Here is a 70,420-nt window from a genome sequence, read left to right as displayed (position 1 = left end):
TAGGAGCTGCTTATATGGCCCCCTTGCTCAACTTTCCCTCATTGTCCATCCTGCTTTCCTCACTCCATTACAATTTCTTCTCAATAAATCCTTCCCATAATGCACCCACCCCTAGGGATTGCTTCTTGGGGGCCTTATTTCAGATACGTGGCCTACTCGGCAGATGTATTGAAATGTTGAATACATTGGTAGTGAAATTTTATGAAATAAACATCCACCTCACTTCTTAGTATTTCATATGTCAAGAAATTATAGCCAGCCCTGGCCGGCTTGGCTCAGTGGATAGAGCGTCAGCCTGTGGGCTGATGGGTCCCAGGTTCAATTCCGGTCAAGGGTACATGCCTAGGTTGTGGGCTCGATCATCAGTGGGGGGTGTGCTGGAGGCAGCCGATCAATGATTCTCTCTCATCATTGATGTTTCTATCTCTCTCTCCTCCCTTCCTCTCTGAAATCAATAAAATATATATAAAAAGAAATTATAGCCAAATGTACCTATAGATACATCATATCCATGTAAAAATTGTCTTGTCAGTGTTAGGATTTGGTGATATTCTTGCTTTAAAAAAATAACATTTCATCAAATGTGCTGCAGGGTGAATTCAGGATATGCACTCCTCCCCCCTAATTTTGAGGCTGAAAAGTACATTTGAAACTGTTTCTTTTTTCCTTTCTTCCCAGCCTTTTCCAGATCTTCCCCAAGTGCTTTGGGACTCAGGCTTGAACTTACATCAAATTGACTTTAAATATTTTAGGGAGTAAATTGTCTCTCTCATTTCCTGAAAACACGTAAGCATTTCTTGTACATCATTTCCTATTTTTGTCAGCATAAAAAAGGGACACCACAGCCTTGATGTAAAAAAATGATTTTGGTTATGTTTTAGCTGCTACTTTTTTAAAAAATATATATTTTATTGATTTTTTACAGAGAGGAAGGGAAAGGGATAGAGAGTTAGAAACATCGATGAGAGAGAAACATGGATCAGCTGCCTCCTGCACGCCCCCTACTGGGAATGTGCCTGCAACCAAGGTACATGCCCTTGACCAGAATTGAACCCGGGACCCTTCAGTACGCAGGACGATGCTCTATCCGCTGAGCCAAACCGGTTAGGGCTTAGCTGCTACTTTTGATCCACAAGAGAAAAACTGGGCCAGGCAAGTAGATTGATATCATGTGAATAGAATAAAGATTTGATTTCCCTTGCAGGGAAAGAGAAATTATTTTCATCTAAAATCACCGTAGCCTTGCTTTATTTATAGTAGTGATATTAATCCGTTTAGACACTTCAAGGAAGCCGGTTTTTTCAGTTGGTTTGTGCTTTGGGTTAATGGGAAGGGGATGAGGGTTGGAAGGCTGAGAGCCCTCCCTTGGAGGTCTGTGTGGTCTTGCCCTGCTCTGACAGTCTTTATCGGATAATAAAATTTTCTTTTTCTTAGTGAAGTTTTGTCTGAGTCCCAATACCCTTCCTCCCAGTTAGGGGAGGTTGAGAAAGTTGCATTAAACTGGTTTCAGTCCACATACTGAGAGGCCGAGGCTGAGGGGAACACCCTCCTGTTCAGGCAGGCAGTGCACTTTCACGCCCATGTCCTGGCTGTTCCAGATCCTTCGTGGGAAAAGTAACAGATGACCCCTGTCCTTCTCAGCATACACCGCCCCCCCATGTCTTCCCTCCCTCTTCCTCTCCTTGCTCCATCTTCTTTCTTCTTCTTTCACCCCCTTTTCTTTTCACCCCCCCTTCCAATGCCTTGTTCTCCTTTTATTTCTTTCTTCCTCTTTCCTCCTCTTTCTTTTGTGGCAACTGAAATGCACCCAAACTGAGGTGGCTGCAGTCAGCCTCTTACCTTTCTGACAATAAATGTTCTGAAACATCAACACAAAAGAACTCCCACGGTTGAATGTGAAGCAGCAAATCGGGGGCAGAAGTGGGTGGTGTGTTCAGCAGGGATGGTGTGTGACAGCTCTTCTTAAGGAAGGCATTTGTAAAGGCGCTAGATGCTAGGAGAATACAAGCTCAGTGTTTGGGTGATTCACAACCAGGAATGACTTGCAGGAATTGGAAGATATCAGTTCTCCAGAAACATTTCAGAGTTCCCTAAGGTTGATCTTGATAACATGTCCAGGTTGCCTTCTGGATGCCTGCATTTGCTTTCCTGTGAAATGGGAGCAATGATTGGTGTCCTTTCCAAAGGTTAGAGATACTGTGAAGGTCAAAGGCCATTGAAGGGCAGCATGGGAGGAGGCCTGGCACTGAGCCAGAGCTGCCATTTTCTAGTTTTGTCATCGTCGGCATGTAAATAGCTTCTGAAGACCTCAGTGTCCTCATCTGTGAAATGGGAAAGTGGGATTCACAAAATGGGACGCATTTCTTCAGTCCAAAGCTGCCATCCCCCCTCTCCGGCATTTTTGTGGTTGTGATTTTTCAAAAAGCAGAGCCTATCATAGGACCTGGCTAAAAGCAGTTGCTCAGAAATATTGTTGGCTGGCTGGCTGGCTGGCTGGCTGGCTGCTCCCCATCAGGGCCTGTAAGCACGGCTGTGCTCTCGCAGCTCCAGGGAAAGAGGGGCACTTCGGGAAGACTGTGATGGGCGCCCGCCCCTGGAGCTGTGCAGATGGCAGTCTCCTCCAAGGTCCTGAAATTGCCAAGAAGGATGCGAGGCTCTTGGAGGATGGAACGTCCCTTTGCCCCTCTGCTCAGTTTCATCGTCCAGGAGCTACAGAACAACCCCTGTGGGTGCTGCGTCTCCCGCACCTACAGAAATGCAGGCTCCTGAGTGCTTTCTGGGTTAGCAGCAGCCGGGGGGCTTCGTGACCTGCGAGAACCCCCAGCAGGACCCCCAGGTCAGCACAGGCTTTGCATTGCCAAGACCAGAAAAGCTTATTAAGCTGATTCGGCAAGCCCTTTCACCAGAAGTTATATTTTTGGAAGTTAAAGAGCCAAGGAATCCCTCACTTTCTAACCAAGGAAAATATTTATACCGCAGTCAGAAAGCAAGTCCCCCCGCCCCAACCACACACATTCATTTTAAGTTAAGGGCATGCTGAATGATTTGGGATGGAGGCTGCTTAATTACTCAGTTAGCAAATGCATAGCGCCCCCTGGTGGGCATGCTACTTTAATGGACCATGGAACTCTTGGACTTGGATGAATTGGAAAAGCATTCCCAACCACAAATGCTATGGTTCCTGCCCTCCCCCCACCCCCTCCGCTTTCAACCACTCTTCTGAATTTTCTCTGCATTAATGTCTTTTTGTGTTTATGTCTCACAAAGCCCAGGTGAAGCTATCAGAGAACACAGGATGGGGGACAGAGGTCAGGACTCAAACTTCTAAGTTTTAGTGCAGGGATTTTCTCTGACTCATGGGCCATGGCTGTTCTGCAGGTCTCCTCTGTTCCTCTGTAGTCAAGCAGGGGGGGGGGGGGGGGGGCGGGGGACCTCCCAGGCTCCCCATAGCAGCAGAATGCCGTGGGTAAAGCTTGGACTTTGGGGTCAGGCCAGCGTGCGTTTACATCGGAGCTTAGAACTCGAGGCAAGTTATTTCACGTCCATGAACTTGAGCTTTCTGACCTGTCAAATGGGGATAATGCTGGTAATGGCTGTCCCTGGGGTGGTGGTGAGGGTCAGATAGGAGCACGTAGGCAAAGCCCTGGCTCAGGGCTGGCACTCTGATCAGCATGTTCAGTGTGTGGCAGTGGCTGTCTTCATGAAGGCATTATGGCCTTCCAGTGATATGGGCCACGGCATGGCTGCTGAAGGGAGTGAACAATGTGAGGATGAGAGTAGGAATAATAGCATGGGTGTCGCCTGGGTACTTGTTTTGCATTCGGAAAGATGCTGAGATAATTTTGTTGCCTCCATTTTATAGTGGGTAATACTTTGTCCCAAGTGAGCACCACCAGAGTCTGGGGCCATGCTCAGCCATTTGGATGTCATCACGTCCTGTCTGTGAATGAAGATGCAGGATGGAAATCGGAGTCAATGGTGTAGGAAATTGCATCTGCCTGAGCCCAGCCAGAGCCTGGGAAAGGGGGGGTGGGGGTGGTAACCAGGCGCTTCAGGCTGCAGCTGTGCTTCGGCTCCCTGCTCGGGAGCAGCGCGGGCCCTCTGGTCCCCGTGTTCAGTCTTCTCCTTGTGCACATCAGTTTTTTTTTCCTTCATTCTTTTTTGTTAACACATATAGCCCTACTGTGTGCTAGACTAAGGACTGAACTCATTTCATCCTCCCAACCACCCTGGGAGCTGTCCACTGTCCTTAAGGCTCCATTCCATTTGGGAAAAATGAAGCTCAGAGGTGAATTCTGTACCCTGCTCTGGGTCCTCCAAACTCTATTGCCTCTCCTCGCTCTGGTCTCCCTCCCCCTTCCCTATGCAGGGCTGAGGGCTCCATGGGTTTTGGGGAGCCAGTCAGGTTCTTTATTACCTCTCAGCCCCTCCCCAGTTTCTGATGGTGATAGCCCTGCGAGTCCTGGCACTGGCCGGAAGGGAGCCCCCAAGAGGGACCAGGGCAGGGCTGGAGACTCAATCCAATGTTTGCTTCCAGGAGGGCAGCACGAGACCGAGGGGAGGCATGCCACATTCCGAGGTGTGCAGCGGGCTCTGCAGGGAGGCTCTTCCCCACGGGCCTCTGGTGTTTCTGCATGTCTTGCAAGCAGAGGCCCATCTGTCCTTTATTCTGGGCCATCTTTTCCAGATGTTTGGACAGCAGACATCACTGGGAGTCAGATAGTCCTCCTCCGGAACAAAGAGCTTCCTGCCCACTAGGAAATATTTGGGTTTCCTGAGCTCGGCGTTACTCTCTTAATGCAACCCACTCATGTGCAGGTGGTACCTGGTTCTCCTCATGTGCTCCTGTGGAAATTGGGGTTCAGAGGACTGGAGCAAAAATGCTGACCACCTGGATACTGCTATTCTGTGAGTGATCATGTCCTTTGTCTCTGACCCAGGTGTCTCATGTCTTCCGCCAGCATCCATGAAACTGGCAGGCTAACAAGAAGTCGAAAGTCTCAGACCCTTCACAGTTCCTGACAGATTCTGGGCTGATGACTTAGAGGAGACAATGATTTAAGATTTTACAGATGAGTCAGCTACAGTCCCTGCCCTTAGAGGGCTCAGATACTAGCGGAGGTGGAGGGGGAAAGATACACAAGAGAATGATATAAGCGCTAAAAAGATTGCTTTCTGAGTAGATAAGGAGAGCACTCAGAGGACACAGCCTGTGGGTGTGGCATAAAGGGGGCTTAGGATTTTGATGGGCTTGGAAGCTGGGCAAGGCAGTTGCAGGCAGAGGGAACAGAATGAGCAAAGGCACAGGGTCTGAAGGCCAAGGGCCGGTTCAGGGAACAGCAGTCAGTCCAAGCATGCTGCAGCCAGGGATGCATGGCTGGATGGCCCCAGCAGCTTTGTACCTGCAGAGTTAACCTTTACCCTTTCCACCCTGCTCTCTACCCTGGTGGCTGGCGGGGTCAGCCAATGGGAGGTTCCAGTGGAAGATCAACGGGTGTGGGGAGACTGAGGTCAGGGTAAGGATCCTCTAGGCTCCCTGCCTGCGAGGTTGCCTTAGCTCCTGAGACTCTCGGGGGAGTGTCAGGAAGCCTATCTAAGAAAGGTCTCCTAGTTGCACTGAACTAACCTCCATTCTTCCCATAAGATGCAACTCAGGTGCTTTCTTCCATGGAAGGACTGCCAGGATCCCCCACCTCCCCTTCCAGGCATTGATTGGCTGTCTTTCACTTGTCTCCTTCCATATCTGTCTCCTCTCTGACTATAGGTGAGATTGATTCCCATATCGCTTCCGCTTACACAGTAACTATTTGCTGAGTGAATGGATAATCATATGGATGGATGTGGGCATCCTATGTCATTGAGGGTTTGGGGATAGGCGTGATGTGAACAGACACAGAGCACAGTTGTAGCCCTTGATTTCCAGCAGCTTCCCGTCCACTTGGGAAGACACGACAGGGACCTGAGGAGTCTCTAACCCTGAAAAGCCATGGCTGCAGAGGTGCCCCACGCACACAGAAGCGGGTGTGATAGGAGGTAGCTCACTTTTCTCTGGGCAGGGAGAGATCAGGGAGACTGCCTGGGGGAGCTGGAGCTGGGTGCAGAAGGAAGGTGTCTGAGTCGGCTTGGGCTGCTATACAAAATGCCATAGACTGTGTGGCTTAAGCAACAAACATTCATTTCTCACAATTCTGGAGATTGGGAAGTCCAAGGTCAAGGGACTGGTAGGTCTGGTGTCTGATGAGAGGCCTCTTCCTGGCTGTGTCCACATGTGGTGGAAAGCAGAGCGAGGAAGCTCTCTGGGGTCTCTTGTTATAGGGGCACTAATCCCATCATGAGGGCCGCACCCTTAGGACCTAATCACCTCCCAAAGGCCCCACCTCCCAATCCCATCGCATTAGGGGTTAGAATTTCAACCTTATGCATTTGGGGGCAGGGGACAGAAATATTCAGACCAGAGCCCATGGAGAGATTTAGGTGGAAGGCGAGGAGAAGAGAACAAAGGTCATGGGACCAGAGGTCGGAGCAGCCCAAGGCGTTTTCAGAGGGGAGGAGGGAGCTGAGCGGTAGTGGGCCAGGCTTTGAGGGCATTCAGGGCCACGCTAAGGAGTCTGGAATTTATCTTGAAGGCTGCAGAGAGCCATTGAAAATGCCCCTTTGGAGTCTGTTACTTCAAAGAAAACAAAGAAAAGCGACAAAATGGGCTTTCTTTTCAGAAGGCGTCAGAAATGGCCGGAGGACACAGCATAGATTTGGAGTTAGGCAGTCCTGGACTTCAGCCTCAGACTCTCTGCTTGTTCGCTGTGTGACCTTGGGCAGGTCACGCCACCTCTCTGAACCGCAGTTTCCTTTTCTAGGACATGGGTTTGTAACAGGGCTGCTGTGAGCAGATGAGCAAACGATAACAACATGCCTGTCTCGTGCTCTGTGTCTAGTAAGTGCCTTGTTATTATTATTAATTATCATCATCATCATTATTATTGCTGTTCCTATTCCTCCTATCGCCTTTCTGCTTTTTTGTTTTGTTTGGGAGAGCATGTCTTTGAGGGTCATGAGCATTGTCTGCAGTGGCTTTGGCAGCTGGGATTGTGGGTAACAAAAGGAGGAATCATGTAGCCACAGAGCTTTCTTTTCCATTTTTCTAGCCTGAGAGAATGAGATAGGGGGATATTAATACTGCTCTCTGGGGGCTTGACCCTGGGCTTGTTTTCACAGCCTGAAATAGTCTGGCATTTGCCTTTCCAGTGGGCAGGCTGCCAGGCAAGGCGTGTGTAAGCACCCTCCTAACAAAGCAGAACTATTTTTACTCGGGCGGGCGGGGGGGGGGGGCACACAAGAATGCACCCCAGAGCCCCCGAGCCAGCCCCACCCAGCCTGGCGGCTGCAGCCAGTCACCAGCGAAGGCTGGTCTCTGCAGGCGTCAGTGGAAAGCAAACAACCAGCCCCTTGGGGACTTTCCCTGGCAGGGAGGCCAGATGTGCCAGAAAATTCCTGGAGTGACCTGCCCCCACCTTCATCTCTCAGCTGGGAGCTAGGAGACCAGAATTCTCACTGAGAGAGTTTCTGAGGTCATCAGGCAAGAAGCTATGGAGTTTAGCTTTATCCTCTAGTAGCAAATGAATAAAAGTAATGGTGCTACTAATAGTAATGACTCCCACTTACTGAGATTCCACTGCATATTGGGCATTACATGCACCATCTCTTCTCCTGTTAATATCTCTGTGAGGAATGGCCCCATTTTTCAGGTGCGCAAACTGAGGCTCAGAGTTAAGTCCCTTGCCCAGGGCTAACCAGCTAGGAAGCAGTTTGCCCCCAGATATGTTGGCTGCACAGTGGGTGCCTCTCTGGCCTCCCTCACTGCTTGCCTTGCAGGAGAACAGGAACAGGGAGTGGCCGGGGAGCCGGCCTCAGTCCTGGTCTTGCCCCTGACCCAGACCTCCAGCCAGTGCTCTGCAGGCCTCGGAGTTATTACGAGGAAAGCAACGCCTGCGCTCCTGGCCAGCAGGCCTGTGAAAGCAGGGGGCGAAAGAGATTTGGAGAGCCCAACGCATGATGGTGGCGGCCCTAGGCCCGCACACTGGAGGGGGAGTGTGTCTCCAAGCCTGATTCTCTAATGGGGGGGAGGAGGGGATTGGGGGAGGGGAAGCTGTGGGTCAGACACCCGCAGAGCTGAATCCTCTGTAAGATTCCTTAGAGAAGGCTTGTCTTTACCTTCCCTCCTCTCTTTGTTCCTTCTTCATAACCTTTCTCTATTCCTCTTTCTTTCTTTTTCCCTTCCCTCCCTCCTCCTTTTCATTGTCCAGCTCTTCCCATCCTTGAGTGTCCAGCTCCAGCCCAGCTCCTCCAGGCAGCCTTCCCGGCCCAGAGCAGAGAGAGGTCCCTGCCAATTGGCCTCCTGTCTCACCCCCACCCTCCCACCCCCGGTCTGTAAATATGGGGCGCCTCAGCGGAGGTGGCCTCTCAGTGTTGGCGACATTTCACGTGTCCACGTCTTCCCTGCTGGAGGCAGAGCTGCTGGAGGGTAGGCAGCTCGTGCTTCTGTGCATCGCTTCGTATCCCTGCCCTCAGACCCTCAATGACTCCTTACTCACACAGGATTGAGCGTTCATCTGTCCCTCCGCCCACCTGCTCGACAATACCGAGTGCAATGTTAGGGCCTAGAGATACATTAGTACCAAGGAGTCTCCATAGGAAGGAAGCGATTACAACACAGGGCGGCAAGACCTAGGAAAAAGGAGGGAAAAGCTCATGGGGGTGAGAGAAACCCTATTCAAGTCCCGACTCTGCCACTTCTAGCTGCAGGAGCTTGGTCAGCTGGCTTCCTGTGCCTCATCTCTGGAATGGGGATACTATTCACCCCACCTCTCAGAGTTGCAGTGAGGACTAAATGAGATGATGAATGAAGAACACAGGGCCCTTTCCTCCTTTCAGTCACGTTAGTTCCACGTGGCCAGGGCCATGGTGGTGGCATGCTAGCCATCGGTGGCAGGGCTGTTTCTTTGTCCCTGCTTCCCGGGCAGTGATGGCCTGTTGTTGGTCAAGGGGAGCTGAGGGTCCGAGCGATGAAATGATCAAGCCACAAACGGGTTTTGTGCCAGTTTGGCCCCACATCATCTTTAAATCAAACTTCCACTTCAGTCCTTTTCATTTCTCTCCAGCCCCTGTCTGTATAATACAGGGGGAGGGGCAATTTCTGGGGGTCCCTTCCCCTGGACCTGCCTCAAGCCTCTTCGTCTCATCAGCAGAGAAACTGAAGCCCAGAGGAGGGGAATAGAAGCTGCTGGGGTTCCATCTGAAGTTCAGATCCAAACTGTGCTTCTTCCGTTGCTTTTGGTCTCCAAGGACGATGATGGCAAGATTGCCAGGGGGCCTGGCTGCTTGCATCCCTGTTTCACCCTGACCTCATTTTCCAAAGGACCCCCCTCCCCCCTCCATCTTGGCCTGCACACATCACTCCACACCCAGAACCAGGTCGTTTTCCTTGGAGGCTCTGGAATTGCACCGGCCAGTAAATGGGCAGCCGATGAACGCCCCTCCCCTGAGCACCGGCAAGCTGTCTGCACAGAGGGCCCGGGACTCAAGACCAGGCTGGCCGGCGTGGGAAGGCGGCAGCCATTCTAAGAGGTCTCGTTTCCTGGGGGTTGTTGGAATAAATAGCAAAGTTTGTCCTGGACTGGACTTTTTGTTCCCTCTCCTGCTAGACTTGTTGATGGGAAATGAGCTGTTTCATAGCAGACAGAAAAGGGGAGGGTGTGTGTTTTCAGCGATCTGTACTTCTCAGTTCTCGGCCTGAATACGATGCCTTTCGAGTTGTGTGTTTGGGATTTGCACCAAGCTTGTCTCTCTCTTAAAATACTTCCTTGGCCATTGTTGAAGTGGGACACAATTATTATTAAAAGACACAAAAGAAACAAAACAACCCCCACCCCCCACCCCCCCAAAAAAAACCCAACAACTTTGTTTCCATAGCAGCAAAGGCTTATATTTGCTTAGAACAATATCCTTTTGAAATTCATTTTTTTCCCCCCTGCCCTGGAGTGGTGCAAGGGGAAGGAAAAACAGTGAAGAAGTTGGAAAAATTCCCCACTGTCCTGAACCTGAAAAAGAGCAGAGCGGGGTCTCAAAACCGCAGTCTGTGTCACATTGCCTCCTGCCCCCCACTGACCAGCGATCCACGCCATTTGCTGTAGAAAGCGTCCATTACGTCCGACAGACGCCGAGTGGTTATGAGACTGGGTCACTGGGCTGCCTCCCCTGTGCACAGTCAGCTCAGATGTCAATCAGAGGGTGGCCTGTCACACTGAGATTCCAGCTAGTTCATGTGCACAACTAATTCCAGGCGACTATTTTCAACGAAATGAAGTAGATGAGGCAAGGCGGACAAATGGGGCAGGCATGGGAGTCAGGAAGCATGCTGCCTCTGCCACACGCCGTGTGACCTTCGGAGACCGTTCACTCACTGTGACCTTGAGAAGTCACCCACTGAAACACTGGGGCCTTGACCTTTTCCTCCTGAGCCCCAACATCTGCTGTAAGGTGAAGCAGTTACACCGGTTCTGTTTCTACTAATCTCCCCATGGAAACATGCACACACGTACAGGGTTGATTTTTATCACAATGCTGTCTGTAGTTGCAAAAGTCAAAATTCAGGAGTCCATCAAGAAGAGAATGGTTGGCTACCTCGGTACATTCCTACAGGATGCTGTGAAGTGTTAAAAATGGATGGGGCTGAGGTGCTGGATACAATTCCCACAAACATAATGTTGCGTGAAAGAAGCCAGATGCACAAGAGGTCTGCCGTTCATTGCACTGTGTCCCCCAATCCACACACTGAAGCCCTGACTGCCAATATGATGGTATATGGAGGTGGGGCCTTGGGGAAGTAATTAATGTTAGATGCTATCATGAGGGTGGGGCCTCCATGATCAGATTAGTGCCCTCAAAGGTGAGGCCGAGAGTTAGCTCACTCTCCACCACATTAGGACACCACCAGAAGGCCCATAAGCTAGGGATAGAGCCCTCACCAGAGCCCTGAACTTGGACTTCTAGGCTCCAGCTCTGCAAGAAAAAAGTGTCTGTCCCCATCTATTGCTATGCAGCCCGAGCTGACTAATATAGGTACCTCAGTGAACACAAGTATATAAAGTTCAACTGAGCTATGGTGTTACAAGGCAGTGGAGTTCTTACCTTTGGGACGGACGCTGGAGGAGGATACAGGAAGAAGCATGAGGGGGCCTTGGGATTGGGCCACATACTATCCTTGATCTGATTATTCATTGAATGTGGGTGCCTTTACTTTGTGAAAATTCATTGAGCTATGTGCTTAAGATTTGTGCATTTTTATGACTTTCTATTTCAGTAAAATGCACAAAAGGGTAGAAACCCTATCCAAATAAGAATAATGGTTACCAATAAAAACAAAAGGCTGGTGAACAATATTTCAGTCATTTCTCTGTTATTGGTATTGAGTGCCCAATAAGTGTACACTACAAATGTAAATTTGCTACAATAATTTAAAAGAAAAAAGAATGTGGTAAAACCGTGTATGCCAACACAGAAAGGCACCCATGATATACTTTGTTTTTAATAAAAGATACTGAGCAATATTTATAGTATGACCCCATTTATGCTTTGAAAAATTCTAAGTGTGTGTACATTTATATGCAGATCTAGCTATAAAATCCACATATGGACATTGGAAGTCAGGGACCATTCATTTTTAACATTTAATCTTTTGTAGGCTTGATCCTTGTAGCATTAGAGTATTTCTTTGATGAATATTAAAATGGATAATGAAGATAAATAAAAGGGAATAGATGTGAGGGGTCTGGAGCAGATGATGTCTGAGGTCCCCCAAACCCAGTCTAGGGTCGGCGATTAACGCTGAACCCCTCCATGTCCAGCAATAGTGGTGGCCAGGTTTGAAGCGCCTGGCATTAAATCTTCATTTGTGATTTTTAAATTTAGATCCACAAAGGCATTTGGCCTTGTTTGTTCCTGTGGCTGTTGTTTTGGGTTTTCATCATGGATTCTTCAAATCATGTTTGATGCATGGGAGCCAGGTGACATGCCTCAGGATGGCCATTCAAGGAGTGGCCCCAGCGTGGCATCTCCCCGATCCATTGGGAAAATGCCCTGGGGTTAGGGGGGGAAGCAGTCACATATCCATAAATAATGGCCCTGTGCAGCGTGATGTGGAGACACAGAAGAGAAAACAATTGGTTGTCCCCAAGGCAATCAGGGAGTGCTTCCAGGAAGAGGAAGCGCCTGCGTGTGTCCTTGGAAGATGAGTAAGAGCTGGACAGGCAGGGAGTGGAGGAGGAAGATGTTCTGAATGGAGAGAACTACACGCACAAAGGCGTGAGGTTGCGACTGGGCTCGGATGTTGGGGAAATGTGGGCGTGTAGAATGGCCAAGAACTCGGGGCGTGGGCGGAACTGGGGAAAGCACCAGGGGTAAAGCAGGAAAAGCTATTGAAGCCAGACTGACGATCTGGACTCCATCATGATGACAATAGGGAGCCATAGAAGACTGAAGCAGGAGACTGACTCAGATTGCAATGTGGCAGGAGAGAGCTGCCCATCCTTCCCTGTCTTTCCTCTTTCATCCTTCCTTCTAGGGTGGGGACTTGGGCCAATAGGAATGAAAGGCAGGATCTTGGTAGGCATGATCAGCGTGGAGGTTATGCTGTGGAGGTGGCTGGTCCTGGTGACCAAAAGTTTTGCTGGCTTGTGGATGTTTTATTTGGGGGAATCTAGAGCTGGTGAAGCCATGCACATTCCAGGTGCAGAAGGTTACAGGTGCCATTCATAGAGCACCTGAGACCCAGGTGTGGGTGCAAGGGGGTGGTGCAGAGGCGGGGGACCTGAGAGGGGGCTCCACAGGAAAAGGTAAGAGTGTTCTGTGCCATTCTCTGGACGCAGAGTGTACTCAGGATCGTCTGACCATTCGATTCCCCGCTGGAGGTCCCGTGATGCACCCGTTACCTCCACTCTTGGGGTTATCACAGAGCGCATGCGCATGCTTTAGACCGGCTCCCGCTGGGGGGCGCTACAGAGCAGGTGAGCAGAGGCCCCGAGGGCAGGATGGAGGGGTGGTGAGGCGAGGTGGGGGGGAGGAGAGGTTGGCAGGAGGCACAGGGTTGAGGAGAGGCAGGAGTTGAGGATAACTAGCGGTTTCCAGTGTGCGGCTGTGGAGTGGCGATTGTGGATGGCGAAGCCACTGGGAAAGAAGAGGCTGAGGACGGAGGGGCTGGCTGGGAGGAAGCAATTAAATGGAGTCATGGTAACACATCATTCTTGCTCAGAGCTCTGTCTCCAGGTGACACAAGGTGGGAGGTCCGGCGTCAGGGGGCGGGGGAGAAATCATTTCTGCCATTTTCGGCTTCATGGGAGGCGCCTTAATGTGTCCGATATTACTTATGGCTCCAGTACCTGTCTGCAAGGAGACAAAGCTTGTTAATGGTGAGGAGTGAAAAAAAAAAAAAATACCTGCCGCATACTCCCAACCCTACTCCCAGCTCCTGTGTGGCCCTCAGGGCAAAAATGCGAGGCCCTAGCCCGTGTGGCTCAGTGGATAGAGCATTGGCCAGCGGACTGAAGTGTCCCAGGTTTGATTCTGGTCAAGGGCATGTACCTCATTGCAAGGTTGATCCCTCACATCGATGTTTCTCTCTCTGCCTGTCTCCTCCTTCCATTCTCTCTAAAAATCAGTGGAAAAATATCCTCGGGTGAGGATTAACAAACAAATAAAATGCAAGGCTATCTGTTATGAAAGAAATCTTTAAGACTATGACTTGCTACTCACCCTCCTTCTCCTGGCCTCGGTTCCCCACGTGTACCCATGTAGTGGTGGGGCAAGAGGAATTCTGAGGTGCCAGCACGTGTTTATTCCACGGATCTGACCCTCCGCCTCACAGCGGCCCCCAGCGTTGGTGACAGTCACAGGGCGAGTGGTCAGTGCTGTCTCCAGGCCTCGGAAGGCTGGCGGTGCCTTACAGAGCAAATTGAATTTGTGTTTGAAAATTTAAGTGACCAAATAGACCTGCCTTTTAAAATTCCAAATTGGTTTTAGAGACAAATGGATCAGGCTAGTAGGAAGGGAGGGAGCAGGAGAGGGCCGGCTTGCCGTGCGTGGACTGCTGGCAGGCGGCCTTGCCCGTTATGAGATTAGTATCTCTGACTTTTGCTGCAAACAAACCACTCTGTCCTCCTGCCAGGAGCCAGGAATGAAAACCTCCCCCTGTTTCTTGCCCAGAGAGGAGGGCAGCCAGACCCTAGAAAGCGGTTCTCTGGTGGAGTGAATCTGAACCGCCAGCCTGGGTGTGGTCCTACTAAGAGCGCCTCGAAAAGTGCCTTCCCGAGTCGTGGCCATGGAGGGATCCTGAGCTGTCACTGGCCACTTTTCTGACCTGTGGGGACAGAGCTTTTCTTATTCCCAGCTTCTGGGGAAGCTTCCTTAGTTTAGCAGGTGAGCCTCAGGGTCACGGTGACTCCCTCCTGCTGTCCTTGTAATGAGACACCCTGAGACTGAGTCCCTCTGTTCTTGAAAATGTGAACGTCTGATATTTCATCATTACTAGTTTCCCCCCCTGTTGCTCCATAGATGGGACAGAATCATCCTTGGAGAGCCCTGCTCAGAAGTCCAGGACGATAAAGTCCCTGAGTAATAATGTGGACTGTGTATTCATTCATTCATTCATTCATGACACATATATTGACCACCTATTATTTGCCAGGTCCCGTTCAGCAAGCTAAGCTGCAGCAGGAAACGTAACAGACAAACACTGTCCTCCGGGAGCCTGCATCCTAGTGACAGAATGGGGAGGCAGATATTAAGCAACATTAATGGTACGGTAGGCAATGTGTGGGGCGTAATAAGTGCTCTGAAGAAAAGCTAAAGCAGGACCCAGGAATAGGGAGCTGGAGATTTGGCGGGGTTGTGTGTGTGGGTGTTTAATTTTAAGTAGAGGCCAGGGAAGGCTCATTGGGAAGGTGACATTTGAGCAAAGGCCTGAAAGAAGCAAGGGAGTGAGTCATGTGGAGATCTGGGAGGGAATTCCAGGTAGAGGGCACAGCCAGTGCAAAGCCCTGGTGGTGTGCTTGGTGTGGCTTAGAGCAATGGGCAGGCTGGGGATGCTGGAGTAGGGGGCAGTAGGGTATCTGGGCAGAGATGATATGGGAGGGGGGTGAGGAGGTGCCAGCCTCACCTCATCGCCCCGGGAACTGCTGTGAGAGTGAGAAATGTAGTTCCTGGATCTTTGTGAACTGCCGGGGCTGTGGGACCCTGTTGGGTGGACGTGGTGGAAGTCCGGGAGGAAGGCTCAGGCCAGGATGTGCAGGTGGGAGTCAGTTGGGGGTGCTGTGGGGAGCAGGTTCTGTGAGGGAGCAAAGGCAGCGGCAGAGGGAGAGTCCAGCTGCCGGGCCTCAGCCGATTCCATGGGGAGCCCAGTAGGTGGCCCTTCAGCGTGGCCTGAACTCGGGCATGGGGCCCTGCCTTGGTCGGTCGCTGGATGTGGCTCTTAGGCAAGGCAGCTTCCTGTGGCCCGGCGTTCAGGAAGGACAGGGCCCTGGGGCCTTGAGCATCCATGCTGCCGTGGGTTGGGGAGTGTGCGCCTCGGTCCTGAGGGAGACCTGAAGCACCCACTGGGGGAAGTGGCTGGGCCTATTAAGACGGCGGTGGGCCAGGTCGATTAGGACAGTTGGCAAGTTTGGGGTTCCCTGGGGAGTCAGGACTGGTGGAATCAGGAACTGTGAGAGTCTACAATCCAGGTGAGGTTCTCTTTGGTGTTCCAAAATTTCTATAACTGAATTCTGGGAAATGAGACAGCCTGGTTCCAGGGACTGGCAGGAGGGGCCTCACTTATGTCCAGGGGTGAGGGAGGAAGAACCAAGAGCATCAGGCCAGGTGACATGTGGCAGCACACCCAGTGTGCACTCAAGGGTGCGTGTTCCTCGGGAACTTCCAGAAAGGCCAGGGAGGGACGTGTGTTAAAGTGTGGCTTTTCTGTTGTCAAGGAGACCAAGGTTCAGATGATCATCACTCAGCTAGGAAAGGGGAGGGTGAGCTTCTCAAAGGCCAAGGAATTGCAGCATGAGTTTCACCACTCTCCTGTGTTGTTCAACCATGGCACCCCCCAGCCCCCATTCATATAATGACACATAGTCATGCCCACTGTTTTGGTAGTCAGCATTGGGGCCTTAGTGCCAACAGGTCTTGCTTGAATCCTGGCTCGGCCACACATGAGCTGTGTGACCTTGGGTACATCAGTCACACTCTCTGAGCCCCTGCCTCCTCCTCTATAGAGAATAAGATCTACCTCATGGGTTGTTGTAAGGGTTTAGGCAGGAAAGCGCCTTTTCTGTCTCTGCAGTCAGGAGCCCACAACTTGGCCTCAAGGGAGGTGCCCATTTCCCTGGTTCCCCAGGAGAGGACGGCCCTTGAGTGCAGTGTTCCAGGAACCTCCCACTTGGGCAAGTTTCTTATTTGTATCAAGACCATTCTCTTCCACTTCATCCTTGATTCCTGCCATGGGCACCACTGTTCTCCATCCACCCTGCCTGCAGATAAGCCAGTGACAATGTTATCGCAGCTGCCAGGCCCTTTGGGGCAGAATGCCTTTGTTGGGCAGTCTTGGCTCCTGTGGGGTTCTGGGTGGATTGAGGTGGAGATGGACTGCTGAGAGGGCCCGGGATAGGCATGCTCCTAGTGGGTGCCCAGTGAGTGTTCACTGATGAACTCAGTCAGTGACCCGAAGCTGTATAGATGGTGGACAAGACCTTTACCCAGAAGGAGCGAGACTAGAGTTGGAATGAGTGCTCATATGTCATTGTGTGGCAGGGGGATGGGGCAGGGGCAGGAGTTAGGAGGCCTGGCTTTTTTAAAAATATATTTTTATTGATTTCAGAGAGGAAAGTAGGAGAGAGAGCGAGAAACATCAATGATGAGAGAGAATCATTGATCGGCCGCCTCCTGCACGCCCCACACTGGGGATCGAGCCTGCTACCTGGGCATGTGCCCTGACTGGGAATTGAACCGTGACCTCCTGGTTCATAGGTTAACACCCAACCACTGAGCCATGCTGGTTGGGCAAGGCCTGGCTTTTTACTGCGTGATCCTGGGCAAGTCATGTCACCTCTTGGAGCCTTTTAAAACCACCTGTCAAGTGGAGATAATAATAATTGTGATTTTTAAAGTGCAACCCAAGTGTCCATGGATGGATGAATGAGTAAAGAAAACGTGGTCTGAACATATAAAGGAATAGTATTTAGCACGAGAAAGGAAGGAAATTCAAATATATGCTACAATATGGATGCACCTTAAAGACACTGTGCTAAGTGAAAAACACCAGCAACAGAAACACAAATGCTGTATGATTCCGCTTCTATGAGATCCATAGAGTGGGCAGATTCATAGAGACAGAAAAAATGGTGGTTGCAGGGGCTTGGTGTTCAATGGGGACAGAGTTTCAGCTGGGGGTGAAGAAGAAGTGCTGTAGGTAGAGGGTGGTGACGGTTGTACAATGCGAATGTGTGCACTTAAAACTGGTTAAAATGGTAAATTGTACGTTATGTGCATTTTATCACAATACAAACATTTTTTAAAGTGCTATGTAATCATTACCTTCTGTGTGAAAACACAATCTACCTTACCCAGAATTGAGCCTTTCCACATGCCTACATGTAGAAATGGCTGAATCCTGAATAATTTAAAGTCCCGGGTGAATTCTTGATGTCAACGTATTAGGTGGTTAAGGTGGCACTTTGGGGTCAGAAGGAGAGAGGAGACGTGGGGTGGGTGGCATCTGTATCTGAATGTCCTAAGGCTGCTCAAGGTGGAGCTGCCACCAACTCAGATAACACCTGTGCCTCTGCAATGCTTCCCAGTTCTCACTGTGGGTATTACTGTTGCCCCCGTGAGATTTGTGCCCTTGAGGGAGGAAAATGATATCCTTCCCTGTGGGTTGATAGAATGGCCTCCCTACAGCACTTAACCCAGCGTTATAATAAATCTTTACCCCGAGCTGAAGAAAGTTCCTCCATAAAAAGGGAAGAAATCAAAGACAGATGGTGGGAAATTGCATTAAACTTTTATGGGTTGTATCTTGAAATGACTTTTTTTAAGAAATAAAAGGTTAGAATGCTGAGTTGTACCGAGTGGGTTCCTTAAGCCAGTGTTTCTTAAAGTGTAGACCCCCTGAGTTGGTGGGAGTCTCGTAAAAAGAACGCACGGTCCAGGCCTCCACCTGACACATCCTGAATCAGGATTTCGGGGGGTGGATGGAGCCTGGGAATTTGTATTATTGACAGACTGACCCCTTGGTGATGCCTATGGACTGAGTGAAAAATAAGAGCCGAGGGCCAGCCCAGTGAATTCATTAGGAAGCCTGGGGCAGACACAGCGGCCATCTGGGTGGCCACCATTTGGTGGGAGAAAAGCCAGCGAGAGGGCCAGGGCACAGAGGTGTAGTCACAGGGAGGAAGCCTCCATATTCCAGAACTCCTTGTCTGCCCCCCCGCCGTGGCAGCCTTGGGTCCTCTGCATTGTAAGTACTTGGTTATGAATTTGTCTCCCACCTAAGACTGGGAGTTCCTTGAGGGCAGGAATTACCTGGTTTACCTCTCAGAAGGGGTACACAGTAGGCACCTGAACCATTGAATGAGGATCTGGTGAACTTTCTGGTTACTTAGACATCAGATTTACTTGTCAGAAACCTCTGTCTCTTAACCAGCCTGGTCTTTTTGCTGGAGTCCAGAGATGATAATTTTTATTTTTTTAATGCTTTTATTGACTTGAGAGAAAGGAAGGGAGAGGGAGACATCAATGGGAAAGAAATACCGTTGGCTGCCTCCTGCATGCGCCTCACTGGGTATTGAGCCTGCAACCCAGATATGTGCCCTGACCAGGAATCAAACTGGTGACCTTTTGGTGTGTGGGTTGACACTCAACCACTGAACCACACCAGCTGGGTCAGATATGGTGGTTTTGAGAGAGCAGATCCATACCCGGAGTGTCCATTTTAGAAGAAAACAGTCCTATCCTTCTGTGATGGAAGTGGTTCCATGTAATCTACCTGCCATCAGGTAGTTCCCCTCACCTCACAGGATGGCGCCCCAGCAGGACGCAGTTTCTGGCCGGGCACTCAGCCCGGTGAGTGGAAACCCATGTTGCTGAGCCCGTGCATTTCCTCACCAGGCGATGGCAGAAGTGGCCGAAGAGAGAGCCTGATGGGGGTGTCCACAGAGTGGGTCATGCCATCCACTCGATTATTAAAATTCTCCTCTGCTCAAGTCACCCTTTGGTGTGTGTTAGCATGGGGCACAAGTATCTTCACATTCTTTGCCCATTTAGAGAAATTGACACTATATCACTCCCAGATATTGTTGCCACCAGTTTTCTAGTGATGCCCCTGACCAGCCAGCCAGACCACTTTTCCGCAGCTCATGAGCTGGCATAGACTTGTACCCGTAGTACTTCTTTTCCCAGGCAAAATGCACAATCAGGTGCATTTCAAAGTCCTGCCCTCTGGGCATATTCCCTTCACCTGTCCCTCAGGAACGTTTTACTTTTGCAGCATCCACTTTTGGGCTTTGAACCCAGTTTGCACCGACTCTGAAGCCTCAAACGGTTGATTCTGCGACCACTGTTCGCTTTGTGTAATTGCGAAGCTTCTGCTTTAACGCCCTTCCGAGAGGCCCGGCCCAATGGCAGGAGGCTCTGTGCGCCGGATACATCTTCTGCTTGGTAAGTGGAAAATGGTCCCCGTTCCGGACCAGCTCTCAGTACTCGTGCTCATGGATAGGTGTCCTGAGATTCCATTCTGCCTTCTTCTCCTCCTGACAGCCCTTAAATTCTTGAAGGCACTGCTGAGCGCTCCCTCTAGGCCCTTCCCTCACCAGCATAGCCCCCTGCAGTCATGCAGTGTGCCGTCGAGACTTCCCTTCTAGAGCCGCGCCCGACCCTCGCATGTGTCCCGCAACTCTGACATTGCCTCCAGGCTCAGAGACCAAACTCAGAGATTACATAGACTCTATAGGTTCTCAGACAGCAACAAATAGGTAGGGTTGGCTCTTAGGCAGCTGCCTTCATAGAGCAGATGTTTCAGGAGCACTTGCCATGTGCAGGACATGAGGATGCTGTGATGGATCATGTCTGTGGACCACTGAGGACCAGTTCAGGAAGAACAGCTCTAAGAAGCCCACTTTTTTATATCAACAGCAGTGATACAAATGAAGGTGAAGTGCCTGGCACAGTGTGGGGGCCTCCCTTCCCACACCCCAAACTCCTTTGACACTAGTGGGAGGTGGGAACCAGAATTTGCCTCATACAGGCCTGGGTCCTAGAATTAGGGATGCTCGCTCCTGACACCATGAATACTGGGTGGTGACGGGCATATTATTTTCTCCGAGTCACTCAAGCTGCCTAAGACAGCACTCCTGTCTCAATGCCTAAGCAAGATTAGTTGGTTTGTTCACCTCCCATACATTTAAAGAGATATTTACTAACCCATTACTATGTCATCTACTAACCCGTTACTCATGTTTAGCAAGGGACTGTCCCTCCTTTTGACCTACACTCCCTGGTTCCTGAGATACAACTCATGATTGCCTGCATCTGGCAACCTCAAGATTTCTGGTCCCTTTCATACTCAGCTCTATTTTACATTCTGTTCCTTCTGTTTGTCATTTTACTGATTTCCTATGATTGTTTTTCAAATGCCGTAGGGCTTTAGGCAAGTATATATTGCTGCTTAAAAAGTATTCAAGATATAATAGTGGCATATTATTTTAGTTAAGCCACAGGTGGTCGATCTATCAATCATCTATCTTTCTGTCATCTATCTATCTATCTATCTATCTATCTGTAATGTTTTAGCTTAAACACACATACATGTACACAGACATAGACACACACACATAGACGCACACATATTATGTTTAGAGTGAAATAGACACACAGCCAGCCACAAACATCCTGTTCCCATGGAGACAGTTCTATAAGGGCTTACAATCATTGCTTAATGTATAAAGGTATCAAAAGACAAATTCATTCCTCAGGATCTTGGTCTTTCTCATGCATATACAATAATGAAACTTACATAACTCTCCAGTTTAAGAAATTCAGTGCTCTTACCAACTATAAAAACCTATGTGTGGGCATTGAGCCGTCTGCGGGGATATAAGAAGCATTTGTCAAATGTTGCTGCAGCCTTCATGGCTGTCGCCAGCACCCTGCTGGGTGGGCAGTGAGTGATGAGGTGGAAGCAGTGGAGAGAGACTGAAGGCACTTCACTTGATGGCACACCTCGGAGCCGTCTCCGCCTGGCCTGGTGCGGCCGTGACGGATTCATCAGTGCATCCCGGGCGAGCGCAGCCGCCAGTGTTCCCAGAGGACTGGCGTGCGCGTCCCCTTGCCCTGCGGAGCAAGGCTTCCTTGGCCAGAGAGCCCCAGGCCCAGGGGTCAGGGGTCATTGTCAAGAATGCAGCGCAGGGGGAGGGGGGCAGCGCACACGCTTTCACCTCTGCCACCAGGTGGCCCAGGCCCAGGTGTCCATTGCTTAGACTCATCTGAAGGAAAGGGGCGAGCTTCCAAGGGCTTGAAGGAGGGCCAGGCCCCAAGCAAAAGGCTTGGAAGAGACCTTGAGAAATGCCCCAGATGTTCCACAGGGGACTCGGTTGGTGTGACAGCAGTGGCCCACGCAGCCTGGGTCGGGAGCCGGCTGTGCCCACAATGTGCTGTGTGACCTCGCTTCTTCCCCAGTGAGACGATGTGACGCTCAAGACCTGAGAGGCCCCTCCATCTCTTCTCTCCCCCTTGGGGAGCCACCCCCCCTCATGGTTATTACACTTTTCTGCAATCCCCACCCCGACACTCAGAGCCCGCCTCCTACTGCGCAATGCAGCACAGGAGTCAAGGGCTCCGGCTTGAGTCAGGCGCATGAGGTTTGGATTCAGCTCAGGTGAATGGGCACCTAAAAGTGCCCACCTCCTGGGTGGTGAGGACTCGGGCGACTAGAGGCCCCCAGCAAGAGGCTGGCACATAGAAAGCCTGGTGAGTAGGAGCTCCAGGAACCCCTGTCAATGGGCCCAGAGCGGCTACTCCCATGGGCTAGGTGCTTCCCCTCTGATGCTTCCCTCTGTTGTATTCAAATCAGGCAACAATGGGCCTCCCGTCCCGGAGGGGCCGAGGGTAGTCCCTCAGATGCTGGCGGCCAAGCCACTGGAAGGGCAGAAACCTCTTTGGCTGGACATCCGGACCATGGACAGGGATCTGAGTGACGAGGACAGTAAGTACAGCCGGGCGGTGCGGACACACACCTCTGTAGTGGGCACCGAGCCCAAGTGCTGCTGGGGCTCTGTGTCTGCCCCGCGGAGGGCATCCCTCCCTCCTTCCCTCCTTCCCTCCTTCCCTCCTTCCCTCCTTCCCTCCTTCCCTCCTTCCCTCCTCCCTCCTTCCCTCCTTCCTCCTGTGTGCAGAGCCTGTTCCCAGCCTGCAGTCTGGTGTCTGCAAGGGCCCCTGGGCAGTGGAGAAGGACGGTAAAACCCAAGAGGAGAACTTTTCTCCCTAAGGACTTAATGCATCCAAGTCTTACAGCCCTATCTTTCCTTTCTCTGTCGACACTCCCCCTCCTCCAGAGCCAGATGTAAGTGTGACTGTCAGGAGTCTTATTTCAATCACAGCTGGGCTCAGCTCTTAGATGAGGTTAATTTAAAAATGTCATGAAAGGTCTTTACTCATGGTCTCCCTCTAGCAAAGAGCCGGTCTGTTCGTTACCGCTCCCAAAACAGCCCGGGCGACCCCTTCTTGTCTTTACTGGGACAAAAATACAGTGGAATATAAGGACTATTTAAAGAGACAACGAAAAAAATGGTATCTTTAGGAAAAAATGTGCTATGTTTAAAAAATTTTTGATCCTGAATTGGAATGAGGATTGCTGTACAGTCTCAGACTGGGAATTGGGAGGCCGGGGTTCAATACCGACGCTGCTGTGAATTGCCTGTGTGATCGTGGGCCAGTCATTGAAACTCTCTGAGCCGCAGTTTTCTCATCCATGAAGGGAGATTGGGTGAGGAGTTCTTCATCTGAAGACCATGGAGGGGTGGGCAAAATGTTGTGTGAGTGTGCTGTTTTGGAGGTGGAGTCCACAGCTTCATCCGACTCCCAGCGAGACCTGGGGCACTAGTCCATTTTCACAGTTACTGAACTCGGGGGCCGCAAAGGTCCTTCGAGGGTCCAACACTCTCTGTTGTCTCTGTTGTTATCTCAAGGCTCTAAGCTGCAGAGCCCAAGTGCAATATAAAATAAACTCATGCTCTTCTTAGGGCTCAATTCAACTTTTTCATATTGAAGTGGAATCTGTATGGAGATATCTTAGCATGTGTTTGAGGAGGACCTAACCTGGCATGTTGGAAACTGTGTGTTCTTGGTCTTATTTTAATAAGCTCCTACTAACATTCAAATGCAGTCTTTCCTGTCAAAACACTGCTCATTAGCAGCCTTTCCATTTCTATTGGGAATTTCTCTGAGTAGAAACGGGCTAAGTCAGATCTCAATTCAAATGCAAGCTGGGCCCATTTGTGCTGGGAGATTTTAAGTCATTTAAGCTCGATGGTGTCATCTTGCAGATTTAATCAAGGATTAATTGGCTATACAGTGCCTAAAACATCACTCAGTCTAGAGCAGGCATGAAGTAAATAATGACTCTAGAAAATTATCAGATTTTACTCTCCAGAGCTTTAAAATTAAGCTGTCACTAAGGTGAGATATTATCACCTGTGATGTTTCTGTTTTGGCGTCACCCTTTAGTAAGCAAGGTGAGAGTAAGGCGAATGTTTTAGTTCCCTTAACATTCCAAAATGATAGACTCAATTCTGTCATAGGGTCGCCCCCTGTGTGGACTTCTAACCCAATCAAAGCTCAGGGCAGCACTTAGGGCCTCCTGCAAGGGATGGGGCTGCCCAGAAAACGCTTTAGAAACCGAGTTGATGCACTCTGGAACTAAGTAAAATTTTCTCCAGGTTTCAGACTTACTAATTACTACAGGACTTCCATAATTTAAATGTCCTTCTCAGGTGAGAGGCGGCTGCCCACTTTGTCCAGTTGAGTTACCTTGCCCAGCCACTGAAGTGCTGTCCCTGAGTTTTTGAGTCTGTAATATGGGCAGCTTCAGCAAGAGACGATCCTCCTCCGATGACACACTTTAGGACCAAAGGTCGCACAGACGGGGACATTCTGGGATGTGGCACCCACGTGGACGCCACCTTGAAGGCCGTTTAGCACCTCCACTGGTGGATGCTGGGATGCCTCCGACAGCATCGCCAGCTGGAGGCAGCATCCCCGCATTGAGGGGAGCTCCTTCGTGGTGGGCAGCTGCCCCTCCTACAGCTGATCCCGTCAAAAGTTCTCTTCCATTGAGTTGATATCTCTTTCCCTGGAGCTTCTACTCTTTGGTGTTTATTCTACCCCACAAAGCTCCCCAGAACCTGTCTGTCCTGTGTTTAAAACAAGAACTCTTCAGTCTTTTCTTCTCCTGTTTCTTCGATGGTCTCAGACATAATATGATTTTAATCATTCTTCTCTTTGAGGGAGATGTCCTTGCTCAGAGCTGAAGAGGAAATATCTCCTCCTTTATTCTAAAAACCATATCTTTTGTAATATAGCTTCTTTGATTGCAGACTTACAGCCCTCCCAGAAATGGTAAGTCAGAGCCTCTTCGAGTACGATGGACTCGAACTGCAGCCCCTGGTAACTTTAGGAGGAGGCTGCACTGTTCCAGGAGTGTAGGACCTCAGTGGCACCTCCTCACTCCTGGGCCCTGGTCCCTAGGGAGGTGGGGCAATGATCTGAGGCCACAAAACTGTCGCATTAGTGACTCAGCACTGAAGAGATGGGACTGGCATCTGGACCAGCTCCGGTCCCCGAAGGTTTGTTCACAGGGTGCCCCCCGCCTTGCTCTGCGTTGGAGATCAGAGACTGGGTCCGAAGCTGACATGGTCCCTGGTGGGAAGGGATGCTGCACTTCCGGGCAGGGGCCCAGTTTCCGAGAGTCTTGGTCACTGACCTTGGGCCTTGGCGTTTTCCACACATCTCTTAGGATGGAGGCACAGCCACCAGGGATGCAGGCCTTCCCTGCCAGGCTCGCCCCTGCCTCTCGGGGCCCCTCCAGTCTTTCCTAAGGACTGCCACATCTTTGGAAAGGGATTGCGGGTCTGGAAACTACTAGTGGAAAGATACTGTCCCCTTTGGGGAGTAAGAAATAAAACCTTTAATGACATCATATCATAGCTTAGTGGGGAGCCCAAGAACTCTCCCAAATTTGTTTGCAGATCTCTTATCCACAGCACTATCTTCTCCTCCCTGAGCCCTGGTTTAGGGAAAGGTATCAAAACCCTAAAAGTAAAGTGATTTTTCCTCAAGACTCACAGCAGGCTAGCTGCTTTGTGCTGTGCTCATGGCTGGGGCAACAAGGATGAATAAAACACTGACCTACCTTCAAGGTGTTAAAAGCCTAGTAGGGGAGGCAGACCCCAAGCAGGTATTTTACAAGTAATCTATATATATAAAAGGATCATATGCAAACTGTCCCTGGGGAGTTCGACTGGGAGACCAGGAGTTCGATCGCTCGCTATGATGTGCACTGACCACCAGGGGGCGGGGCGGAACACGGTGGACGACCAGCTGCAGTGTCAGGGCGCTGAGGGAGCAAGGGAAGGAAGAGGTGGGGAGGCGGGGGGGGGGGGGGGGGGGAGGGGGGGCAGGGAGGCGGGGAGCCTGATTGGCCCTGATCTCCAGCCAGGCCTAGGGACCTTACCTGTGCATGCATTTCATGCACTGGGCCTCTAGTAATTCTTACGAAGCCATTTGGCAAAAGCAATGATGAGGAGTGGATTCTCTTGAAGGCAGTGGAGTTCTGAGATCACAGAGCAGGAGAACCCCCACCCAGGCTGGCTTTGCAGGTGGGGAGATCTGGGCCGAGTTCGGCTGAACCAGGTGATGGGATGTCATGGGCAGAAGCGGCCAGAGCAAGGGCTGGGAGAAATGGCACAGTGTATGAGTGAGGATGTATGCAAACCTCAGTGTCATGAAGTGACAGGCCCCCTCCAGAAGGGACAGGCAGTTCTTAGAAAGCCCGGCCCTCACGTGGGCCTCTCTGGGCGCGATGGCACCTTCCACAGAGCATGGGTTTCCATCCCACTTAGTGGAGCTGTGTGGTGGCACTTGCTGCATTCTTCCCTGGCACAGAGGGGCTGCTAACTCCAGGGGAACCCCTTCCAGGTCTTCTTCCCCCATTTCTGTTGATGTCAGTCTCACTCACATTATATTTTCTCAATGTTCCCCATGCCAAAGCTCCCACACTTCTCTCTCAAGCCTCAAGCAGGCTGTCTCTCTCTCTCACTCCCCCTTTCTGCTCCGTTCTGCGTTCCTACCCCCTCCCCCAGGGAGCTGTCTTCCCTCCTCTCACCCTGCTCTGGACAACATAGGAGGAGTTGCTCCTCATCATGTGAGCAGAGAGAACCTTTTCTCCCCACATGTAATGCAGGGCCTTATCGGACAGGTTCAGGAGCCTGGACATCAGCTGCGGGCAGGAGTGAGCGACTGCAGTGCGTGAGAGAGGGGATGGCCTGCCAGCTTTCTGGTCTTGCTAGGAAGGCCTTTCATTAGTGTAGCCAATTATTTGTGTGTGTGTTGTTCCTTTTTAAAAGAATAGTTTATTGATTTTCAGAGAGAGAGGAAGGGAGAGAGAGAGAAAAATATCGATGTGAAAGTGCAACATGGATCGGCTGCCTCCTGCACGCCCCCCCACCAGGAATGGAGCCCGCATCCCGGGCATGGGCCCCGACCAGGAATCAACCAGCAGCCTCCTGGTGCACGGACGACACCCAACAGACTGAGCCACACCGGCCAGGGCTGCTTGCCCTTTTAGACAAAACAGGACTTCTTTCTTTTCTTTATCTTATAATCACCTGAACCTCCTTATCTTTCTCTTTTATTTTATTCTAAATTGTGGTAAAATACCTGTAACATAACATTTGCCATCTTAACCATTTCTAAGTGTGCAGCTCAGTGGCCTTCAGCGCCACCACCTCCATCCATCTCCAGAATGTTTTCATGTTCCCACCTGAAACTGTCCCCATGTCCCCATCAAATGAGGACTCCCCATTCTCCTCCCCCGAAAACACCACCCTACTTTCTGTCTCTGTGAATTTGACCACTTGACTCTCTCTTGCAGCATCTTAAGTAGAATTTAAGTCATCAGACGTCTATGTCCACCAACTGTATGCAAGAAGCAGGGGAGGGGGCTCCCTGTCTAAAAGGGGCTCTCACACCTGCTGAAGGAGGTAAAGTATAAAACAAGTCAGAGCAAGACAGCAGTGGGGAGCCGTTGGAGCAGAGAAGTGGCATGATTTCAGGGCTTGTGAGGTGATGAATCTGGAATCGGGGGCAGATGATGTGGGCTCTGTTTATCCTTCTGAAATAAGGGGGTTGGCAGTTTAAAAGAGCACTGAAGAGGCTATCCATGAATTGTCCCTTTCTCTGCAAGGAAAATCCCTCTCTGTACAAACAGAAAGCAGCTGGTGGCTGATGAGCAGAAACGCTGCCTTGGTAACACTTTGCGAAGCCTTCTCTGCAGCCGCTTGATGCCGTTTGCATGGAGCAGAAGGGTGTTCAGCTAAGTGGGAAGGGCGTTGGGGCTTGGAGTCAGGACCTGAGTTCTAAGTACTGCTTCTGTCTCTGCTGTGAATGTCTGAGCTCGTTGCCCCAAATCACTTCTCTGAGCCTCATCTTGTTCTGTTACAAACTGGGGAAAACAGTGGTTGTTGTGAAGCGCAAAAGAGATCATGCCTGCGCCATCCGCTGGTGGGCCACCGGCCACCATGCGTGCGTAAGGGTGGGGCGGCCCAGCTGGACAGCTGCCCTGGGACTCAGCCCCAGCACCAGGGAGACAGTGAGGGGCCCGGTGGCCCCCTCTGGGGTGCCCTACGCTGGGTGTCACACAATGCCCTGTGACTTCCGTGTTCCTGTTGTGCCCGATGAGATCTGCACAGGAAATGACGCGTCCGCCCCGAGTTCAGCCTGGAGTCCTTTATTTTTGTCCATAACATAATGGTGAGGTTAATTTAGCCCTGACGATTGATGACTGCCCTGGGGGGTCGGGGTGGCTCCCCGTGATGGATGGAGCTCTGGCTTTCCCACCTCTCATTCTTCCCCGCTTCCTGCCCCTTTGTTTGGTTTGCAGCCGGACATCGCAGCCACAGGGCACTTCCCTGTCTCCTCCTGAAGGACGGTACTGATGCCCTAGCTGACCCGAGACTTCTGGGTGGGTGGGGCCACTGCTTTCTTTCTCTGCCTGACATTTCCACTGTTCCCTGGCTCAAAGGAACACAAAGAGAGAGGAAGACCTTGCCTTCTCAGGCCCATGGCATTGACTGAGCATTTATTAACGCCAGGCTCAAGGCTGCGCTCACATTCTCATTAGATGGGCACGAGCGTCCACTCGGTTGCACACCTGGAGAGTTGAGTTCTGCGCGGGTGTGTGGCTGGCACAGGCTCATGTCTTACCTGGCTCAGCTCCAGGGGATCCGAGCCCAGGTTCCTACCACCGAGCCTCAGGGATTCCGAGTCCAGTCACCCTGGCCTCCATCCAGCCCTGACCTTCAGCTTCACTTCGGATAACTGGGCTCACGGGAGCTGCGATGGACGTGCATGGGCCCTGGTCCCAGAAAGTTCAAATTCCAGCCTCCACCTTCCCCTCAAACCCATCCTCACAGGTGACTGTCTAGGTCAGGGTGGGTGGGCAAAATATAGCTCAGGACCCACCGCCTGTTTTTGCAAAGCGTTATCGGAACAGAGCCACTCTTATTCAATTGTGTAGCGTCTGCGGCTGCTTTGAGCCACAATAACGGAGGTGAGTGATTAAGACAGACCGCTTGGCCCACAAAGTCTACAATACTTACCACCTGCCAATTTATAGAAAATGTTTGTGGGTCCCTGGGTCCCTGGTGGCTAAAATAGCTCAGGTTGCTAATAAACATTAGAAACAAAATATTGGGAACTAAGGTATAAATAATTCCATATTATCACACCAGGGGCTTCAGTGCTTATTGGCAGGCCACAGTGTGAAGCTTTGGGACGTTGCGCCACACCCATGTCCATCCTGGCACTCTCACCAGTTTCATGTGCTTACAGATATTTTCCTGCTAAAAAGGCACTCTCTACATCTGCAAACATCCTTCTGTTGCGACTTCCTTTTAAGTTTCCTGCAAGGAGAAAGATACTTACGGATGCATATGTGTTTGAGGACAAAGAACTTTCTAATTTGGGGGGAGGAGTAGAACGGGGTTATTCACTGGTCCTGTGTTTCAGCATTTCAGTCTGTCTCACCACCTCCACTCCACTTCCAGACAAACAAGGCTGCTCCAATTTAGAACAAGATCTACTTATTCTTCTGGCCTCTGTGTTTTATTAAACTCAAAAGGACAGTTTTAGTTTGTAGAGGTCAAAAGCTATAGGCTTTAAAGAGCTGCCAAAATAAATAAATAAATAATAAATAAATAGGAAAAAGAAAGAAAAAAGAAAGGCAGGCCTGGGTGGGAGGTGGGTCAGCTGGAGGTTTGACCCGTGTGTGTGCTCCAGAGACTTAACGCAGAGAATCACCTCCACTGACCATTTTTATCAGTTCACCCTCTAGGGCCAACTCCCTGTGATTAGCTAGGCAGCTAGGAAGAGAGTGGAGGGATTCTGGTCCCTGAGGGAAGCAGGGGCTTCAGGGAACGGGTTTGAGGGGTGGCCCAGTGGGCTGGAACTGGATCAACTGGAGCCTCTCCCCTGCTCTCACTCCACCGCTGTGCACCCTTGGGTTCTGGAGTGACCTCTGAGCTGCAGACTCCTCGTGTTGAGTGGAGTTAGAAGTCCTACCTTCCAGGTCTCCAGTGGAGGGTGGGGTGGAGCAACAAGTGAGTGGGCAGGTGCTTCCTGAGTTGTCCTGAGTTTCCGGAGACCAGTTCTTATATTATGCTCTCCTGCTTGAGGCTCAGGCCATGTGTCTTATGTCATAGCCTGACGGATCAAGATGAGGTTTTTCAAAATTTCTTTTTCTTTTCTTAATTCAGTGTTAATTTTGCATTAGTTTAGAGTGTTCAGCATAGTGGTTATGTGGTAGGCAGTTAGAAAGGCATGGGCAGAGCAGGGGAGAGGGGCCAGGTACAGAAGGTCACCAGGGCGGAGAGCCCCGGGTGCCTGGCAATGGGCAAAACTGGGAAAACAAGGGCCTCACCCCCCAGGGTGGCCTGTCCTAGCATATCACTCACTGGTCACGCGGTTTAGACCCCCTGATCTTTCATGTCACTGGTCACGCGGTTCGGACCTTCTCCCTTCCTCCCCCCTAACCGCGCCCCCCCTCCGCATGTTGCTAGTCATGCAGGTTAGGTTAGACCTCCCCATAGAGAAACATTCAGACTTGTGAATAACTTTTATGAGTTTATTTGAGCCAAACTGTCAACAATTGCTGGGAAGCAAAATATCAACAGATTGAGATAATGCTCCAGAGAATGGCAGTTTTCATCTTGTTCGATAATTACAATCAAAAGAGGAGACATAAGTGGGTTACATGAAATCCAATGGTGATAGATTAGGGAGGTGGGAGACAGCTAAGCGGGAAAACCTCTGGGATTGGATAAAAAGTAAAATGATAGACACATGCTTCTTTTACATAGGTGGGTGCAGAATAGTCAACAGTCAGCGATTAATTCGATAACAATGAGCGGATTTGTGGTCTCTGCAGAGCGGTGCCTGTGCTTTGAGGGGTCTGGAAAAAGAAAATTGCTTTGATATTCCAAAGATATAGATGCAAAAAGACAATAGGCTCAGTTTAGGTAAAGATTGACCTTTGTCCTGGCCTAGGACATAACTGCCGACCATAAACTGGTTTTAGTTTAAAAAGTTTTAATTTCAGACTATAGTTTGAGTTTCAGACTATATTTTAGGTCTCTGAGTTTGCAAGGCCATCACACAGGCCTTCCTGAGCTTGTCAGGTGTAGTATGTGGCCTCTTTTTGACCACACGTCCCCCTTTTGGTCATAAATCAATCTAACGGATGCCTTGATGACCAACCTTTTGGTTGGATAATGAGGTCCCACGGTGCTAGAAAGGCTCATCCCTAGGATGTCTCAGTGTCAGCATTTGTCTAGCTGAATAGGGTGGACCATTGGGAATGGGCCATAACCTTAGATGTCATTCAAGGTTGAATTATTATTATTATTCAAAATAAAAAGGCAGGTGAATGGGAGGCAGTCAGATCCTATATGTCCTTGTTAAAAAATATTCTGGATCATTTCTAATATTTATCTACTATGATCTGAGTCTTTTTTTCTGCTTAAGTGTTCTTTTTAATATATTTTATTGATTTTTTTACAGAGAGGAAGGGAGAGGGATAGAGAGTTAGAAACATTGATGGGAGAGAAACATTGATCAGCTGCCTCCTGCACACCTCCTACTGGGGATGTGCCCACAACCAAGGTATATGCCCTTGACCGGAATCGAACCTGGGATCCTCAGTCCACAGGCCGATGCTCTATCCACTGAGCCAAACCAGTTAGGGCTCTGCTTAAGTTTTGTTTTTCTGTGTCTAGTATAACATTTACATACCAGGAAACAAAAGCAACAGTATTAAACCAGTAACACTGATTAGGAACAGAAAATGTCTAATACTAGACAAGGAAGAGTCTGAGGGGTACACGCATCTGAGCCAACAAAAAACCCTTTACATGTCTTATCATAATTTTTTATTAAGCTAATTATGTTTTCCTCCTTCATTCACTGTTGCTTATACCTTATGATATGGTTGGCCAGATGAATTAAGACTCTTTACTATTTCATTATCTAAAAGCTGTAATTTTTCTTCTGATTGGTTAGTCTCCATAGAAATGACTTCATGGGGAGGATTAAGTTCAATTTCCCAATACATTGGATTTTCAGTATCAGTATTATCATAGGTTTTATTAACCTCAGGCAAAGTTATGTAGCCTATAATTTCAATATTATACCATATTCCAGTAGTATTTAATGTAAATTGGGTGTTATTACAATAGAAATTACTTAGTATAACAGAAACATTTTCTAACCCTTCCCAACAAAAATGCCCCTTTCCCATATGCCATATATTATTATTTGTTGGGGTGGATACAGTAGGCCAGGACTGGGTGAATCCAATGTTCCATATAGATTGGGGGCATAACCGTTCACCTTATTAATTTTCACAATCAGATAGTGAGATAGATTCCCATTATTTATTGTTTTTAAATATGGCCCATCTACTTCTCATTGGAAGTATTCTAGTGTTATTGAGGATGGTCCCTATGCCAGCCAGTTGAACTCCTGAGAATTTAAGCTTAGGATCTAACTGAGGAGCCTGGGTTTTTAAGACACACCAAAGTAGATCGCATTTCCCATCCAAAGTTTCCCAAAATCCAGGAGAACTGTATGAGTCTCATATGTGTCTGGCCTGGGCTTCCATACCCATTATTGTTAGCCATTGTTTCATAGCTACTTCAGATTCCATTTGCATTGGCATAGAGTGACAATAGGTTCTGTTGCGTTAGGATATAGGCATGTTCTCATTGTTGGGTTTGTGCATGAGTTTTTATAGTCTGTCCTATCCACTGAGCTAAGGCTTTATTGTCCTTTCCATGCTGCTTCCCACCCTTTTCCTTCTTGAAACAACATTCCCTCCATATGACCTATTTAGGTAGAGAGTCTTTTTCTAATGAATGACGTTCTTCGTTAGCTGCAAGTTCAGCTTGTCCTAGAATGCCAAGGCCAACCCCTACTCCAAGTATTCCACTTTTATTTCTTTTAGGGACCAATGTTATTGGATCCACCAGGAATGTTGTTGCCATTGGGTAGCTATGGGTTGGGAGCAGTTGGAGTATACTGAATGGACTCCAAAATGTTGAGTTTCCCATGCTATAGTTAAGTGGGTAGAGGTAACCCCCCAAATGAGCCAGAGTTTGAGTATTCCATAGGGCTTCCCACAAGCATCCAATTGAATGGCTTCTACAAATTCTGCAACCAGTTTTCCATTTTTAAAAAATGTACCTTTGTTGTTGAAAGTATTACAGATGTCCCCTCCCCCAACCCCCTTAACCCCCTCCACCCACTTGCCATTTTTATGGGCTTTCCTGAGGAAGTTAAGAAGCCTCACTGCTTCCATAACATTCCAGAGTCCCGAGCTACATCAAATGCATAGAGACTATCAGTGTAAATATTGGCTACTTGATCTTTGGCCAATTGACAAGCCCAAGTTAGAGCAGTTAATTGGGCTTGCTGGGCAGATCTTATTTTGGGTAGATAAGAACTTTCAATTATGTCCACTGTGGAAGTTATTGCATATCCAACTCAGAAATGTCCCTGTTCATCCTTCAGATAAGATCTGTCTGTGAACCAAATTAAGTCAGCATTGTCATTAGGAGTTCCCTGTAAATCATTCCTAGGAGCAAGAAGGTGTAAGTAAGCAAAACACACTTGTAGGTGTTTTCATCCTGTAAAGAGGGTAATAAAGCTGCAGAATTAAGATGATTATACTGAGTTAAAGTAATATTAGGTGCAGAGAGCAGGAGCATTTCATAAGAAGCCAGTCAACTGACAGAGAAGTGTTGAGTGTGATGAGAGTCCAGTAAAGATTCAACAGAACAAGGAACATGAATGGTTAAAGGAGAGACATGGCTGGAGCAGAGATCACCCTCACACAGGGAGGGAGTCCTTTGCTACTGGGTCTAGTTGCTGACTGTAATAGTCTATAGGTCTATGATGAGCTCCACGTTTCTGAGTTAGAACTCCTAAGGCATTTCCTTTACTTTCGTGTGTGAAAAGGAAGAAGGGACATTTATAATTTGGATGTCCCAGAGCAGGAGCTTTAACAGTACTTCCTTTAGAGCAAGGGTGGGGAACTTTTTTTCTGCCAAGGGTCATTTGGATATTTATAACATCATTCGTGGGCCATACAAATTATCAACTTAAAAATGAGCCTGCTATATTTGGTCAGACATTTAATTAACTCATCCCTAATCCCTTGGCAGGGCCAGACCAAATGATTCCTTATATGGCCCACAGGCAGGACATTCCTCACACTTGCTTTAGAGCAAGCAAGTCAAACTCAAAGGCAAACACGGGCCAAATAAACGAGGCATGCGGCCCACGGACTGCGAGTTTGACATGCTTGCTTTAGAGCCTCTCTAGCTCATTTCCATTTGCGGTTCCATTAGGTTGGATCAGGTTGATCTGACTTCACTAGGGTAAAGAGAGGCTGGGCTATTGATGAAAAGTTTGGAACCCAGTTTCAACAATATACAGTCCAACCCAGAAGTCCATCTAAGCTGCTTTCTTATTTTGGGAAGAGGGAAAGATAGGATTCCTCTCAGCCTCTCAGGGTTAGTCAGTAGCCATCTTTAGATATGAGATGGCCACGGTATTTTACTTGAGGTAAGCAAACTTGAAGCTTATCCTTTGAAACCTTATGTCCTTTTACAGCTGGCTGCTGCAATAGGTAAATTGTGTCCTTTGGGGGAGTCTAGTAATGTCCTATAGCATAAAAGTAAATCACCCACATACTGGATTAGAGTGGAATCTCTAGGAAATCTAACATCCTTTAAATCAGCTTTTAATATCTGGGAGAAATAGGTGGGACTTTCTGTGTATCACTTGGGCATTACAGTCCAAGTAAATTGTCAATCTTCCCAGGAGAAGCAAAGAGATATTGACTGTCTTTTTCTACTGGAATGCTGAAAAAGGCACTACATAAATCTGTTACTGAAAAACATTGGCAGTCCACAGGAATGGTTGATAATAAAGTAGGTGGATTTGGAATCCCAGGATGTCTGGGAATAACTACCCCATCCTTTCCATTTGGTTTCTTTACTGGAAAGATAGGAGAATTACAGCGGCTTGTACATGGAATTATAAGTTCCCCTTTTAAGTAATCTTGTACTAGTATAACGGGCTTAATTCCAGCTAGTGGATCTTACCCTCTCATCTTTGCTGTCCAGTCCCCCAAAGCCCCTGCTCTCTGGCAACCATCATTTGTTCTCTGTGTCTATAAATCTGTTTCAATTTTGTTTATTGATTTTTGTTCTTTAGATTTCACATATAAGAAAAATCAGCAGATTTATAGTGAGCGATTCTCCTATAGGTTCTGCCTCGTAAAAGTGCTTGGAAAGAGCATGGGGTTCGGAGACCAGTGGACCATGGTCTTAATGCAGCTCCATCACTACTGGCTGTGTGATCTTGGGCGAGTCACCACCTTTCTGAGCCTCCATGTTCTCATTGGTAGAACAGGGTAGGAATGGTCTGTCATTTGGGGTCATGCAACAAGCAGACACCAAGATGGCATTAGATGTGCCAGAGGTCCTTTGGGGACACCTGTGAAGGGAAAGGGGGAGAGGGAGCAGACGGGGGCAGGGACAGCCTTCAGACCTCAGGGCAGGGCAGACATGTAAGAGGAGAGTGGGAAGAAGGAGCATGAGCAGAAGGAGCCTCAGAACATGGTGTGGGCCCAGCTCACATGACAGCTCAGGGCTCTTTGCCCATGTCTGTGGGCAGTCCCAGGGCAAAGACTGTCCATCATAGGAAGCTGTGTAATAGACTGCTCCACATCTCACTGTCTTCAAACCAACCATGTGACTATGTTTCATTATTTTTCAAGTCAAAATTTGGGGCAGGGCTCAGCTGGGTGATTCTCCTGCTTTGCGTGTAACGGGTGAGGGTCTGTCTTAGTTTGGGCTGCTGTAACAGAACACATTGACTGGGGGGCTTAAGCAACAAACATTTAGTCCTTTTAGTTCTGGAGACTGGGAAGCCCAAGATCAAGGTCCTGGCAGATCTGCATCTAGTGAGGACTCCCTTCTGGCTTGTAGACAGCTGCCTTCTCACTGAGTGTGCACATGCCAGGGAGAGAACACCCTCATCTCTTTCTCTTTTTGTAAGGACACTAGTCCCATCCTGGGGGCTCTGCTCTCATGACCTCATCTAGATGTAACCACCTCCCACAGGCCCATCTGCAGATACCATTCCACTGGGCAGTTAGGGTTTCAACATAGGAGTTGGCGGGAGTTGAGGGGAGTGGCACAGCCATGTAGTCCAAACAGGCCACTCAGTGGTAGGTAGTGGGCAGCTTGGTCAGGCCTGGACGGTCCCAGATGGCTTCACTCATTTGCCTGGTGGCTTGGCCGGAGTGGCTAGAAGGCTGGGCTCCACTGAGCCCTCTCCATTTATTCTTAGGGCATCTCCACATGGTCTGGCTGGTAGGATGGTCTGATTTCTTACATGACAGCTCAGGGCTCAAGAGGGAATGCTCCTAGAGGCCAGAAGTAGGCGCTGCAGTCATTTCCTCGCTTCCATTGTGTTCTTTTGGTCTTGAACTTGCCCACGTTCAAGGGGAAGAGACATAGACCCATGTTTCAAAGAGAGAGAGGGGCCCTAAGGAAGCGTGACCATCTGTAACTCAGTATGTATCTCCAGGGTGGTGGCCTATGACAATGTTTATAAAGCTCCTGTCATGGTGACTGGCACAGAGCAGGTGGCCCTCAACCAGGAGCTGCCATTCTCAAGGTTTTCCCATCCTTATAATTACTGCTGCGACTATCCCACCCCCACCCACCCCTCTCACCCTGCAGATGTGTTCTGCCTCCTGAGGGTGCCAGAGAGAGCCAGGCTTAATTAGGGTGAGGCTTTTAGTAATGTGCCTGCCCTCACTGGTCAGCTTCCTGGGAAGTCGCCGTAGACGCCCCTCCCTCCCTGAGGCTCGGGACCACCCATCTCTCTGCAGGCGTGGCCGACCTCAGCTTCGAGGCCGAGAGCCCTCTGGTGCCCCCAGTCGAACTCCTGGAGAGGCTGCCCAGCTATGACTGCCTTTGTCAAGGAGGCGGTAAGTCTGTGGCGTCTTGGCTCCTACGTCCTCTTCCTGGGGCTTCTGCTGGTTGGGGGGACGTCTCTGGAACAGGCCAGTGCTGGGGTAGCCCCCCTTTCCTCTGGGGCCTGGGAAGGCCCTTGTCACCGTTGGGAGGGAATGGGAGGACATGGGCACAAGCCCTGTGTCCACAAGCATCCCGTGACCATGACCCTTTAAGACAGAATGATGCTGATCTGGGAACCGTCATTCTTTTCTCCGTCTGCTCCCCCTCATACTCGGCCCCTCTTTCCTGCTTCCACCACAGGTGTCTGTTCCTTTGAGCGAGTCCTGACTCCTCCCTCTCTTCCAGGGCAGCAGATCTTCTTCCCGCCTTTGGAGGCCCCTCGGAGACCCCAGGAGCAAACATGCTGGTCCTCATTTCTGGAACACAGGTGAGCTGCAGGTGTGACCTGGTGGCCCTCCCGGAGCCATCGCACAGGATCACGGGGGGTGAACTGCTCCATCACCCTTGCCCCCAAGAGCCGCCCCCCCCTGGGGGGCCTCAGGGTCCACAGATCTCAACCCCAACAGCCCATCAGGATCCAGACCTGGATCAGATTCTCCAGGGACGGGGCCTGGGACTCTGTATTTACCATGCTCTGCAGGCTGCTTGGCTACCAAGCCAGAGTTGAAAACCATAGTTGCAAACTAGGGCCCTGGGGCCAAACCCAGCCCGCCGCCTGGTTTTGTGAATGGAGTTTTATGGAACACAGCCCTCTCCTCTGTTTTACTTGCTGTGTTCCCACTGCAACAGCAGAGGTAAGTGGTTGAGACACAGACTAGATGGTCCGCAAAGCCTGAAATATTTACTCTCTGGATCTTTACTGAAAAAGCCGGCTGCTCCCTGGAGAGGCCCACACCCTCCTTGTTTTGCGCGGACTGGGGCGGAGTTCCAAGGTCACAGCCAGCTTTGTGCCCAGAGAGGGGGCAGCCTGGAGCGCCTCCCCTTGGCCGCCTCTCCTCCCTGTTGGGAGGGGATGGGAGGGCATGGGGCACAAGCCTTGCAGCCTGCAGCCTCCCACAGGCAGCCAGGTCCTGGGGCCGGAGACACAATGCACATGAGAGGGGCTGTCCACGGGAGCTGGGCTGCTGTGGAGAGGCGCATGAAGATGTGAGCGGGAGGAAGGAGGAGAGGGCTCCTGCTCACCGGAGAGGTTGGGGCCGGAGGGCTTCCTGGAGGAGGGGACCTGACAGCTGGGCCTCAGGAGAGTTTTGTAGCAGGAGCGGGAGGTGTCCAGAGAGCAGGCCGAGGAGGGTCACGCTTCCCCTGGCCACGCTCTGGTCCAGCTCACGGTGAGTCACGAGCTGTGGTCGCGCCGTCACTGGTTCCTGGCTGGTTCCTGGCTGGGGTCCTCCCGTGAAGGGGCTCACAGCTCCTCTGGTTGAGGTCAAGCTCCCGAGGGCAGGGACCTCACTAGCCCCACCTCCTTAGCTGTGATGCCTTCTCTGGCTGTCCATTTCCTCATCTCAAAATGGCATAATTCATCTCTAAGTATTTTTTTATTTTTATTTCTGAGATTCTATCAACCGACTCCTGAGCTCACACTTGAGCTAACACAGTGTTACTGTCCTTCCCGCACCCCCCGCGCCCCCGACATCGGTTCCCATGGACCCCTTTGCTGACACACCCTCCATCGTGGGACTCCTGAGTGCTTTCCCGCCCTGGGGGCCAGTGAGGGCCTCCCCAGACCCCTGCCTCTCTGCTCCATCCCCAGCAGAGTCCCTCTGGTGACAGAGGAGGTGGCGCGTGAAGCCCTCCTCAGCTTTGTGAGCTCCAAATGCTGCTATGGCCGCTCAGCCGCCAGCGACCTGGTCATCCAGCAGATGAAGCAACAGATGCTGTGCCGGGTAAGGGGCTGGCCTGGGGGCCGTGTGCAGGGTAAGGGGCTGGCCTGGGGGCCGTGTGCAGGGTAAGGGGCCAGTCTGGGGGGCCGTGTGCAGGGTAAGGGGCTGGCCTGGGGGCCGTGTGCTGGGTAAGGGGCCGGCCTAGGGGCCGTGTGCAGGGTAAGGGGCCGGCCTGGGGGGCCGTGTGCAGGGTGAGGGGCCGGCCTGGGGGCCCGTGTGCAGGGTGAGGGGCCGGCCTGGGGGGCCGTGTGCAGGGTGAGGGGCTGGCCTGGGGGGCCGTGTGCAGGGTGAGGGGCCGGCCTGGGGGCCGTGTGCAGGGTAAGGGGCCGGCCTGGGGGGCCGTGTGCAGGGTAAGGGGCCGGCCTGGCAGGGACTGGTTAGTGCAGGGATCTGGGGGAAAAGGCCTCTGCATAGCTGTGTGGCCTTGGGCAAGTCCACTGACTTCTCTGGGTCTCTGTTTCCTCACGTGAGAAAGGAGGAGCCAGGTGATGTCCACGATACCTTTCTGGTGTGTGACTCTGTGGACGAGGATTAAGAAGGATCATGGATTCATGCAGATCAGCTCCTCCAGGGGGGACCCTCAGGGCAGTGGATTCCAGGGGCCTCCACCTGTCAGAAGGCAAATGCCGCTCCAAAACTTGCCTCATAGAACACCCCTCGTATAAAGAAATGGGGAACGGAAATCACCCCGTTGTGAGCCTGTCAGGGAGATTCCTGGGCCCATTGACCCCCCTGCAGACGTGCCGGGGCAGCTGGGACAGAAGGCGCTGGTGGCAGCCTGCTCTGAGCAGCCCCTGTGCGGTGTGTGGGACCCCTGGTTTCCCCCCTTTTTGCACAATGCTCCGTATTCCTACGGCCAGGAGTGTGTGAGTGGACATGATGTCTTTTTCTCTACAGTATCGACTGGAGACTTTCAGCGAGTCCAGGATAAGCGAATGGACATTTCAGCCCTTTACTAGTGAGTTGTCTGAAATGAGTGTCGCTGGGAGCAAGCCTGGCAGGAGCTAGTCTGAGCACTCACCTGGAAGGAGGTGCTCTTCTGCTTGAGCCTCGGTTTCCCGTCCCCTGTAAAATGAGAGGGAGGGCTTTCATGGCAGAGACGTACCTCCCCGTGCTGGTCTTGGCACTGCTTGCTGTGCAGAAAGCGGTTAGCAGAGGGTCCTGAGAAAGCCTCGCATTTGCCTTTGGCCACAGGCTGGTGCTGCCACGGGGGAGATGGCCCGGGCAGCGTGTGTGCTCGGGCATCTGCTGCCCCCCAGGCTGCCCCAGGTCCCTGTTCGCTGAGCCAGCCTGCCTCCTGCCGACCCCGCTAAGGCTCTGGGTTCTGTCTGGGAAGCCCACACCCTCCCTGTTTCCCCTGCTGACCCCTTTGTCTCATCCCTCGGGACTCAGCTCACAAGTTGCCCCTTTTATGAAGCCTCTCAGCGTTTCTTCTCCCACCACTTTGGTCCCAGCAGAACAAGTCAGTCGTCTGGGATTTCGGAGCCCTTTATGCGATTCTTGGCCAAAGTGCTCGCCCTTGGGTTTAGCTCTATCTGTTCCCTTGAACAGAAGAGGAAGAAGCCGGTGGGGAGGAGACGATAGTGGTGACAGCTCTTGTGTGTTGCGCCCCGGCATGTGCCGGCCCTGTGCTCGCACGCAGATGCCATCTGTGTCATGGTCGCTGCCATCCTCTGGTGAGCGAAAAATTATCCCCATTTTAGAGATGAGGCTGTGGAAGGTCAGAGAGGTTAGGTAACGTGTCTAGTGTTACCCAGCTTGGAAGTAGAAGAACCAGGAGTCAAACCCAAGACCCTTCAACCCCAAAGCTTGGGTGCTTCACTACGAACTCCAGGGGGGCCCGTATCTACCCCTCCTGGTAGCGCCGGGGTCTAGCCTATGCCTGGCACCACAGGAAGGCTCGTGCTGTTCGGTGACTAAGTGAAAGCTTGTCCTGGCCGCTGTCTGCTGTCTCACAACGATCGCTTCTGTGTCAGACCACGCAGTCGATGGGCCGAGAAGAGGGACCTCCCCCCAGCTCTGGGACATCAAGGTCCAGGTTCCCCCGATGTTCCAGGAGGAAACCAGGAAGTTCCAGGTCCCTCACTCGTCACTGGTCAAGGTAACACGATTATCGTCACGCCCGCTTCTTCCGAGCTGGTTTCCCAGAGACTGTGGGTTTCCTGAAACATGAGCCTTCTAGAAAGGAAGCCCCCAGCCCGGGCTGCTGGTTTATTTCTGGGCCGTCTATTCACACAGCAAAAGGACGGTCCCATTTACAGAAATTGTCTCCAGCTTTGAATAGTGAGCATTCACATTCCTACACCCTCTGAGTGTTTGTCCGCCCCCGCCCCACCCCCTGTGGCCTGACAGTAAACGGATGGAGTGAAAACATCTGGAAGTTAGTAGGGGAACAGAATTTAACTTCTCTCCTGGTTCACAGGCACTTAATCATGCCATGAAGCAAGGGTAACCTAACACACGACAGGAGCACGGCTGAGACCCTTTGTGTGGTGTCTCAGCTGATTACCTGTCTTGTCTCCACTGCGGACCTGGAGTCAAGCCTGTGGTTTGCCCCGTGTGTTTTCCTAGCGCTGTGAGGTGGAGGACGCCGAGAGTTAGCCCAATGGAGTGTTCCGTTCTTTTCAGCAGTGATTAAATTCCAGTAGCTAGCTCGGGGCCGTTCACAAAAATGCGGTCCATTTTTACGGCTCCTGTTCCCAGAGCCCCCTTCGCCACTCAGTGGGCGAAGGACCCCGGCCTTTGTGGCTCAGCCTGGGCGTGAGTTAGGATGTGGGACTGGGAGAGCAGGTCCCCTTCACAGCACCCAGGACGGACCCGGCTGGGCTCTGAGGATCTCCTGGGCCTGGCATTCAAGGCCCTTGGGAATCCTGGTCAGTGGGAAAGGCCATCCTCTCCCTCTGGCTCTGAATGTCGGTACCTGTTTGGGATGGTGACATGGGGGCGGGGGTGGGGGTGGAGGTGGTGAAACGGCAGGTGACTGAGAAACTGGATCCAAGGAAAGTGTTTCTCCCTCAGGAATGCCACAAGTGCCACGGGCGGGGACGCTACAAGTGCAGCGGCTGCCACGGGGCCTGCATGGTGAGTCTTGTGTGGCCGATGGTAAGCGTAGTGTGGGCGGAGGAGCTCTCCGGGGGCAGAGGGCTGGGCTGGGGGCCTGACAGTGGCACCCCAGGCAAGTCATTCCCCCTGGCCCGACCTCCCTTTTCCCACCTGTACAATGGGAAGGCTGGATTCGGTGGGCTGTATTGGCCTTTTTCACTTGGGTGGTTTATGATTGTAATTTTGCTCTTTTTTTCTCATCCATCTATGAGCATTCGTTGAGTACCTGCTTGGCACTAGGCCCAACAAGAGGACTAAGGCCGGGGTCCTGCCCACCAGGCCTCCCTGCTGTGGGGGAGGCACCGTGACTGGCACTTGTAGTACAGAGTGATGGGAGCCGAGAAGGTCACGCTCATAGGGCTCCCAGTTTCCGAGGGCGACTGTGATAGATCACCACCAACTGGGTGCCTCAGGCATTTATTCTCTCACAGTCCTGGGGGCTGGAAGCCCAGCATCAGGGTGTCAGCGGGGCAGTCCCTTCTGGAGGCTCTGAGCTCTGGGCAGCTGCTGGCACTCCTGGGCGTCCTTGGCTTGTGGCCGCATCCCTCCAATCTCCACCTCCGTCCTCCATGCCATCGTCCTGTGTGTCTCTCTGTCCTCCTGGCCTCCTTATAAAGACACTGGTATTGGATTAGGGCCTACCTAGTCCAGGATGACCTCTCTTAACTAATTAGTCTGCAAAGACCAATGCCGAATGAGGTCACATTCTGAGGCTCTGTTGGGTGTAAATTTTGGTGGGGGGAGAGGTGGGACACTGTTCCACCCCGGACAGGCCCCTAAGCACACAGCCAGGCTCTGGTGGCATCAGCCTTCTTTGCATACACGTCCAGGGCTACTAATGGTCCCAGGAGTCGTACCAGGCTCCTCACGTGTTCTCAGCTCTCCCATTTACACCTGATCCTCTGGGCACATGCTGACCACTGTCGCTCTGAGCTGTGTCTCCCTCCATCCTCCCTCTGCCCGCCTGCCACTCCACCCCGTTGCTGCCCTCCTTCCGCCTGCTGTGTGCTCACTCCTTTGCCCGCCTGAGCACCGTGGGGCCAGCTGTGGCCACGCCTCCCAGTCTATTCTGTGCCTTCACTCCTGCTGTTCACCTCCTCCCTGAGGTCATTTCTGTGCCTTTCTCCACCCTTGCTCCTCTCCTCCTCCTCCTCCCCCTCCTCTCTCAGGCTCCCCCTGGAGTGTCCCTGGCACCCACTCTGAGCCACCTTGAGAGCGTTGCCTGAGTCGCCTCTGGGGGCCTCTCCAAGATGAGACCTCATGTCCAACGCCAGCTCCCTCAGCCAGCCTGCCCTCTCCCTGCTCCTCTGGCCATGGCTGCTTGGTTAGGGGACAGTCCCTGGGATCATGGGGATTAGTGAGGAGCAGGAGAGGCTGCTGCCCCAAGGATGGAGGATGTAGAGCCCCTGAAAGCCTCTGGAGGGGTCCTAAGATACACTCCGTCCCACCCTCCCATTTTCCAGGGGGAGGGGTGGAGGCCCAGGGAGAGGAAGGGGCTGCTCAAAGTCACCAGACTGGGATTTGACCACGTCTGGGATGCTCTCTGCCCCACTTCCCTGCGCGGCCAGGGGTACTGAGGCCTGTGTGTCCGCAGGTGAGGTGCCCCTCCTGCAGCGGAGCCAAGCGCAGAGCCAAGCAGCCTGGGAGGTGCCAGCTGTGCTCCGGGTCGGGCAGGCACAGGTAGGAGCAGGTCTCCCTGGCCTTTCACTGTCTGCCCTTTTGGAAGGCGACCAGGCACCCTGTCCACCTTGTCCTCCTGTGACCCAAGGCTCTGCGAATAGTAGGTGCTGATACGTATCTGTGGAGCAGTGGGCTTTTCTGGAGGGAGGCCTGGTATTTCTGGACAAGACTGGAACTCATCCAGCAATGGGTCAGGGAAGGAGGGGAAAGGAAGGAAGGAGACCTGTTCCTGCTCACGTCGGAGGTGGGGGGAGTGTACACAGAGAAGCAGCCAAAGCTGAGATTCTTAACTCTCTGAGGGCCTGTGAATGGAGGAGTCCAGGAAGGTTGGTTGATTGACTAAACAACCAGCAAAACTGCATCTCTGCTCACAGGGCTTTGCAGATAGCGGGGCATTGCATTTTGTAAATCGGGGCCTTTAATGTATTTATAAATCTTTAAAGGGAAAAAGAAAACCATGAGGAGTGAAATTATTCAAACTTGTGTTGGTTAAAGATACTTTTAGCTCATTAAGGCCCTGGCCGTCCTTCTAACAAGCCAGATGGTGAAGCTTTAGTTGACCTGCCCCCTGTGACTAGTATAGAAGGTTTTTGATGGGGAAAGAAACTCAGGTTTCTTTCATTTACAAGTGAAAGAAATCCAGTTCAAACTGGCTTCAGCAAAAACGTAAATGTATAGTCCTACCGAACAGAAACGTCCAGGGATAGATTTCTGGGAAGGCTTCAGGTACAGCTGGATCCAGGTGCTTAAACAGTCGCATCAGGAATCTGTCTCTACTCCGCACTATGCTTTCCTTTGTGATGGCTTTAGTCTCAGGCAGGCTGTCTCTTGTTGTGGCAGAGGGGACCATCAGCAGCTCCACGCTTAGTAATCGCATTAGGAAGGGATGTCCCTTTTCTGAAAGTTCCCACAAAAGTTCTAGGGTGGATCTCATGGCATTTCCCTGGATCATGTGCCCATCTTTGTATCAGCCACCGTGGCCAGGGAGATGGACAAAGCTGGTCACAGAAGGGTGGGCAAGCCCAAGAACCCTAGAGAAGGGGTGGGAGAAGGGTGGTCTCCACAGGGAATTGGGGCACTGCCACCGGAAGAAAGAGGTCTGAATGGTGGGAAGGTAGAAACAGTCCCCCTCCATGAACAAGGATTTGGGGTGGGGCCCCCAGCAGCCACCAGGGCCTAGGAGTGTCTGAGTGGTACTGGTGCTGTGTCCCTCTCAGGTGCAGCACGTGCTCGGGGAGGGGGAACAAGACCTGTGCCACCTGCAAGGGGGAAAAGAAGCTGCTGCACTTTGTCCAGCTGGTCATCGTGTGGTACGTGGTGGTGTCTCCGTGCGTGGCCCTGTGGGACGTGGCCTGGACTGGTTTCTGCAGAGAAGCCATATGGTTGGGGCTTTTGCACACAGTACAGGGACCCATGGGGGGTGGGGGGCATGGGGTGGGGAAGGGCTTAAAGCTCCCAGGAAAGGGGAGAGAGAGATCCCTGGGAAGAGGTGGCAGAGGTGGCAGGCTGCTGGCGGGCTTTAGAACGGACCGACTTCACAGTCCGACATCACCGCTTCCTAGTGCCGCAGCCTCTCAACACCTGGCGTCCCCGTCTGTGTCCTAAATCCCCAGGTGGGGGAACACCCCAGGCCTTAAAGGGTCTCCTGGTGGGCACTTTGCTAGGCCCGCACAGGGAAGGATGAGCTGAGCTGTGGGTACCTGCCTGGTTTCCCAGTTCACAGCTGGACGTGCTGGGCCCAGGGAGGTCAAGACCTTCCCAGGTCCCCGCAGCCCAGGCCTGCCTGATCCCACACCCACGATCTTGCCGCCCCCATGCTCTTCACCTGCAGGAAGAACAGCCTGTTTGAGTTTGTGTCCGAGCACCGGCTGAACTGCCCGGGGCAGCTCCTAGCTAAAGCCAAAGGAGAGAACCTCTTTAAGGACGAGAACACGACGGTAAGGAGGGTTTGCAGGCACCACGCCAAGCTACGCGCCTCTTCTGGCTCTTCTGGCTCTCTGTGGGCGCCACATTCATTTAGATCAGGGTGGGCACGTCCAGCCCTCGGGCCCTTTACGGCCCATGAAATCATGTGGTCTGGCCCTGGCCAGGCATTAGGGGTGAGTTAATTAAATGTTTGCCCTAATACAGCAGGCTAATTTTTCAGTTGGTAATTCTGGCTGGCCCTCGAATGATGTTATAAATATCCAATGGCCCTCGGCAGAAAAGAGGTTCCCCACCCCTGCTCTAGAAGGACAGGCTGGGAGGGAAGAGAGCAGCCTGGTCAGGCCAGAGGCCTCGGGGACCCCATGGGGCCAGGCCTCCTTGAATGTCACATACCAGGCCCTTCCTCCCTTTTCCCTTCCTCCCTCTTCCTCCTCCCTCCCTCCACAACCTTGGGGACCCTCCTTCCTGGGCACTGGGGACACTGTCCAGCAACATCCCTGCTGCGTAGATGTCATAGTCTGGGGAGGGAGAGATGGTAACCTGCAGCACAGTGTCAGAGACAGTGAGGGTCAGTGAGAAACACGCAGCCAGTGAGGAGACCGGAAGGGTAGGGTGTTGTTTCAGCACCGGGGGTCGGGGGTGGGACAGGGAGGTGACAGTGGGGGTGGATCAGGTGGCCGTGGGAGCGAGGGTGTCCGGCAGAGGGAGCAGTTCACAGAGGCCTTGCAGAGCGGCAGGGCAGGGCGCTGGAGGGCAGAGAGCCAGGTGGAGCGAGGAGCTAGGACTCGCGCTGTGCCAGCAGCCAGGTCAGAGAGGGCCCTGTTGGCCAGGGGCTGTCAAACTCCAGGCCCTCGTTTAACAATAAAGTTTATAAGTAAAGTTTTATTGGAACATAGCCATGCCGGCTGGTCTAGGTATTGTCTGTGGCTGGCTTTGTGCTGTGAGGGCAGAGTCCAGTGCAGTGGGGCCTTGACTTACGAGTGTCCCGACTAAGGAGTTTTTTGAGATACCAGCTGTCTCTCGGCAGATTTTTTGCATTGAGTTGAGAGAGTAATTTGAGTTAACGAGCTCCTTAATGAGCTCGGTCTCGGAACGAATTAAACTCGTAAGTCAAGGCTCCACTGTAGTTGGGACAGAGGGCGATGGCCCCCAGAGCCTGCAGTAATGCGACGTGGCCCTTTCCTGTGGGCCTCGGCAGGGGCTGGGCCGCGTGGGGGGCCTGAGCGGGGTCCTCGTGCTGTTCGCTCTGAGAGGGCCAGGTGCTCAGCCTCCTTTTATTCCTTCTTTCTTTGCTTCTCTCTTCTCTATCGTATTGCGACCTTTTTAGCTTGGCTTCTTTCACTCTGCCATATGCATTTTTAAAAATTGAGATATAATTGACATATACCACTAGATTAGCCTTTAGGTGTACAACACAATGGCTGGATATATGTACGTATTGTGCAATGATCGCCATGAGAAGTCTAGTTAACATCGGTCACTGTACAGAGTTACATAATATCTTTGTCTTGTAGCGAGAACTTTTAAGATCTGTTCTCTCAGCAACTTTCCTATGTCCAACGCAGCATTATTTACTACAGTCACCACACTGCTCATTACATCCCTGGGACTCATTTTATAACCGGAAGTTTGTGTCTCTGGACCTCCCCTCACCCCCTTCCTCCACCCCTCACCCGCCCCTGGCAACCATCAATCTGTCCTCTGTATCGGTGAGTTTGGTGGCTTTGCTCATTGGATTCCACATACAAGTGAGAACACACGGTATTTGTCTTTCTGTCTGACTTCACTTGGCACAATCCCCTCAAGGTGGCAATGCCAGGTCTTCCTTCTTTCTGCGGCTGAGCAGTATTTCTCAGCCTCTTTCTCGGCCTCATCGCTGCCTTTCCTTCAGGCTCCTGGCAGGCGCCATCCCTCTAGGACAGTGGTTCTCAACCTTGGCTGCACATGAGAATCACCTGGGAATCTTTTTAAAATCCTGATTTCTGGGCCTCATCCTCCGGAAATTCTGTTTCTTTGTTACTAATGTTGTGGCTCCACCCATAACAAAGAAACAGAATTTCCGGAGGATGAGGCCCAGAAATCAGGATTTTAAAAAGATTCCCAGGTGATTCTAATGTGCAGCCGAGGTTGAGAACCACTGTTCTAGGAACGCACGCCCCACCTCAGGCAGCCTCAGGGGCTTGCTGGGGACCAGCGTGCAGCGAGTACTGTGTCTACAGCCCCCTGTCGGTGACATTCCCAACAGAATGTGGGTCCTCAAGGGTCCGCAGGCTTCAGCCACCCCACCCGCTTGCTGCCTGGCCTCCCTCGGGCCCTTCCCAATTGTGCCTGCTCCCGTCCACCTGAAGTCCATTGCCAGGGCTCCAGGTGCTGGCACTTGGTCAGAGCGGCGAGGTGGTGCGTCTCTCCTCAGGTGTACCCCCTGGCGGACTTCCCGCTGCGGGAGATCTCGCTGGCCTCCCAGCGGGGCATTGCCCAGCACAGCGCCGCCACCCTGGCCTCCAGAGCCCGCGTCCTTCAGCAGGTGAGCGGGCGGGGCTGGGGCTGCTTCTGGGGCCAGGAGGGGGCTCCCAGGTCCCATAAGGGAGGAAAGGGATGTTCCCTCTGCCGGGGGCTCCGTCCTGAGAAGGCAGGGAGGGAGGGTGGCAGGGGAGTCCCAGTCTGAGGAACACGAGGTGGACTGGGGACTGAGCTGGGGTCAGTGTGGCCGGGGGCAGCGAGTGGGACAGGACGCACAGTCCATGGTGACGGGTTTGGATTGTTATCCTGACAGGAAGCTACTGCAGGGTTTCAAGCAGGAATCTGGCTCAGTGTGATTTTGATCCAAACCTGCCCGATATTCAGACGGGAAGGGAAATCTCAAATCCAGGGTGGTAGGTAGGGCGGGAACCCAGTGCCCTGCCCCTCAGGGCATTTCCCACGTCCCAGCCTGTCTTCCCCAAGCCTCCTGCGGCAGGGGTGGCGGCCGGGGCTAGGGCTGCCTTGGTGCTGTATCCCAGTGGCCAGAAGATGGCAGTGGTGCCGTCCACATCCCCAGGGCTAGGGCTGCCTTGGTGCTGTATCCCAGTGGCCAGAAGATGGCAGTGGTGCCAGGCGTGTCCCCAGGAGCAGCTTTCGGGCAGCTGGCTGGAAGCTGCCAGAGGGAGGGTGGGGGTTTGGACAGGGAATGTCCAGCCTGGGCCAGTTCTGTGTAGGGGATTGTCAGGGGGGGGCCTGAGTCTTGCAGAGTGCGCTCAGATCCTGGTTGTTTTGCACCCTAACCTGGCCATGGCCACCTACTCCTCCTCTTTGAAGTTGAGTTTCTCACCTGTGGAAAAAGAAATGCTAAAATGGCCTCATGGAGGTTTGTAAGGATGAGACAACTTTCTTTTTCTTTTTTTTTAATTGTATTAAATTTATTGGAATGACCTGTTAATAAGGTTATCTAGGTTCCCGGTGTACAATTCTAAATACATCTGTATATTGATTGCACTGTATGCTCACCACCCAGTCTAATCTCCTTCCATCACCATGTATTTGATCACCTTTACCCTCTTCAACCTCCTCCCCTTCCCCTCTGATCATCACCATACTGTTGTTTGTGACTGTGAGTTTTTTTATTTGTTGATTTCAGTTTTATATCCCACATGAGTGAAATCATGTGGCTCTTGACTTTTTCCCACCGACTTTTTACGCTTATCATGATGTTCTCAAGATCTATCCATGTTGTCGCAAATGGCAGCATTTCATCTTTTCTTATGGCTGAGTAATATTTCATGTGTACATGTACCATCTTCTTTATCCAATCGTCTACCAAAGGACACATTGGTCATCTCCATGTCTTGGTCACCGTGAACAACCTTCTGTACCAAAATGTCAAGGGAGGTCTTTTATTCCCAAAGTTATCAGTTGGAGACCAGCTTCTGGCATACGGAGAAATCTGTCTCACAGTCTCATTTGGTCGTCTCAGCAACTCTGTGACAGAGAAGTTTTATTCCCATTTCACAGATGAGGAAACTGAGGCCCAGATAAAGGAAGTGTGAGATCCCACAGAAAGCTTCGTGGAAAACGCACACCCTGACTCTGATCCCCTTCTGCCGCAATGTCATGCCTCCCCCAGCTTCCCCCCAGTGTAGTAGGGAGCATTTTCTCAAACCCCCCGCCCCCAGCCTGTTTCACCCTTTCCCCAGGGCCCTGAACCACTACCTACAGCAACAGGACTTGGGCTCTTTACTTAAGGAGGGGAAGTAAGAGGGCCTGATCCTGGGCCAGCCACGCCACCTCCCTCTGGGCTTGAGATCCCCAAACCTGAGTGTTGGGCAGGGGAAGAGCCAGTGCGGAAGGACTTAGGGGCTCTGACATAAAGCCTGGCCCACAGGATGTAGCCAGGAACGCTTCGCTTCAATGATCAGGGGTGACTGTGCTGGGTCAGCCGCATCCGCAGTTGTCATAACAAAACAGCCCCAGAAACTAATGGGGGTGGGTCCCCAGAGGGAGGCCAGCGTCCTCACCCAGGGCGGTGGCTTGTCCCATTCAGGACCCCTCCATTTTGGAAGGTTGTTGCGTCATTGATCAGAGAAGGGGCCAGAGAATGAGGGGCTTTGGGGCCGCGCTGTCGGAGGGAGTGTCCCAGGCTCTAGGTAGAGGAGGATGCTGCGGAGAGATGTGAGCGTGGAACAGGTCCAGCTATGGCGAGGAGATGGGGCTTGGCTCAGATCTTCCAAACCGGAAATCCCATGAGCCCACGGGCCTCAGCTTCCCCATCTGTAAAAGGAGGGGAATATTGGAGACTTTTCTCAAAGGAGGGTCGATGCAAAACCATGGTGAGAGAGGACGGGGTCTGAGAAAATAGCCAGAAACAGCCCACCAAACTTTGGAGTTTCTTTGGTGTCAATGTTTATCTTGAAATGCAATTCAAATTGTATAATCCACTCCCTCATATGTCCGTGGCTGTTGTAATATAAAAATGTTTAAAATGACTTTATCCTCTACTTTTCTCCCCCCTCTCCCCCACCCCCATCTGAAATTAATGTCCTGGAAGATGTCCCATTTGGCACTGACTCTCCGTGCATCCCCTTCCTCCCCCGGGATGCCTGTGCCTCCACGGCATGGAACCTAGCGTCAGAGGGTTCGGTTTGGGCCCGAGCTTAGCGTTGATGGAGGAATGTAGTGGGAGATACAGCTAGAAAGGCAGATTTCCGCCAAAATGCCGACTCCAGAGCAGGGACTGCAGCCCACAGGGGGTGGGGAGCCCCCGGCAGCTCTCGGACAGGAGAGCGACTTGGGCAGGACACGGAGGCTTCTCCCGGCCAATTGTTTCCTCAGCGCCAGACCATCGAGCTGGTCCCCCTCACGGAAGTGCATTACTGGTACCGGGGGAAGAGCAGCGTCTACTACATCTACGGCACCGACCACAGGGTGTACGTGGCGGACTACCCCGAGCGCTACTGCTGCAGCTGCACCGTCGTCTGACCCGGCTCGGCTGGCGCTCCCCTCCGCCCGCCCCTCACGCTCAGCAGGGAGGGCCCCCGGGCTCTGAGCTCACCCATCCTTGGCTTCACTGGATGTCGCTTACCGACGCTGGCGTGTCTGTCCTTCTAGAAAATTCACCTTACCATCTGCCAAGCACAGGTCGTTCCGGAACTCCTCTGGGGGACTCCGTCCTGTGTCTAACCTGCAAGAATTCAACTCCACACAATCCTTTCGGACAAACAAAGCGAAGGCAGTGCTGACTGCGTGTGGGGTTTGCTTTTGCTCTTCCCTGGGTCAGGCCTTCCCCTTCTAGTGCGAGCCTTTGCCAAGCCGAGTGTCACTGACGTGTTTAAAGATGCACACGAATCGGCTGCCCCCGCATGCACACCAAGGAGTGCACTTAGGCACAAAGTGCCTTTATGTCTAGAACTCGACTTCCCATCTGTGGGGCAGGGATTCGGACATGGCCATCATGGGGAAGGCTTATCTCTGCTGCATGATGTCTGGGGCCTCACCTGGAAGACGGAAGGAAGGCTGCGATGGCTCACGGGCAGGGGCTGAAGTCACCCGAAGGCGGGTCACCAGAGATCTGGCGGCTGACGTGGCTGTTGGGTGGGACCTTCGCTGGGCTGTCAGCTGGAGCACCTACCCGCGGCCGCCCTGAGCAGCCTGGGCTTCCTCACAGCACGGCTGCTGTACGGCTCGGTGCCCCTCACGGGCGCCCCCGCGGGAGAAAGTCCGTTCCCAGAGGGGAGAACAAACCTGCTGTGTTGGATGGACATGCTGATCTCTAACGTGTGCCTCTGCGGGGGCAGATTTGGGAGAGTGGTTTTTGGATGCATGCAGGTTCTTACGTCATGTGCCGGCTTTAGAACCTGTCCACTGAGCAGCACATATGCACCCAGGCACGTGCAGGAGCTCCCAGCTGGTGCCGACAGGCGGGGTGGGTAGAGGGGGTGCCCTGCACACTGAATGCCCAGGTGGCTTTGGAAGGGTGTGGGGGCTGGGCAGGCCACTGTGCACCTGGCTGTGGGTAACCAGAGGCCCCTGTCATGTTACCACACCTGCCCCTGACCTGGAAGGGGATTGCTGTACCCTGAGAGGGCCAGGCTATACCCTCACTTGACTCCCAAGCTCCTGTCCCCAGCCCTTGTCCCCCAGTGGGGTGGGAGGACGTGGACCCAGCAGGCCTGGTGGGAGAGGCCATTCCCAGGGCATCATCATCCAGTGAGAGGCAGCTGAGCACTGCCTTCTCACCCGCTACTCCCAGGCCTGGCTCCCAGTCTTCTGCTCAGGGTGTCGCTGTTTCCTGAACTCTGGGGGGCTGAGGGGCTGGGGGGCTGGCTAACAGGAGGAGCAGGGCTCAGGGGAGGGCTGCAGGGAGGCAAAGGAAAGTTGATTTGACCCCAGAGCCCAGCAAACCTTCCAGGATCAGATGCTGCCCCCAGCCAGTGCCACAGGCTCTGCATGCGGGGGAGGTCAAGGGCAGGATGAGGTGCTCCCTTACATTGGGGGTACGCTCTGAACTGTGGGAACAGAGCCTGGTGGTGGCAGGGGAGACAGGGAGGGTTCCCCCAGGCTTTCCACTTCCTCTTCCCTGGAAACCCGGAAGCTCTGTGTGCTCTGCCTGGAGGTTCTGGCTCCGGCCGATAGGGAGGCCAGCCCCCCTTTCCTGGTGTCCCCACCCCACCTTCCTGGTCTCAGAGGGGGTGCTTGTGCCCCAAGGGGCCTGTACAAATGGAGGGGACGGCTGTCATGATTAGAAGTGACACTGTTGGCGCTTGGTGGCTGGAGTCCAGGAGAGCTGATGTCCCCCAGGCCTGGGGACTTCCCATGATGCAGCGCCTCTCCACATCTCCCAGGACTTGCAGAAATCCCACGACATTCGTGCCGAACTTGGTCAGACAGACTCTCATCAATCACCCCTGAACGCAAGGCGATGTTTATGTAGAACCAACCTCTCTGGTTTTCCTGTCTCGTTTGAAAAGCTTCTGATCCTCTCCCTGCCCTTCAGTCCACACCTGTAGCTGATGCCATCACGGGCGTCCCGTGCGCTGTGCCCGCGCACCCACAGACTGAAATACACGTGTTGAAAATCGTCTTCTCTCTTCTCCTTTATCGTTCACTTCGGGCATTCCATTGCCTTTTTAAAAAACGGCGTGTAAATGATATATTATGTCTCAGTATATCACATGCAGATGACACATGCATGTCATTTCAGGGTAAATAGGGACCGTGCTAAGGTTGAGGCCCAGCGGGTCGTGCACACTGTTGGCCTGTGACCCAGTGAGAAAACCTGGCGGGAATGAGTGGGTCCAAGGGGCGCTGTTCCGATGGAGGCCACGGGAGCCACAGCCACAGGCCCTCCGCCCCCACGGTCCCGGCCGAGGCCCAGCGGACCCGGGTCCTCGGGTGGATAACCGGTGTGTGTCCCCTCAGTGTGCTTCATGCCTTTGCTGCAGCCGGGATGCGACTGACCTGCTATTGCTGCCTCCCTATCCTCGGGCTGAGCCGGCTCTGACTGTGTAGCCCAGACCCAGCCGACGTCGCGGGGTTAGAGAGAGCGCACGAGGGCAGCCCTCACCCCAAAACTGGCCACCACGGATGTGGCTCTGCCCCCAATTCGACTTTGTTTTAGAACATCAGACGCAAGTGCTTGCTTTTTCTGTCGCCCTGCTGAGCAGTCGCTGTCTGTCCCCTGGGCGCCAGAGCCGTGCTGGGCTTAGTGGTTCGCAGGGGCTGACGTCTCTGCCCGGAGCCCACAGGGCAGCACGTGTGCAGAGAAGGAAGGAGTCACCGGGAATTGGGGAGCTTCACAACACGAGAATGCCTCAGGCCCAAGTTGGTGGTGATGGCTACAAGTGTATGTATGTATGTGCATGTGTGTATGTGTGTGTGCATGGCATGTGTGTATGCACACTGAATGTGTGTACATGCGTGCACACACGGTGAATATGTGTATATGTGTGCACATGTGTGCATGCACATGTACATGTGTGCACTGCTTGTGTGTGTGCGTGTGCGCGCATATTTGTGCATCCACGGTGTATGTGTGTGTGCATATGTATGTTTGTATATGTATGTGTGTGCACGATGTGTGTGTATACCTGTGTGTACATGGGGTATGTGTGTGCTTGCCAGGTGGAGCATCACTACCCAGAAGGCAGGAGGACTTCCTCCCCGTTTCCCCCCCTTTACGGGCCCCTCGTTGTTGGTATTCCCAACGCTCCAGCCTGCAGCACGCGCTCAGCCACGGCCGGCTTTCCTTTCTCGTTCACATGCAGCCCTTGCCACGAAGGGTGATGGGAGAACTGTGTTTTTTCATGGTTGAGACAAACACCCCAAGTGGAATTATGTTTCCCAGCAGGGAAGAACCTTCTAGATGCCACTTCTTGTCCCTGACGGCTTGTGCTCAGAATCCCAATCTCTTTTTGCTTCTATTTAATGGTCGGGGCCTGTGGGAAGAGCGTGGAGGGGGCAGCATGTGTACTCTGGCTCCAATCCCCGCCTTGCTGATGCCCAGCTGTGTGACCCCGAGCAGTTCTGGTAACCTCACTGAGCCTCAGTTTCTCCATCTGTGAGATGGGCTGACCCTGCTTGCTTTGCAGGGTAGAAAAGATCAAAGGAGATCAGGTGCGGGCTCAGAGTCAGTAGGAGCTCAGCACCTGGGAAGGCTGTCCTTTCCTTTCCTTTCCTTTCCTTTCCTTTCCTTTCCTTTCCTTTCCTTTCCTTTCCTTTCCTTTCCTTTCCTTTCCTTTCCTTCCTTCCTTCCTCCCTTCCTTCCTTCCTTCCTCCCTTCCTTCCTTCCTTCCTTCCTTCCTTCCTTCCTTCCTTCCAGTTAAGCCTTTGACATGACCTTATTTTCTGATGGCGTGTTTCTCAGAGTGAAGAAGGCACTGTAGGAATGTGTTGTGTTACTCTGGGTATTCTTCCTGTACTCTGTCTGGAGCAGAAGGGCCCTGGAGCATTCAGATTTGGGGTCCCCTCCCTCTACCCCGATCCCCAGTGAGGGAGGGTGTTGCCACCTGTCTGCATGTTTGAGTCCAGGTGTTTCCTTGCTTTGCCCCTCCAGCTGGCGGAATTGAAGTTTCCAGCTAACAGAAAGGTGTGGCCTAGGCATGAGGAGCTGGTTAGTCTTTAAGCCAAAGTCAGTCACTGCCGGTTTAGTGACAGTTAGTTTCTGTTCTGTGAGTGCACAGTCAGGCAGGACTAAGGGGTCTGGGACGCTCCGTGGGGGAGACGGTGCAGCGTGGTACAAAGCCACACGGTGTGGCCTCCGTGGCCACAGTCTGGGGTGACATCCGGCTCAGTGGCAGTGTGCCCGGAGACCCACCTGTGAATGGGAGCGATGGCTGCTAGGATTGCAGGCGACGAAATGACAGCGTATGTGGTGCACATGGCACACGAGTTCACGGGAGCTGAGCTGTGGTAGGTGAGGGGACCCAGGGAGGGGCAGATGTTGGGAGGAAGATATCAGATTCAGCATTTGGGGAAGGAGGGTGTTACAGACTGAACGTTGTGCCCCCAAAATGTATGTTCATATTCTAACCCCTGATGTGATGGAATTGGGAGGTGGTTCCCTTGGGAGGTGCTTAGGTCATGAGAGCAGAGCCCTCCTAAGTGGGATCAGGGCCCTTATGAATGGGACCCCAGGGAGCTCCCTCGGTGTGAGGGTCTGGTGAGGAGATGGCCGTCGGTGAGCTGAGACGCGGGCCCACACCAGACACCAAGTCTGCAGGGTGCCTGGATCTTGGACTTCCGGCCTCCAGACTGGGAGACAGAAATTTCTCGTTTGTAAGCCACCAGGTCTGTGGTCTTCCGTCATGACAGCCCGAGCAGCCCCAGAGCGTGGAGGCTGAGAATCCGAGGCCACCGGATGCGGGCAGTGGTTCCAAAGGCAGCCCTCGGACACGCAGATTCCAGCCCCACCCCATACGATACCCAGGGCACGGGTGCCTGAGATTACGTAAGCCTAACCAATGCCCCAGATGATTTTTACGCATAATCAGAAGTGGAGATTGGCATTTGGAGTCAGAGCCCTCAGCCTTGCGTTTCCGTTCTTGGCTCCCCGTGGGCTTACCTTCTCTAAATCCCCGTTTCTGCATCTGAGCAGCGAGGGTAGCCTGGCCCGGGGATCACTCCTGCCCGGCCTGCCTTGCCGGGCTGTCTGAAGCCTCACATAAGACACAGACTGAAAGCGCTTTGCAGACTAAAGCAAAAGGATTCTTCTCGTTGGGAAGAAGTGGGAACATCATTTTACAAGGCTTCCTGCTGCTTTTGACCCTGTCCACCAGAGGGCAGCAGGCGTCCGCACATGAAACCTCAGTGCGTTCCTTGTGGGTGAAATCAGAACTCCATGAGGGGCTCTCATTCCCAGCAGGCCTGGGCGATGGGGTCCCTTGCAGGGACATCAGCTCCAGAAAGCTTCTTCAGAGATGCTTTTAGTTTGTCTTTTACTGTTCAGAGACTCCAGTTAAAACTGGTTTATCCTAAGGTTGCATGGGAAACAATAGTGACATTTAGAAAGCCAGGCTTGAGCCCTAACCGGTTTGGCTCAGTGGATAGAGCGTCGGCCTGCGGACTCAAGGGTCCCAGGTTCGATTCTGGTCAAGGGCATGTACCTTGGTTGCGGGCACATACCCAGTAGGAGATGTGCAGGAGGCAGCTGATCGATGTTTCTAACTCTATCCCTCTCCCTTCCTCTCTGTTAAAAAATCAATATTTGTTAAAAAATCAATAAAAAATATATTAAAAAAAAAGAAAGAAAGAAAGAAAGCCAGGCTTGAGATGCCAAACTAGAAGTAATGGTCTAGGTCCGTGGTCGGTAAACCACGGCTCACAAGCCACATGCGGCTCTTTGGCCCCTTGAGTGTGGCTCTTCCACAAAATACCATGTGCAGGCGCGCATGTACAGTGCGATTGAAACTTCGTGGCCCATGCGCAGAAGTCGGTATTTTTTGGAAGAGCCACACTCGAGGGGCCAAAGAGCCGCATGTAGCTTGCGAGCCACGGTTTGCCGAGCTGCAGTTTGCCAACCACTGGTCTAGGTCAGCACCTTCCTCTTTTCTTTTCTTTTCTTTTCTTTTCTTTTCTTTTCTTTTCTTTTCTTTTCTTTTCTTTTCTTTTCTTTGTCTTTTCCCCCTCCCCTCCCCTCCCCTCCCCTCCCCTCCCCTCCCCTCCTTCATTCTAGACATGAACTCAGCCCCTTCTCTGTGCCGGGCCCTAACTTGGCCAGGCACGGGAGAAACAAAGGTGAACCAGGCATTGGCCTGGCCTTGAAGTCTCCTGGTCTTCAAAGTAGCATGAACATTTCTGGATCCCACCCATGTGTCAGGTGCTGTTCTCAGTTCTTTATGTGTCAACTGACGTGACTCCTGCCAGGTGGGCATAACTGGCCGAGGAGGGAACTGAGGCCGGAGAAGTTAAATCAAGGTCTCACGTCCAGGGAGAAGCAGGGATTTGAACATGGGCGGTCTGGCTCCAGAGCCCACACTCTGTCTCGTTCAGCGGGGGAAGGTAGACATGATAACGACTCAGCAGTAAGAGCTGTGAGAGAGACTTGCCTTAGTCACTCCTGTGCCCAGGCATGCTGGCGAGGCCTCACGGAGCTGGGCCATGGCACGTGCTGGGGAGATGATGCCCCGGGAGCAGCCTTGCTCCCAGGGCCGGTGTGAGTTGGAGGAGAAAGGGTAACTCTGACCTGTGTTCTGTATCGCCCCCTAGTGCTCCCCAGGGGGACGGAGCTCCAGGTGCCCAGGGCACTACCCTGCTCCCTGGCTGCTTCCTCGGCCTCACTTGCCTGCAACTCCTACCAGTGTTTCCTGGGATCACCTGCCAACTGCGCTATTCCCGCTGCCATCCTTGGTCAGGACCTGCTGCTGGCAGAGTCCCGCTGGTGACACTGTGTCTCCATGAAGTTTGTATCCTGCGAGGGCCATGGTGGGGCTGAGAGCCATGAGGCTGCAGAGACCCCGGGGGCACAGGTCGGGCCGCGGGGAGCAGAGAAGGCTCTCGGGAGAGAGGCCATTTGAGCTGCTCACTCTGGACCTCCATTAACTCTCTATTAACTCCCACGTGATGTTCTCCTTGCCTTTGGAACCCATCTGCTTCTCTGAGGCCATGATACAGCCCCCCCACCCCACCCCCGCCCCCCAGGATCCCAGGGTCTTCTGAGTCCTGCATTTTCATTCTCAAAGCATCTGCTTCCCACATATTTATCAGGCGTGCTGCCCAACAGGTCGCTTCTGCTTGGCGTTCCTGGGGCCGCAGGCCACCTCGGTTCATCGGGGCCTCTGTTCCCACCTCTGTGAGATGGGGATGGTAGTGCTTCCCCCACCAGGTGCTGCGAGTCCCAGTGTGATGAGGCGAGTCCCAGTGTGAACAGGCTCTGTCCGACCACGGGCGGCTTTGGGAACCCCCTGAGTGGGGCTCCCCCCTGCCCCGCAGTAGGGCCGAGCAGCACGGTGCTCTAATCTTGTGAATGAAGGGAGCTCAGGCACCAGCCGCTTCTCCCCACCCCTTCCCCAGTGCCCTCAGTCCTTCTGTCTGGCCCTTGACCTCCCTGCTGGTGTCCTGGGTCCCTGGAAGAATCGGAAGGAGAGATGCTCTACCTCTTGCCTGTTTCCTTCCGATGCCCCCAGACACCTAGAAGCCCCACGCGTCTCACCTTCGAGGCTCCTGGCCAAACAGTCCTCCCGACTCCACCCAGGAGCCCTTGCTGTACTCACAGAACCGGCGTCTGCCCCTCTGGCGCCCCTGCCGAGCCCTGGGGCGCCTCTAACCGGGCCCTGGCAGGCGCCGCACAGCCTCAATCCCCGTTTCCCTTTCGCACTGATTGCAGCTGATAGCGCCCAAGCCAAGCGTTTATTAGCATCTGTGAGGGGCCAGGCGCTGCTCTACCCAGGGAGGTGCAGAGCCAGGCTGTCTGGCTTTCAGTCCTGGGTGCAGGTGTAGTGTGCCGGTATAGACGGTGTGCTTACGTGTGTGTGTGTGTGTGTGTGTGTGTGTGTGTGTGTGTAAGAGGGGGTCACCCAGGGACTCAAGGGGACAAGTGTGCAGACCAGCTGACAGTGACCTGCCCAGGCTGGCTGGGCAGAGTGGCTGCCTGCCGGCGGCTGGGAACCACTGTGGCTCTTGGGAGGCCCCAGCCCAGCAGCTGCTGAGTGGAAAGCCTGGTTCTTCTTGGGCCCAACATTCTCTGTTGCCAACGCTGCTGGGCCTCTTGTCCAGGCGGGTGGGCTCAGGCCACCTCGTCAGCCCCCCTGAGAGCAGGAGCAGCTTCATTCTGGAGCGCAGGTGAGGGTCCTAGCCACGGCTTCCCGTTTGTGTCCCTGCCGATTGTGTCCCTTCTCCCTGCAATCATTCATGGGAGTGTAGTTACTTTCATACCACACAAGATAAGACACAAGTAGTGTGCACACACTCACAGCATATAAATGACAAGTTGTAAAATCACCTTGGCATTTGAATAGACCCCAGCCATGTGCTTTGAAATCCGCCTGGATTTATCAATCTCTGTGACCTCAGTCTGCCCATCTGCAGAGTGGGAAGTAGCGACTACTCCTCCTGCAGCTCCTGTGAGGACTGGAGTATGAAGTGCTTGGGGAGCCCTGAGAACAGGGCCTGGCACACACTAGGCACTCGAGAATGATTATTAGTGTTAACCTGACGTCAGCAATTATTATTATGCCTGTTACTTCTGTCTTGGAGAGTCATTTGGGACTTAAGTGAGATAATGCTGGGCACAGAGTTAATGCTCACTAAAGGATATTACTATTATTATTATTATTATTATTATTATTATTATTATGTTTTACTGGGTTTGTTTTGCCCTCACTTGGTATCCACTCTAGATCAAAGAGAAAGTTGGAATTCCTTTTCTCATTTGAAAAATGTTGAAACAGAAGCCAGGCAGGCAGAACTGCACACATTCAGCCTTTAGGAACCTGTTTCTTTCTACCTCTTGTCCTGTTGGTGGCAAGCTGTCCACCTCAGTTCAGGCTTATATGGCCCCTCTCAGCAACTCCTGTAGCCAGGAGGACATGGACTTCCTGCTTGTTCTAGAAAAAGTTCCAGAACTGAGACTCAGTGGGCCAAACGGCCGGCCTTGGGCCAGCCGAGAGCCAATCGCTGTGGCCTGGGTGATGAAATGAGCTGGTGAAAAGCTGGGTGCTGTTCCCAGAAGGGGAGGGGAGTGTAGGCAGCAAAGCCCCCAGGACCAGGGCAGCAGTCCTGCCCATTCTGGACGCAGGGCATCCCGGAGCCGACCTCTGCATCCTGGCACAGTGAGCTTGGACCTGCTCAGTGTCTCACGTGAACTTGAGAAACCCCGGCTGGGGCACTCCCTCTGAGGATGCAGGGCTGGGCTGGCGACTCTCTGTCTACACCCCCTGAGTTGAGGCTGAGGCTGGGCAGGGGCGTCAGGCTCCCGACTTTCCTTCACTCCGCAGCCCACACTGTCCACTGGTGACCGCTCTGCCTCAAAGCGAGGAGATGGTTCCAGAAGACAAAAGGCCAATTGCTTCAGACGTCAGCGCAGCCCCTTCACTCAGAGAGCGATAAGCATGGCTGGGCTGGGCTGGGCTGGGCTGGGCTGGGCCGGGCTGGGCTGGGCAGCCAGTGTGGCCTGGCCCTGCCCGCTGCTGGCAGAGGTCGGCAGACGGCTCTGGCTCTGGGTCGCTGGTTGTTGCTGGGCACAAGGGAACCCAGACTCTCGCAGGGAGCAGTCCAGGTCTGACTGTGCAAACACTAACATCCTCCTGGCTCAAAGCATCTGCTTCTTTTTCTCATTCCTCCAGCTTGACTCAGAGAGAGTTTTCGGGAAGATCTACCCAGTGGCTGCTCATACAGCGGCAGAAAAGCCTCCTTAGCTTTGCCCGGGAGCGTGGAGCTGTAGACGCAGCAAATGATCCATGAAGGGCTGGGGTTTGCATTGGCAGACACGTGTTTATCCAGATCAAATAGGGAAAAATACTTTTTTGCAACACTCCCTGAGTAAGGCTTTACAGCTAATAATGAGCTTGAGCTGCACAGCACAGATGACGGAATGTGAAACGAGTGAGAAAATGATTAGCCCTCCTGGGGGTCAGGGGGGTGCTGTTGGGGAGCAAGTGCTGTGATGCCTGCCCCCTTGGGACAGAGGGCAGATGCTTGCTGAGTGGCTCTGCAAAACCGAGGAGGGGAGTTTGTGGTTGGGGAGGGAGTGACAGGTTCAAAGGCTGAGCACTGTGCACTGAGGGCAGGAGGGAGGGAAGAGAGTGACACTGCTGAGAGGGCCTAAGGAGGCCAACATGCCGAGTGGGGGCTCTTCAAGAGGATTCAGGGCGCTGGGGGAGGCGGGCTTTCTCTGAGGATGTGCACACTCATTGCCAGGAAACATTAGTAAGAAATCCCCAAATTCCTGGTGGGCGGAGCCTCTTCTATTTGCCCTCTAGCCCTGGGAAGCCATCCTGTACCGGCTGTCTTGCCTTTTGGCTTCCTTTGCATTTGGCCAATGAGGAGCTTCCCTTTGGGTTCGGCCAATGAGGAGCTTCTCTTTGGGTTCGGCCAATGAGGAGCTTCTCTTTGGGTTCAGTCAATGAGGAGCTTCTCTTTGGGTTTGGCCAATGAGGAGCTTCCCTTTGGGTTTGGCCAATGAGGAGCTTCCCTTTGGGTTTGGCCAATGAGGAGCTTCCCTTTGGGTTTGGCCAATGAGGAGCTTCCCTTTGGGTTTGGCCAATGAGGAGCTTCCCTTTGGGTTTGGCCAATGAGGAGCTTCCCTATGGGTTTGGCCAATGAGGAGCTTCCCTTTGGGTTTGGCCAATGGGGAGCTTCCCTTTGGGTTTGGCCAATGGGGAGCTTCCCTATGGGTTTGGCCAATGAGGAGCTTCCCTTTGGGTTTGGCCAATGAGGAGCTTCCCTTTGGGTTTGGCCAATGAGGAGCTTCCCTTTGGGTTTGGCCAATGAGGAGCTTCTCTTTGGGTTTGGCCAATGAGGAGCTTCCCTTTGGGTTTGGCCAATGAGGAGCTTCCCTTTGGGTTTGGCCAATGAGGAGCTTCCCTTTGGGTTCAGTCAATGAGGAGCTTCTCTTTGGGTTTGGCCAATGAGGAGCTTCCCTTTGGGTTCGGCCAATGAGGAGCTTCCCTTTATGTCTGGTCAGGGCATCAGAAGGAAGAAGGGGTGATGTTGGGGATATTTCCCCCCTACTTTGCACTTGTACCTTGCCTTGGCTTGGCTGTTGCTAGCTTCTTGGAGGTTCTTTACACACTGCCCCTACCTTTGTAAAATTTCCTTCTATTAAATGCCACTTAAATGATCCTAATTTGAATGTGCTGTTTCCTGCCAGGACTCTGACCAGCCTGGTTGGTGTGAGTGCATTTCTCACAGAAGCCTGTAAGGGGTGGGGCTCTGTGTCCTGGCGAGGGCATAAGCAGAGTCACCAGACAAAGGAAGAGCCGAGTTCTGCTTATAACACACACATTCAGGAACTCCCCAGGAACCCCTGGCAGCCTGGGGACCCCTTGCAGCCATCAGTGTGACTGGCCCCAGGAACTCACCGGGCTGGCACACTTGGGCCGCCAGGGAGTGTTCCTTCCAGACTGAGCCGGGAACAACCAGGATCTTGAGACATAGAGCGTGGGAACTGAGGACTGCTGGGTGTGACCATTCATTCATGTGGAAACTGGGGCTGTAAGAGGTTCGTGTCAGGTAGCGAGCAGCATTGAAAGAGCTGTAGGAAAGTGAAAACAAGGCTTGGCCTGAGGTCAGACATAGCATCAACCAGGGAAGATGCCAAATGTACATACGGAATTGGAATTGGCCCGATGCAGGAGCAGGTACAGAGGACTCCAGGCAAACCCCCTGGGAGCTCTCTGAGGTGCCTGGGCTGAAAGATGCACCTCCATTTTTTCTCATTATAAAAAGCCATTCAGATTACTAGTAATTCCCGAACACTTGAAAACCATGGCAGAAATCACCCAGGTTCTTGCCTCTTAGACCAACTCAGACTCAGTTACTATAGGGTATTTCCTTCCAGGCTTTTTTTCTTCAAGATAGCTATAGTCATTTGGTTCTTATAACTTTGCATTCTACTTCTTAGCATTATGAGTAAACATTGTGAATAAACATGATATTTTAAACTTTCTATTCTATTATATAAATTTCTATAATTTGCTTATATAACTATTCCCATGATAGTGGCCATTTAATTTTTTTCTTTTTCTTTTCTAATTTTTATTTATCTTTTGCTATGGTAGCTAATAGTACATATATAATAATATATACGTTTATGTGCATATACATGTATATGATAATAATGATATGTACACAATGCTGTACACAAACTTTGTACTCACAATTTTGTGTTCATCTCTGATTATTTCCTTCATTCCAGATTTTTAAAGTAGATTTATCAAAGGATATGAGCATGTAAACGACTTTTGATACATATTTTTGTAAGTTGCTTTCCAGAGAAGTTGTACTAGTTCATGTCTCTTGCCAGACACCTAGGACAGCGCAATCTTGATGCAGCTTTTCCTGTGTGGAGTTTGGTAGGGCCTCTCTTCAAGGTGTGGCTCCGCCCCCAGGCCAGGCCCCCTCTTACCTCCCCCCCTTACCCTGCCACCCTAGTTACTGGCCCTACTCCCAGGTCCCACCTGCATGTGTCTTAAAGGTGAGCCCACTGCCTGTTAGAGTGAGCATGTGCAGTGGGTGAGGGTTGATCTGGTTCCAAGAGTAATATATATCTATTTTCTACTTTCCAGATGTTTCTCCCCTCTGGGCCCAATTCCATGGCTCCCTGGAAAGTGATATGATGACCTTGGGCTCGAGCCCAAAGAGCACGGGGGATTTTTGGCAGGTTGACGGTGGGTTGGTGCCAACCAGCTTAGAGCATAAGCACTGTATGTTGGGCTCACATGGAGGAACGTTCTGCATCTGCCTCCCCAGGCTCGGAAGCACCACCGCCTCCTCAGGGAGACCCCGGGCAGCTGGGTCCCTGTGGGGCAAAAGCAGGCAGGCTGCGCATTAGAAAGGATTTATGTGGCCCTGGTTGGTTTGGCTCCATGGATAGAGCGTGGGCCTGTGGACTGAAGGGTCCCAGGCTCGATTCTGGTCAAGGGCACATGCCCGGGTTGCAGGCTTGACCCCCAGGGTGGGGCCTGCAGGAGGCAGCCTATCAATGATTCTCTCTCATCATTGATGTTTCTATCTCTCTCACCTTTCCTCTCTGAAGTCAAGAATTTTTTTTTTTTTTTAAAGAAAGGGTATGCCCTAACTGGTGTGGCTCATTGGATAGAGCGTCGGCCTGTGGACTGAAGGGTCCCAGGTTCGATTCTAGTCAAGGGCATGTACCTTGGTTGTGGGCACATCCCCAGTAGGGGGTGTGCAGGAGGCAGCTGATCGATGCTTCTCTCTTATCGATGTTTCTAATTCTCTATCCCTCTCCCTTCCTCTCTGTAAAAAAATCAATAAAATGTATATTTAAAAAAAGAAAGGATTTATGTGTGTGGAGTGGCTAAGATTAGGAGGCATGGGGTGTGGGGCAGGAGATCTGGGGCTACAGGGACCCTGGCACAGCAGCAGCAGTGTAAGACGTGGATATTCAGCCTCGCTGATGCTCAGCTTCTCCGTCTGTGAGGGATACTGCTGGAAAGTTTTCTAGGGCCTTTCCCAGTAAGTGCACATACATGCATGTCCAGGATACGTGTTCTGTTGTGTCATCCATTTGCTGGATGGTGGACACATTCCAGCTCTTACCCACCCTTGATTTTCAGCGTCCCCTACTTACCCTGCTGCCGGGAATGCACTCAGTGGATTATTAGTAGCAGCTATTGAAACCCAAGTCTGTCTTTCCTCTAACAACGCCCTCTTCCTGTCACTGTTTCCACTATTTCCTGTGACTGGATAGAGTTCATTTTCATATGAACTCAAAAAGTCTGGTGAAGAAAGTGGATCTTCAGAGCTTGCATCTGGACCTCACCCTGCATCGCGCTCTCCCTGAGTGCAGGCAACTTAATGTTGCTGGATGTGACCAGCTTACAGATCTGGTAACTGAGGCTGAGAGAAGGAGCATGCCCAGCCCAAGAACGTCCACCCAATGTGGAGCCAGGACTAGAATGTGAATCTTCGGATTCTAGGCTGGGGCGTTATTTACTTTCCCTGTGGTTACAAAAGGATCCCTTAATAAATGTGTTTCACGTGATCCTGTCAACTCATAAACAGATGGAAGTAGTGGGGAGGGGTTATGTGTGGCCCAGAGCCTTACCCACTAGGGCAGTGGTTTTCACCCTGTGGGTCGCGACCCCTTTGGTGGTGGAACGACCCTTTCACAGGGGTCGCCTAAGACCATAGGAAAACACATATGTATTTACATATTGTTTTTGTGATTAATCACTATGCTTTAATTATGTTCAAATTTGTAACAATGAAATTGGGCGTCACCACAACATGAGGAACTGTATTAAAGGGTCGCGGCATTAGGAAGGTTGAGAACCACTGCTCTAGGGGCTTCGGAAGTAATTCCATGGATCTCAACACTTCTGCTTGATATGCACCAAGCAGCCTGCCCCATTGATTCACTGATTCTCTTACTTATGTATCCTTTCAACAAACTCATGGTGAGTACTTAGCTTAAGTAGCTACTAGTGTTCTTCCAACAAATTCTCTGTTCTTGGCTTCTCCCTTTTCTTAAAATATTCAGTCATTTCTGTTGCTTTCCATCAAAGAGCCCTGATAGGTGCAAAGAGTTTATACTAACTATCTTGGTGGTGGAGCCCTTTCGGGAGATTTTGAGCTGGAGCGTTTCTGGGACAGATTTGAATGTTAGATAGGTCATGCTGGCGGCTGAACAAAGGATGGCTTGGTTCCCGTGGGAGCAGAGGGGACATAGGAGGCAGGAATGTTGGTTAGGTCATTGAAGACCAGGAAAGAAATACGAAAAGCCTAAGCTGTGTCAGTGATTGCCCCTTAGACAGGAAATAAAGACCTTGGTCTCTGATGACAGATCTGTGTTTGCATCCCGACTGCCACCTGCTTGGTGTGCAAACAAGGGCAAGGCTCTCAGCCTCTCCGTCTGTTTCATCCTCTAAAGCAGGCTGGGGAAGGGTGTCTCTGCTTGTGGTGCAGGTGGAAGGATTCACTGAGGCCACTGGAGTGGAGGCTATGCACCGTGCCTGGCTCATAACAAGCATTTGGTAAATGCTATTATCCATGATGAGGATGAGGAGAATAATGGATGACGGTGATGATGATAGTGATGATGATGGTGATGGTGACGATAGTGATGATAATGGTGATGGTGATGGTGATGATGATGATAGTGATGATGATGGTGACGGTAGTGATGATAATGGTGATGGCGATGGTGATGATGATGGTGATGATGATGGTGATAGTGATGATAGTGATGATAATGGTGATGGCGATGGTGATGATAATGATGATGATAATGATAATGATAATGATGATGGTGATGATAATTTATGATGGTGATAACTATCCAGGATGGAGATGATGAGTGGGTTTTAAAGGAAAAGTCAGAGATGACTCCTGGAGTTCTAGGCCAGGGAACTAAGGGAGCCCTTTTTAAGAAAAGTAACAACAACAATAAAACATACAAAATATATTCATATTGTTCTATGCTTTTGAAGAGTTTGAAAAGTTGGATGTTGGTTTTCTCAAGCATAGCTGGTTAAGATCACCTTCTCTCCGTACTCTGCCTGCCCCTCCTGTGTCCCCTCCTGTGTCCCCTCTAATGTTGGGTGGTGCCAGGCAGCTTCAGGAAGGACATGTGCAAACCGCATCAGCTGTGTGTTAAATCTGAGTGCACCTGAATTCTATTACATTATCTTATGGTTGTTCATGGGAAGCCAGCATCGTGTCCATAAACAGAAAGTGGCTACAGATTCAAATATGATGTCTTAGCTAATGACTTCACTGTTGCCTGCAAAGACTCCAAGCCTGAGGCTTGCCGTGTTTTTGTTTTGTTTTGTTAAAAAGGGAGCGTAACTGGCATCAGGAAGGTGTTAAAGACACGCTGGCGCCAAAGTGAGCCTTCCTTCCTGCAGTAACTGGCAAGATTTGAAGAGAATGGATGGTGGGACACAGTAAATTTCTCGCCGAGGGAGTCTGTGTTATGTATTGCTGGTTCTGTGAACCACCTAGAGCCGTGGCCCAAACTGCCAGTGGAACTCACTGGATACCACGGACAGTCCTGCCCAAAGACAGGCTGTCCTAGCGCCGTGCCACGCGGCTGCGCTATTCGGGACCAGTGGAAACTGACATTGACAGGTGGACACAGGTAAAAATTAGCTCGGGATTAATCAGCCTCTGGCCTGGCTCCCTCAGGCAGCAGGAAGGAGGGAGGCATCACCACAGGCTTCTATTCAGAGAGGCATCTGAGCAGCTGGGTTCGGGGTGGGCCGGGCTCTGCGGAGGGGCTGCTCCAGTCTCCACGAGGGCTTGCTGGTGGTGTCCCTGGAGCCACCGCGCAGCTCAGAGACCACCGTGAAGCAATTAAAGGGACAGGAACCCCCTACATCTTCTAGGTGTTTCCACGGGACCCCCCCCGCCTTTCCCTATAAAGGAGGTGGAAGCCAGCAAACCAGTCCCTGGGAAATGGGTAGTGAGGATGAGCTACTTTTTGGCCATATTTTAATGAGTGTGCTTTTCTCAATCCCTGCCCAGCTCGATTTGCTCAGATGACTCCCAGGAAGACTAATAAGCAATAACCTAATCATGGGCACCCAAATTGACCTTTGCCAACTATTTGCATCCTTTTAAAATTCTGTCTCTAGGCTGTGACATTAGCTGTGATGCTCAAAATATTGACATCATCTCCATTTTAAATCTTTAATTATAGAAAATTTCCAACATATGCAAGAGTCTAGAGAGAACAGCAGAATAATGAGCACCTTGTACCCAGGACCCAGTCTCAGCAGTGATAAACGCACAGCCTGTCTTGTTCCATCTGCCACCACCTCCCCCTGCTATGCTCTTACCCCACGAGGGGAGCTCCTAGGATCCTGGGCCTCCATCCACAGCACTTCAGAATGGGTTACGTTGCTCCACATGCAACTGCTGACAAGCACACCTGTTTATGTCAAGTTGGTTTGTTGGGTGAGGATTCAAACGTGGTCCACCCATTACGGCAGCATCTTCAAGCTGCTGCTTCTCCTCCCTCCTCATCCCCAGCCTTCTTCTCATGTCCCTCATGTTCATAGTCATCTCGGGAAGAAGATAAACTTGTTTTCAGAACTCAAACTCCTCTGGGGGTTGTCTGCTCTTTGGGGTTCCCATCCACCTCCTTTAGGCACTTAGAGATTGTATATTTTTTACTTACTGAGGAGTTTTAATTCCAAAAATTCTATTCCCTGAAGAAGGCGTTTCCAGAGATGAGAGAGCCTGTGGATTGTAGATGGAAGGGGCCCTTGGCTATTCTGTGCCCAGTGGGGCTGACATTTCTGTTTTAGAATTGACCGAGGCCTTGCCACTGTTCTGTGGCCCCGGCCAAGTCACTCAACCTCCCTGGGCTCTGATTTCCTCGTGTGCCACATGAGAGAACATTTGTTCACTTATTATCCTCTTTCTTTCCCTCCACGGGAACGAAAGTTCCCTGTGAGCTGCTGTAGCAAAACGCCTAGCACGCAGCGAGCACTCTCTCATCGGCTGAGCACGTGGGTCAGATGTTCTCAGGACCCCCTTCTGCTCGGAAGCCCTCTTTCCGAGACCTGCCGGTCCCGCCCACCTCAAGGTGTCCCACTCCTGCTCCCGGCTGGGGGTCAGCTCCCACGCCGGGCTTTGCTTGGCTGAGTGAGAAGCAGCTAACTGCAGCCTCCGTGGAGGGAGACGTGGGTCAGGACGTCGGAGGCCACGTCCCCGTGTCCTTGGCTGAACGTCCCCTCCTGGGTGACAGCCTGGCTCCCAGTGCTCAGCTCTATTTCGGTCGCCACTTGGCATGTGTCACCTTGCAGAGGCCCTCCGGGACAAAAGGCCAAAATGTGCTGGAAGAATGGTAATGTGAGGAAACTTGGCCCCTGCCCCTGGGGCTTCGGTGTTCTTTGGGACAAGTTGAGTGATGATATCATGGACTTAATTACTTTCTGGACTATGCAGGGCCCTTGTGTCTGGGCTCCAGCCGGTGTGAGGCCCCAAGGAGCCTAATTTAAGAAAAGGAATCAGTGGGATGACAGCTGCTGAAAATGCTTGGCTCCACCTTCAGCCAGAGAATTTAAGAAAAAGGCCCCTTGAGACACCTAGCCCTGGAGGAAGGCCTTTCCTCCTGACGTCCTGCAGGAAAAGGCTCCCTTCTGGGGGCTGAAAGGCCCACGGAGGTCATCTTGGCCAGCCAGCACCCTCCCCGACACCCCTACGAGGTGGTCGTTCTGGCTGTGCTTGATTACCTCCAGTGATGGGGAGCTCAGTCTTTCACAGACAACCCGTTTCATTATTGGGCCCTAACTGCTAGACCTGACTTCTCCATTGCCTCAAACTGTCTTCTTCACGCCACTTCCATTGCCCTGGTTTCACCCCATGGAGCCATATAGAACACGTTTAAATTCTTCCTTGCAACAGCCCTTCAGATATTTGAAGGCAGCTCTCATGTCCCCCTTGAGCTTCGACTCCAGGCTAAACATAGCTCTTGCAGCCATTGCTCATATGACATGGCTCAGTCCGCGCCCCTGTCCTCGTCATTTTCCACTGGATGGATACCAGCTCTTCCCCGTCCTTCTCAAAGCGTGGGACCTGGAGGCACTGACCGCGGAGAGGAGTCGGACACTCACTTTATTCCTCCCGCAGTCACTGTCATGGCCCAGCTTGGCAGCCACCCCAGGGCCTTACACCCACAAAAGCCCTCCGCCGTTCTCACACGTGCTGCTGCTAAGCCTCCCGCCCGCTCTGGGATTTGGGCAGCTGCGTTTTAGGGCCCAGGCGCAGGGCCTCCAACCATCTGTCCCCATTGTAGTTCCGCCTTGTTGGCTTCATGCAACTGTTCCCGGCTGTCTGGGTGTTTTGGGTCCTAATTCTCCCATTTGACACTGGCAGCCCCGCTCAGCTCTGCCCGGCCTGTGCGTGCCCAGCGCGTGGACTGGGCAGGCGCGTCCGTTCAGGTTTGTGCGCCCTTTTGGGGTGATCATTCAGCACCGTACATGGAGCTCCGGTTACTTCGCCCCCACGCAAGGCTGCTGGGGAAGCCGGGTTGCAAGGCAGACATTCTTGTGGGTGCATTCGCCCTGTGTACTGTTAAGGGCAACGAGGTGGGGCCAGGTGCCTCCTGCACTTAGCCAGGCTGCTGCTGACTTCTGCTCTCTGCCTGGAGGGCCGCCCGGTCCCCTGGTTGCCCTGGAAACCAGGGAGAGGCAAAGCCGGAGGCAACAGCGTTGGCAGGACAGGGCTCCTGGAGGCTGATGCCCCCACAGTGGGTGAAGGCTCTAGCCTCCTGGCTGAGGTCGCCAGGAAGGGCCCTGGGTGACAGAGGCAGACAAATGGGAGCCTCCTACGGCC

General features: G+C 52.1%; 1 protein-coding gene across 4 annotated transcripts; it reads left to right on the top strand.

Moving 5' to 3' along the window:
• Window positions 1-22,197: 22,197 nt before the first annotated feature.
• Window positions 22,198-50,941, top strand: SSUH2 (ssu-2 homolog; the record flags this gene model as incomplete). 4 transcript variants are annotated; one of them, XM_081106397.1, is made up of 12 exons in its annotated part: window positions 22,198-22,282; window positions 36,815-36,913; window positions 37,248-37,329; window positions 38,653-38,785; window positions 39,680-39,740; window positions 40,759-40,883; window positions 41,801-41,863; window positions 43,479-43,564; window positions 44,782-44,874; window positions 45,396-45,501; window positions 47,904-48,014; window positions 50,795-50,941. In XM_081106397.1, 12 exons carry the CDS (start codon window positions 22,198-22,200, stop codon window positions 50,939-50,941), a joined length of 1,191 nt encoding a protein of 396 aa, XP_080962523.1. The 4 variants fall into 4 exon arrangements, with proteins under 4 accessions (XP_080962523.1, XP_080962526.1, XP_080962524.1 ...); XM_081106400.1 differs by having other exon boundaries at window positions 22,255-22,282; window positions 38,656-38,785; XM_081106398.1 differs by having other exon boundaries at window positions 22,255-22,282; window positions 36,815-36,921; window positions 37,256-37,329.
• Window positions 50,942-70,420: the final 19,479 nt, after the last annotated feature.

This window comes from Myotis nattereri, assembly GCF_964212035.1.
Source record: "Myotis nattereri genome assembly, chromosome: 14".
In the NCBI taxonomy this organism is placed as follows: Eukaryota; Metazoa; Chordata; class Mammalia; order Chiroptera; family Vespertilionidae; genus Myotis; species Myotis nattereri.
The sequence above is the reverse complement of the archived record's forward strand: the minus strand, read 5'-3'. Positions and strand labels throughout refer to the sequence as shown.